General features: G+C 45.2%; 5 protein-coding genes and 1 pseudogene across 5 annotated transcripts; 4 read left to right on the top strand and 2 right to left on the bottom strand.

Moving 5' to 3' along the window:
* The first annotated feature begins 12646 nt into the window (after positions 1 to 12646).
* LOC133891884 (WAT1-related protein At5g64700-like) lies at positions 12647 to 15066 on the top strand. The gene is made up of 7 exons (XM_062332586.1): positions 12647 to 13053; positions 13152 to 13217; positions 13323 to 13439; positions 13546 to 13795; positions 13877 to 14035; positions 14117 to 14268; positions 14559 to 15066. The coding sequence occupies exons 1-7, from the start codon at positions 12878 to 12880 to the stop codon at positions 14752 to 14754; spliced, it is 1116 nt and encodes a 371-aa protein (XP_062188570.1). The 5' UTR covers positions 12647 to 12877; the 3' UTR covers positions 14755 to 15066.
* Positions 15067 to 16541: 1475 nt separating this feature from the next.
* Positions 16542 to 17578, top strand: LOC133893336 (uncharacterized). The gene has a single exon (XM_062334335.1). It carries the CDS (start codon positions 16602 to 16604, stop codon positions 17325 to 17327), a length of 726 nt encoding a protein of 241 aa, XP_062190319.1. The 5' UTR covers positions 16542 to 16601; the 3' UTR covers positions 17328 to 17578.
* Positions 17579 to 26354: 8776 nt separating this feature from the next.
* Positions 26355 to 29186, top strand: LOC133892108 (uncharacterized). The gene is made up of 2 exons (XM_062332846.1): positions 26355 to 26713; positions 28418 to 29186. The coding sequence occupies exons 1-2, from the start codon at positions 26355 to 26357 to the stop codon at positions 29070 to 29072; spliced, it is 1014 nt and encodes a 337-aa protein (XP_062188830.1). The 3' UTR covers positions 29073 to 29186.
* A 6031-nt stretch (positions 29187 to 35217) lies between these two features.
* On the top strand, positions 35218 to 35784 carry LOC133892109 (uncharacterized). Its single transcript, XM_062332847.1, has one exon. The coding sequence runs from the start codon at positions 35218 to 35220 to the stop codon at positions 35782 to 35784; it is 567 nt and encodes a 188-aa protein (XP_062188831.1).
* Positions 35785 to 36745: 961 nt separating this feature from the next.
* Positions 36746 to 43539, bottom strand: LOC133892774 (protein disulfide isomerase-like 5-4). The gene is made up of 16 exons (XM_062333723.1): positions 43381 to 43539; positions 43267 to 43348; positions 41920 to 42010; positions 41415 to 41509; positions 40545 to 40602; positions 40071 to 40255; positions 39675 to 39732; positions 39343 to 39383; positions 39172 to 39246; positions 38562 to 38618; positions 38347 to 38413; positions 37970 to 38116; positions 37639 to 37863; positions 37354 to 37515; positions 37191 to 37268; positions 36746 to 37105 (listed from the first exon to the last, which is right to left on the bottom strand). The coding sequence occupies exons 2-16, from the start codon at positions 43305 to 43307 to the stop codon at positions 37028 to 37030; spliced, it is 1458 nt and encodes a 485-aa protein (XP_062189707.1). The 5' UTR covers positions 43308 to 43348; positions 43381 to 43539; the 3' UTR covers positions 36746 to 37027.
* Positions 43540 to 62270: 18731 nt separating this feature from the next.
* LOC133891898 (uncharacterized) lies at positions 62271 to 65112 on the bottom strand (annotated as a pseudogene).
* Positions 65113 to 71642: the final 6530 nt, after the last annotated feature.

Genomic DNA, 71642 nt, shown 5'->3' on the forward strand with positions numbered 1-71642 from the left:
TTCGCCTCGCTTAATCTTTGTCGTTCGAGACCTGATTATTTGCTCACAAGTCACAACCCACGAATGAAAAGGAAAAACAAAACAACCAGATAGGCCGAATCAGAAAACAAAGCCCACTAAAGCATATAAATCGAGCAGACTAACTAATTTTTTTAATTTTTATATTTCTTAAGTCAAAAAAATATAAAATAAATATTTATTTTGAAAAATCACACATCTAGACTTCTGTCATATGCTGGAAGGGTGACAAGGACCTGGCACCTGAGGTTTAAAAATAAAAAATACTAGTTCTATTACTCATACTATTGAAATTGTCATGAAAAATTCTAAAAAAATTGTGATGTATACAATACTATGATTTATGTCTCCAAAATGTTTCAAACAAAATATATAAAATCTTTACAATGATAAAAAAAAGACAAATTTATTGTACAAAGTATGACAGACTCTGTATAATAAAATAGTCATAAAAAATTCTAAAACAATGTATAATGTAGAAGATGCAATACAGACTTTGTATACTAAAATTTATCTTTTTATTTTCATGTACAAGTATTTATTTTAGTTAAAAAATTTAGAGAGCTAGATTATTGCATCTTCTATACTATACATTGTTTTCAGAATTGTTTATAACTATTTCAATAGTATTTTGAATTTTGAGAGCATTGAAATGATGTATTTTTATTTTTCAACTGATGGGTTTTTTTTTTAACCTGACGCCCTTCGAACAAGTGACAGGAGTCTTAGATGTGCTATTTTTCAAAATGGTGAATATTTTTATATTTTACATTTAAGAAATATAAAAATAAAAAATGTTCCACTAACTAGGCTGTAACTTAAAGCAAAGCCAATGAAACAAAAAGAAAAAGCCCACGGCGGGAGAAGAGCAGCAACACGCTCACGGATAGTGAAGTGTATATGGGCAGCTGAAAATTTGACTGAAAACACAAAAATGAATAGCCGTCTGTAATTTAGCAGTTTCTTTCATTTATTCTAAAACTTGATAGTATCGCTGCTCTATTATTATAAAATAGTTTTGGGTTTATTGGAATTTGCGCCAAGAGAGGTTGGCCTTTTCTCGAAGTATTTTATTTTTATATGTTTTCATTAAAAATTTAAGTAAATATATTCTTTATCGTAAAAATTAAAAAATAGACGCATGCAGCTCTCTCAGAGAGCGATTAGGCTTTCTTACCGCCCATTGAGAGAGCGGGTGGCCTAACCGCCCTCTCAGAGAGTGGGTAGGGCCTTCCTGCCCGTACGCTACACCTTAAGGGGCGGTAAGGGCCCTTGCCGCCCTCTCAGGAGGCGGCAAGGAGGCTGCCCGCCTACCCCCACCTCCTCCTTTCTTTATAAAAGGTTGAAAATTGAGAAAAAATCCTCATTTTAATCTAAAAAAAAGAGAAAGCTCTGAAGAGGGAGGAGAGGAAGAGAGCGCGGCGAAGCCCTGGTGCATTTGATCCGCGGATTTAAAGAGCATTTTTCGGTAATTTCTTATATACTTTTATTGTTGTTAATAAGTATAGTATCACTGTATGACATAGGGTTTAGAAAATATTGTATTTAGTAGAATATTGTCAACATTAATTACGACATGGTAGGATAGCAATTAAATACAGAATATTATTTGAGGTATGGTAGTTTTGAATATGTAGATTGTACAGAGTAATAATTGTAGGGTAGCATTCTGTGACATAGGAATTAGCACTGTATGACCTAGGGTTTAACGGTGTGACCTAGGGTTTAGGGTTTAGAAAATGCTAGTATACTGTCAATATTAATTCCGATATGGTAGGATAGCTATTAAATGTAGATTGTATAGAGTAATAATTATAGGTTAGTTTGGTTAGGGGTATTATTGAAGAACCTATTGTTAGGCATGAATCGGTGTCGGTAATTTTTTTAGTTTCGATACGTAGAAATATAGTTCGTCGGTCTTAACATTGGTTATATTTGCAGATGTTTTCAGGGATGGCAGATAAATTAATTTTTCAGATATATTATGGTGAGGATGAAATTATGTATGGTCATAACTGTGTAGATCTGTTTGGATTTCGTCATGTCATGAAGGGTCTTAGTAAAGCTAATGAGATGACCATTGCGAGTGTGTGCAAGTGGCTGATGCGGTTTTTCCAACTGGATCCGTAGCAACATAATCTTAATCTGAAAGCTGTCCTCAGCCGTGCTAGTCAGGGATATTTTGGCGAGCTTGTTCCGATCGAAGCTACATCAACTTAGAGGCAGTATATAGATATAACTTGTGAACGTGACATTCCTCTGATTTTGTTAGCTGAGGCATACCAGAAAGATCAAACAGAGGTAAACTCTGTGAAAGCAGTAGCGGGATCAAGTGAGGCAGTGGAAAATGAATCAGATCCGGTAAATATTGGGACCATGGCAGATGTTGGGGATATTCCTGAGATGCAACCGATGGGTATAGCCGATGAGGGGGAGCATATCCCTAGCATAATTGAAGAGATGGAGTTGGAGGACCAAGAGCTGGAGAAAGCCGTTGCCGATGGGAATTCATCTGACGAGGAGGGTAATGCTCCAGTGCCTGCGGAGTGGAGGGATTATGAATTTTCAAAGCTAATGGTTAGTGAGGCTGATCGGACACTGTGGCAGTTTCATGAATTTTCAAAGCTGGTGGTTAGTGCTATGTACCCTACAAAGGAGGCTGTTGTTGATGCAGTTAAATTCTAATCGCTGTCTCTTCGGAGGTAGTTCAAGGTTGTTAAATCCAGTAAAAGGGAGTATGATGTGAAGTGTTTGGTGACTCAATGTCCTTGGTGGGTGCACGCATTCAGAGAGAAATGGGTAGACTACTGGCAGTGCTCAATAGTCAGGGAACATAATTGTCACATTGAGGAAATAGAGTTTGTCCACCGGAACCTGTCATCTGCTTTTATTGCTAATGTTATGTATGGGAAGATTGTGGACAACCTAAGGTATGAGCCACGATCAATAATCCGTGCTATTGAGCAAATGTTCCAATATAAATAAACTATGCGAAGGCATGGAGGGTGAAACAGAAGGCTATTGAGATGAGGTTTGGAACATATGAAGATTCATATCACAATCTACCTCGTCAATTAGCCACAATATGTGGAAGGAACTTAGGCAGTTACTATGATATCAAGTATTACCCCTCCACTGATGCGGAGTACAGCGGGAAACGAGTATTGCAGCGTGCTTTCTTTGCATTCGCTTCAACTATCAAAGCATTTCGGTACTGTCGACCCATCATTTGCCTGGATGGAACATTCCTGACTGGGAAGTACAAAGGACAGATATTGTCTGCAATTAGGATCGACGGTAACAACCAAGTCCTACCACTGGGGTTTGCCTTCGTGGAGAGTGAGAACGGGGACAGCTGGTATTGGTTTCTTGAGCGGGTGAAACATGCTATTATTCCTGACTGGCTAGATGTGATTCATGATAGACATGCAGGGTTGTTGAAGGCTTTGCTGGATATGCAACATGAGAGTGTTCGATGGGGTGTTGCAGCACAGTGGCCCGACCTGAAGAGCAGGTGGTGCATGCATCATATGGGTGCGAACTTCTACAGACAGTTCAAAAACAAAGAGTTGATGAAGCTTTTCAAAAAATTATGCAGTCAAAACCAGCAACGGAAGTTCAATACCCTATTGGACCTCTCCCAGACAGCAGAGGTTGCACCCATTGGACCTCTCCCAACAGATACTCCTTAGATAGTAAGGATGTCAGGGTCAGCTATTAGGATACTCCTTAGATAGTAAGGAGGTCAGGGTCAGCTATTAGGAGCTTTTCACAGTGGATACGTAATGAGCCAAATAAAAAATAGGCTTTGCTGTACGATAGTGGTGGGACAAGGTATGGAGTAATGACAACAAATCTTGCAGAGGTTTATAACTGGGTCATACGAGGAATGAGGTCCCAACCACTCATTGGAATTGTAGAAGACATTTTGTATGGGACTTGTAAATACTTTATTGATCGGTATGCAGCTGCTAAAAATGTAATGGAGGATAATCGTATGCTTTATGGACAGATGCTATGTGAGTATATGGAGAAGGCCACAAAGAAGGCACACATGCATCGCGCTAATCAAGAGAGGACTGCCAGAGCACAGGTTCAGTGTCCTGTGCTAGGATAAGGGTCGTAGGGGTGGAAGACGTGAGCGGCATGTGCAAGAGTGCGTGCTTAGGAGTGGGACATGCATTTGTACTTGTCAGAAGCCACAATTACTTCACAAACCTTGTACACACATCATAGCTGTGTGTGCGGAGCACAATATGCTTCCTAGTCAATATGTTTCAAAGTATTTTATGAAGGAACAGATACTGAACACCTGGAATCATGAGCTGTATGGTTACGGCATTTTTGACAATTTTACAAGTAATGCAGGCCCTTCACGAATATATGTGCCTGATTTGGAAAAGATGAAGAACGCACCGGGCCGTCGACAAACTCGCCGGATTCACAACGATATGGATGAATCCGAGGTGGGTCCTAGGGTCAAGCGATGCAGCCAGTGCAATGAAACAAGTCACACGTACAAGTATTGTCCTAAAAATGCAACTGTTGTGTAGGTGAGTATTGCGACGCATTCTAGTGTGATTGTATTTAGCGTACCTTGCTGTTTTATTTGTACTTTGTTGTATGGCATTTTAACCTTTCATTTGTAAGTACATGTCGCAATATATTCATATTGCATATAGTTGTAAAGTGAATTTCCATTCAATATATATTGTTCTTGTCTACATGTTGCAATATATTAATGTACATGTCGTTTAAATGCATATATGGCGGACCCTGCGACCCCCGAGCTTCTCGACCCTGCAATGGACAAGAAGCACCATAGCTTCTTGTCCGCCGTACACCAGACGAAGTTAGGAGTGTTCCGACCACGTGGCCCTGGAGAACTACTTACGGTCGACGATCGGTGGAAGCACAGGTAAGTCGATACTTTCATACGCATGTGCCGATTCATTTATGTATTGCATCCTCCAGTTTATTTATATTCGCAATGGTGCAGGTTGGCAGCAGCGGGACTCCTACCGCTTTGTCGTTTGGTTGAGGCCCGATCGACGGAGAAACCCGAGGCAGCGGCGCGTCGTTTCTATTTTGACTGCTCGCTGATAGCAACACTGGTTGATTGATGGAGGCCAGAGACACATACTTTCCACCTCCCCTGCGGTGAGATGACCCCGACCTTGCAGGATGTAGCCTACCTCTTAGTCTTACCTTACGCGGGAGCTGCGGTTGGAGTCATTGACATGGATGCTGACTGGATCAACGTCATGCATCAGCGCTTTGGCTTGGTTGAGCGGACAGACGATGCAACCCCCTACATGCCTGAGTTCTTATCTGATCCACGAGAGCCAACGAATAAGTGGATCCTACAGTTCCAAGTACCGTGCAATGCAACCTCTCATTTACTATTCGAGTATCTAGTTGTGTTCCTTATTATCACTTGTCATACTTGCAGCTGGCGTACATGCACCCGTAGGTCAACGTGTACTCGGTGTCCAGGCATTTGGAGGCCTATCTGCTTTGGCTGTTCGGCTGGGTTATGTTCACCGGCGGCCAAGGCCATCTGGTTGCGGGGACCCTTGTGCCGTACGCTATGTTGATAGCGGATACTATTGGCGAGGAGGTACCGCAGTTCAGTTGGGCATCTATTGTCCTTGTTGTGACGTATCGGGCGTTGTGCGACGCGTACACGAAGAAGGAGCCACTTACCACTTTTGCTGGGTGTCCACTTCTTCTGCAGCTGTGGTCCTACGAGCGGTTCACCATAGGCCGGCCAGTGGAGGACCGCTCCCCGTACCCTGAGGAATGGTACGACGAGCCCGAGGAGGACGCGCCTACCATGGCCTCGCTTTGGTGTCGATGCTGGGTATGTACTTTTTTTAATACTTCAATTGGCACATGTTATTGTTATGGATGGAGATCATGTTGTCACATGTATTTCTAATGAATTCTAACGATGTTGTCACACAGCCACACTAGGCACATGAGCAGCCTCGCAGCGCTTATGAGCATTTTCCGTCGTAGTTCGACCAGCTTCGTCCGGACGACATGGTATGGTAGCCATACATCTTATTGGCCGTCCAAGGCCGTGCGGGTTTGGGTCTGTCTCCATTATGTACCCGAGACGAGGAGTACTGGCTTACGAAGACACCGCTTATCTTCGACATCTACATCAAGGAGTATTCACCGCATCGCGTCATATAGCAGTTTGGCCGCCACTAGGCTTTCACTCTCGTCCACATTCGCACTATTCCAGTGTACGTCCATAGGTAAATATAAAGAATTAAATGATTTATAACATTCGTCTTATTGTCAATTCTATTTAACATGGTTCACTTTCAGGTATACACGTAAGGGCCAGCCAGCTGGCAACCTCTGGGTAGATCGCTTGGCCCCGTACATCTTAGCATGGGCCCAAGCCCTTCAAGATGTCGTGGAGGAGGCGCGTCACTTCGACGCGCGGAGCTTTGAGGACTACCTATGATGGTACATGCCACATACACGTACGTACACGTAAACGGGTCACCTACACCCCAGAGTGTGTCCAGCCCACGTCGCGTCGACTACGGAGGCATACCAGGTCCATTGGGACGAGGACGCTGTATTGGCGGTATGTGTAATTTACATCTCATTTCAGTACTTCATACTCGCGTAACAACGACTATAAATTGAAATTGTTATTTCTTGTTTGTTTCCACAGACCGATATCATTTATGATATCCATAGGGACGCAGCTGGTACCATGGACCACCTCAGGCAAGGGGTGCACCTCAGTGCGTCGGATGTAGCGGGGTTCGTCAAGCGGGTTTTCGACAGGACCGCGCGGGCCTTGAAGCTTACCTCTTGCCGGTCCACCACGGACATCGCAGGAGCGCCTCCCAGGTCTAGTGGGGTCCACGCCGAGTCGTCTAGGAGGTCTGATGTGCACCGTCGTTCATCGGTGTCGGCACCCATACGACCCCTTTTACCACGCCATGCAGGCCCGGACCCAATAGGTACGGATTTTTATTCGCACGGCGTTTAAATATATTTGTTCCTTACTGGTGCATTGATTTTAAACAAATATTAGGTGCACCTACACACGCCTCAACGCAACCGCGTAGACCGAGCACTGTGCCTCCACCCTCAGGTACTGGGCGACACTACATTCCCGTATTCAATATATTCAACAGTATATCTAATATTTTCCACAGGTTAGTTCGGTGATGAGGTCGGCCCGTCTTTAGCTGCCCCACGACCGATCCCACCACCGCCGTTCGACCCCTACTACGGCACACCCGCCTAGCCATCTTTTACTGCACCAACATACCACACAGGTACAATAGTGCATTTTATACAACTACTTTCATTTCCACATTTTCCATATGTTGTAATACATTTATTTGTTCATAGACCCCTCCAGCCAGTACACATGGACGCCCGTGAATCCTTCGCAGTCTTCGTACCCTAGTTAGGAGGATGAGCCTGGGTCGGACCTCTCGTATGACCTCATGCGGGACTTCTTCGGGGGCACACCAGACTACAACATCCTCCAGCAGTCCAAGGTACCCAGTGCTCCACTTCAACTTTAACCATGAAATGACAACATATTTCTCAGTGCGTAGGCTTTAGACAAGAAGTGACAACACGGGACAGCTTTTACCAAAAATTTAATGACAACACATGTACCTTGACACATGGAATCTCTGTCCAGCATCAATGCCACAACTTTCCCATTCTTCAAGATGGAATCCAATGCTCCTGCCACCCTCTAAGCCCTTCCACCCACTCCTTTCTTCAAGAGGGAATCCAATGCTCCTGCCTCCCCCCACCATAAATAACCCAACCTCCATACATTGATGCACCACTCATTTCTCAGTTCTCTCAACTGCAATGTCTTTCTCAACTCCACCAAACTCACCCAAGAAACATTGGGGATTTTCATCCCTTCCTCAAGGGATCGAACCACCGATGTGCTTCTGTGGTGACTGTTGCAGGCTTCACGAGTCGCAGGACATCTCATACATCTATGGACTACGCTTCTTCATATGTGCTAACTACCAATACGATAAGTCTCAACATGGACCATATGAGTATCCACCGGTATAGCAACAAATATCAGCCACATCTTTACCGATTTCACACCCTGTTTTACTAACCTCTCATCTTGTTCTATTTGTTCAGTTCCCTCCATCGATTTGTGATTTTATTCAATGGCTCGACATTGAACAAAATGAGGACCAGAAGCGGTAGGTCGACATGACCATGAGGTGGAGGAGGGAAGCTTACGCACGTCGGGAGTACGAGCAACAGCAAGAGCAACTACGCCTGAAGCAGTAGAAAGAAGAGCGCGTGAGGAAGGAAACGCAGGACCATACCGCGGCTCAGGCTCGGGAGACTGAGAGGGCAAGGAAGCGGGAGATGGCCCGTCGCGCTAAGGCGGCAGGTCCCGATGCCCTGCGAAAGGGAAAATATCCTAGGTGCACTCAGTAGAGAGTATCTAATGTAACCCGACATGTTTCTACTCCCTAAGGCATGTTATGATTAGGAGCGACGCACTAATAAGTATGTCTTTGTACGAACCATACATGCCACATTTTTTTCTCGTCATGTCGTCGTGGTTATAGTCTCATGTAATATTTTCCACCATATGTTTAATCTTATGTTTGTCGCTGTTTGCAACCTCATTCTCGTGTAATATGCTGCGAGTGCTTCACATATACAATTTATTCACAAATATTGATTTTTTATCCTCCGAATAATACGTAAACTACTCCAAATTCTTGATTTCCCAATATAGCGATTTTAGTACTCTTCAACCATTTTAATTCCAAATTTTGTAAAATACCTATTTCAAATATTGAGCAACATTATACAGTACATTTTGCAACTTTTAAAAAATAAAATATCATAACCGCCCCCTAGGAGGACGGCAATGCTACTAACCGCCCTCCCACTGGGCGGCAAGGCTTCCTAACAGCCCTCTCAGGAGCTGCAGGCGCCTATTTTTACAATTATTGCAACGAGAAATCTATTTATTTAATTTTTTAATAAAAAAATATAAAAAAAACTTGACCTTTCTCTATCTAGGCCTGGCTTTTCTAAACCAGCCTTCTCTGGGCTTGGGCCGACATGACTTTCTCTTGGTTAAATTTTGTTCATTGCTCTGATTTTTTTTTTCCCTAAGAGTGATCAATGTGAAGTATAAAGTTACGTGCTATGCGCTGAGTTATAGCTGATAGGTAAAATATTAAGAAAATATGTATTTTTACACTTCTTTACAACATAATTTATCATTGCACTTTAATTTGAACTTGAAAGAAGTTATAAATGATTGAAACCATTGACCTCATACTTTTAATTGTCTTTTTTTATATATATGTTTGGCTAGTTGGAAAGTAAGGCCTTATGCATATAATTTTTTATATATATCTTTTTTCATTTAAGCAATCAATCAGTTTTTTATGTAGAATAAGCATATAGTGTTTCAATTTTTTCTGAGATTGAAGTAGTTGGGATCAGGAGACAATGTCTTACAAATAAATTATATTTGTCGTTTTGATTTCTCATAATTATATTTGTGGTTTTGATATGTATAATACACTCATGTGGGTAGCCTTGTGTGGATTGACGTGAATCAAATTTGCGAGAAATTTGCTAAGAATTGGTTGTTAGTTTTGTTCATGTGCAGGTGTGTCCTGAGGGTAGACATAGTCGGTCACAGGATCGTGACTAGTTTCAGAGAGAAACTAAGGTCAAGAGAGTTAAAAGGTCACGCAGAATGTTCGAACTAGGGATATGTGAAGAGGATCATATTACGAGACGTGCATGGAATATATAATAACTATGGTGTGATAAAAATAGATTGCATTATGAGATGTACACGTGAGGTGTACAGTATATGGTGTGGCGAGGCGTCATTGGCGGCGTATGGAATGAAAGTTTTTTTTATTCCGTGGAGCATGAGTGTATGTATGCAATGGACTAAAAAGAAAAGAAAACAAAAGAAACTGTACTATGCCCTGTATTGTGCAGGTGGGGCGCTGGTGCTAGCATGGCAACCCAACTCAGGTGGCCCTGGTGGGGTGAGGGTGCGCGCAGGAGACGCGCGGCCTGGCGCGATGCCGGCCTAGCGGCGTGCAGCCCAGGCACGGCACACGCAACAGACTCCGTGGCCGAGTGGGCCGTGGCCCAGCTTGGGAGGCGGCACGCGCGACTCGGCCCAGACGAAGAGCAGGGTGTCAGCCCAGTCACGGTCAGGCTGAGTTGAAGGCCCAGAGCCTGTCAGATGGGTTGGCGGACGTGTGTTGGTCGACGTGGTCATGTAGGATCTGTAGCGACTGGAAATAAAAAGGATCTGTTGTCGGGCGTGGAACAGGGCCCGAGACCCGATAGATTTGATAGGATTATATTAGAAAAAATTTTGGGTTTCGAGAGGGAAAATTTTAGTGATAATTTAAGAGGCATCTTGTAAATTCATACATACAACCCGTGCTTTTCGTATTTTATCGTTTCATGTTAATTTTTCGGTGGATCTTTTGGTTGTCACAATTTATCTTGGTTTGATCCATACAAAATCATCATAGAGCATCAAGGTAAAGTTCTGAACAGTTTGGTTGGTGAGTTTTTTTAATTCTTGCATAATTGCAATATTAGGATTTAATATATATTTTTGTCACCATTTGTTATAGTCTATTTGCAAAATTCATAGATCCGATTGACTTTATTATCATTGGAATAGGTTTGTATGGTTGTCTAATTTCTTAAGTAAAAATTTGAGGCCAATCGGATAGCGGATCTTTCTGTACATTATTTTTAGTGACGTGATAGCAATCTGTCCCGAACTGATTTCGAGATTAAATTGAATACTATTTTGTTAGGATGAATTAAAATTAAATTTAACTTCCGCAATCATTCAATCCCCTATAATTGTATATTTTGCGCATAATCGATCATATACTTGTATACTAATATTGTCGAAAAAATACAGTTGCACATGCAGAGAATACCCGCACATGCAAATTATAGATGCATGCTCCTTGGCTAAAACCTTTACTTGGCCCTATCAATATATTTTATAGATTAGGGGCCTTTCGTGTTTGGACCATTCTGATGTGATGAGCGGGACTTCAACCTTCATCTTCCATACATATGTCGTTCATCTGCTAGGACTTTATCATTAGAGCTTTGTAAGAGGTTGTTTGGCTGATTTGTGAGTGCCTCTACACGTGGAATTTTTGATGGTCTATTTTTTCTTGTGGGATTGTGTTTCAAGTCATGATTGTTGCACGAAGCCATATACATTTACCTATATTATCTTGCATTTAACTACTTGAGCCAAAAAGAAGCTTTTGTTACCCCATGTTCATCTTTTCCGAAGTGGCAAAGACCAAAGATCTCCTTCTTTATGTTTTCCTTTTGTACGGTCAGCGCATGCTCTAACTTGGTTTGGTTGAGAAAGACTTGAGTTGACTGCACTCTACTGCATGCATGTCCAATTGGCTGTAGCAGTGTAACCCTACGCAATAATTCACTCTAGATTCCGCAGAGATATCATCTAGAACGATTAAAAATTGTCCAAGTGTCTGATTACGTCTCTTACTGCATACGTACACCGATTACGTCACCCTAGATTCTACACCATTCCCCCTTTTTTTTGGCTTCTTTTTCTGTACTCCTAGCCGCCAGAATCGAAATATATTCCGCGTTTAACCTACGGTCACTAATCCGTTTCAGTTTCCTCACGAAGATTTTTGTGTGTGTATTTGTGTGTGAATTACGTGTGTTGAACAAAAGGACGTTCAGCTTTGGCCATGGTAAAGGTGCTGAGGTGGTCGACGTGCATCTTTGTATAAAGAGAAAGGGAAGTTCACAAAGCTGGCATTGCATCTGTGAACAGGATCCTTCTGCATCATGGTCCGAAAGCTACCGATCGATCAACAATGGAGATGCCCATGACGACCCTGCACACATAGCGTTATCACTTATCATCAACAAATAAATGGTTGCAATGAGCACTTCCATCATTAAGACTGTAAAGATAGTAGTCGACGACCTGTATACTGCAGTACAATGAATTTTAACATGTTTAGGTCAGAAGAAGCTGGTAAAAACAAAGTCTCGAACTCGAACAGAACCTCTTCAGACACAAATCAGTTCTTCGCGACGGCGCACGTGATGATTTATCGAAAAATAAATCGAGACCAAGAGATCAGAGAAGCTTCTCCCATGAATAGCTTTTCCATAAAGTTCAACTTGCACAGACACTAATTATCCAACAATTCGCCGTGCTGCTTATTCTAGTGGCAGTTTGCTTCGTCTGTGGCCACCGCACTACTCTTCTTTCTGCTAGCAAACCACTGAACCAATTAAGATTCAGCCTGTTCTTCCTTAAGAGCATGTACAATGGTGTGTTTAAAGAAGATGCTTATGGAAAAATTGTTTTTTCTCAACTGCACTGGCATATGTGTTTAGACGGAGGATAAGATGTTTACTTAAGCACCGGTGTTTGCATTAAAAGTTATGTAGGTGCCTAACATTCTTTTTCTTTAGCACCTAATATTGTTCATGCCTTTATTCTTGTCGTCCCAAAGCCTATATATCTTGTAATGGCGACCTGAACCTTTCACAAAAAAGAAAGGACAAAAAACTGATCTCTTTTTCTAAACTTTGCTCATAAACTACTCGATCACTACCTGGAATCGTTGTTATCCAGCATGCATGAACATGCAGAGAACTTTCAGTTTCATCTTTCATGTCGATCATTTTAGGTGAGTCTTGGCAGTTCACACAAACTAGGTAGCTACCCGTCGCGTATATATAGATAGGAGCTCTGGGCCAGACACAACAGTGCTGATACACCATCAATAATCATCTCGCCACCATGAGCAACGGCAAGGTGTACGCCACGGTGGTGCTCATCAGGCTGATCTATGCCGGCATGCACATACTCACCAAGGCGGCCTTCAACGAGGGCACCAGCACCACGGTCTTCGTCTTCTACAGGCACGCCGTCGCCGCCATCTTCTTGTTGCCCTTCGCGTTCTTCCTTGAGATCAGGTAGCCATTATATGGTTGTTTCACTCTCCATTGATGTGTGCCTTCTGCAAGCCATCATGAAAGATGGAGCTGTTCATCTGGAGTCCTATATTTTGCAGGAAGCGATCGGCACCACCCCTGACGTTCAAACTCTCTGCCAAGATCTTTGTCCACGCCTTCTATGGGTATGCTAGTGCTTTGACTGAAGAATGTGTTGCTCTTCTGAAGCATAACTGCAATATTTCTGATCGTATCGCTGAAATACTAAGCGGTTTGTGTTCTTTGGTCAGTATGGCTGGAACGATAAACTTGTACAGCATGGGTCTGAATTATGCTTCGGCAACCTCTTCATCGGCTATCTTCAACATCGTACCGGTGGTCGCATTCATCTTGGCTGTCATGTTCAGGTCAGAGACATGAACCAAAAACGACAGATTATTTTCTTCTGTAATATTTCGCTTCAGTGACAAGTATGTCACTACTCTGAACGTTCTTCCATTGCCCGGTCGACAGGATGGAGACCCTGAACCTGAGGAGCGTCCATGGCATGGCCAAGGCCTCGGGGATACTCCTCTGCGTCGGAGGCGTCATCGTGCTGGCGCTGTACCAGGGCCCCGACCTCAAGTCCTTGAACCACCACCAGCTCCTCAGCCACCACACGAGCGCCGCCGCGGCGCACGCGCATTCCAAGAAGGACTGGGCACTGGGGATATTTCTGATGACAACATCGGTCGTGATCTGGTCTCTCTGGACGGTGCAGCAGGTAATCAGAATCTGACCTCCAGTTTATGTTCAAGCGCCTGAATTTTGTGGTACGGTAATGATGTTGCGTTGCTCCAATCAGGGGCCTTTGTTGCTGGAGTACCCTTCCAAGCTCCTGAACACGACGCTGCAGTGCGTCTTCGCGAGCGTGCAGTCGTTTGTCATCGCCCTAGTCATGGAGAGGGACTTCTCGCGGTGGAAGCTCGCCGGCGGCGTCAGCCTCGCCTCTGTGCTCTTCACGGCAAGCACTCGCCCGGTTGACAAACACTGATCAGATGAGGTTTCTCGGCATGTCAGTGCTTACGATGCGTGCTTGTTCCAGGGCATCGTCGTGGCCGCGATCTCGTACTACCTGCAGATCTGGGTGATCGAGATGAAAGGGCCCGTGTTCCTGTCCATGTCGATGCCGCTGAGCCTCATCTTCACCATGGCCATCGCCTCGCTCTTGCTGGGAGAGGACGTCAGCCTCGGAAGGTACCACCACTACGTCACATCGCATCCATCACATCACCACCCACATCGATCACAAGAATCAAAAGAAATCCGTCCTCTCGTGCCTCTCCTTTTGACTTGTGCACGGCGCGGCGCCCCTCGCAAGTGGCACCGTGCCGAGGTTGCAAGCAAGCAACGGGTGTAGGGGCGGGCAACGAGCTGAAGCGGCCCCCGAACAGATCGAGTTCTGTCCGGTCACTTCGCTGTCTTCTTCTTCTTCTTTTTTGCGAGCCTAACCCAGCCTGCTGTCTCCTGCGCGTCTGTGGACGCAGCATTATCGGCAGCGCGCTGCTCGTCGCCGGCCTCTACAACGTGCTGTGGGGTAAGAGCATGGAGGTGGAGCAGGGGGCGGACGAGACGCGGAGCAGCGCCGACGACGGGCACGTGGAGAATGCGGCGGCGGTACGGCCGGAGGCAGGGGAGGAGGAGAAGCGCGGCGGGACGTGCGACGCGGCGGACAAAGCCTGACGCGTACGTGCGTGCGAACGATGCGATCTGGTGATTCTTGCCGTCGATCTTTGGAGACCGGTGGGTGTTCGTACGATGACTGCAGAAATGATGCGGGCAAGATCAGACACTGGTGTCCGATCATCTGAAAAACGATTCTTCGGCTGTTCATCACCACATGTATGTAGTATTAAGTATTGTTTGTGTATTGAGAATTTGAGGTGGACATCACATGAAGTTGTAAGTGATGACCGAATGAATCTAGTGGTTTTTTTTTTTTAAAGTTCATATTACAACCATCAATCTGATTTTCAACCGTCAACTCTGAGACCATTCACTTTTCAACCCTCAATTATTTAAACAGTTCACTTGGCTCGAATTTAGAGTGGTTTCGGTTGACATGTTGGCATGGTCTAAGGATGAAATATTTTTTTAAAATTTAAAAAGTTAGTAAATGACTTAAAAAATTCAAGGAAAAACACACCCACACTATAGAATATTTATAACCTAAGTATATTTTGTATGATTTAAATAAAGTATAATCGGCCTACAAAAAATAGTCTATAAACTAGATAAAACCCTTTTCCATGTGCTGATTAAAGTTTTCCTCCGGGCCAAATTGATTTAGGCTCTAGATACTCCAATGGCCAACTGATTTTTTTTTCCAAAATCGTTGAAGTCATTTACTAATTTTCGAAATTGAGGCATGGCTTTTAAAATTTGAAATGTTGTAATGACTTCAAACAATTCTGGAAAAACAACAGTTGTTGCACATAGGAGTATTTAGAACTTTTCATAGTGTGAGTAAGAACTGTCCATGAATTTCGATTCATCTACTAATTTTTAAATTCAAAAAACATTTCAGCCTTGGGCCCAGTATGTGTTGGTAATAGTATTCAGAATTGGGCTAGAAATTAAAGATCTGGCCCAGCAAGGTGTCCAGGGCCGAGATGAAGTCGAGCACGAACAGCCCAACCAAATCAGCATCTCGAGTCGTTAGTGATCTCGACCAATTACGTGTCGACACTTGATTACCTACACGATACAAATTCGTGTCGTTTTCATGCATGGCAGGTCATGAGTGCCGGCCGTCAGCTGTATGTTTTGTGGAGACCATTTTTTGTTGGACATGCCAGAGTGAGAGCTGAGAATTCTTCCAAGCACAGCCGAGCAAGTCACGCCATGGGGGGACTTTCTTGTATGCTTTATCTCATGGCACCAAATCGTGGGGCCAAGCATCAAGCTTTACACAACATAATCTACTAGTACACAAAGCTAGATCATATTGATTGTCCGCCACTAGTAGTAGACACAATAACGTCGTGTGTTATTACGATATACCCAGAGGGTGCACAATAAACCGGTAGACATCCCGCGGTAATCTACGAAATTCCAGCATTCCAGACAGGGCGTGAAATACATAAATGCCTAAGATGTCATTTAGGGGTTATGTGAACTGCCTATCGGAACTCTGCAGGTGTTTAGCATATTATTTTAGTGAAATATGAAGTGGGTATAAACCATGAGTAAAATGTACCTACTGCGATTACTCTAAAAAAAACCCTACCTACAGAGATTACATCAACAACCAAAAGGGACCAACAGCCAAATCCTCTACTTCACTTCAGTTTTAGGCACATTCCAAGGCAAATTAACCACTCGGTACCGTGGATAACGGTTCATGCATAATTTAGCCTGAGCAGATCGATAAAGCATCTTCACCAGAGATCAGTTCTCAAATGCACACAAGTTTTTCCAAACCACCAGCGAATCAAAAACCCATAAACAAGCAAGGTCCAACCAGGGGCCGGACACGAGGGTACAAACAAAATGCCGAGCAAATATAACTCAGAGCAAGGTGAACATACATGTACTGCGTGCCCAGCACCAAGAATTCATTCACTAAGAAACGCATCAGGAGAATTCGCCAAGAATATATGGCGGACGAGAAGGAGAAGGCGAGGAGGAAGAAGCGGCACTGCATGGCGTGCTGCGTGGCGCTGGGCGTGCTCGTCATCCTGGGCGCCCTGGCGCTGGCGTTCTACCTCCGGTACCGTCCCCTCGCGCCGCGCGTGGTGGCGACGCCCGTGGACGTGAGCATCGACGAGTTCAGTCTGGTGCCCCCGACCCTGAAGGTCTCCGTGGGCGTGCACGTGGTGGTGAGCAACCCCAGCCACGCGCCGTACCGGTACGGCGCGGCGCTGAGCGCGGTGACGTACCACGGGGAGCCCGTGGGGGAGACGCTGGTGCCGCCCGGGGAGGTGGGCGGGCGGTCCACGGCGCGGATCGAGCCGGCGACGGTGGTGGACGGGGTGAAGGTGGCCGAGAACCCGCACTTCGCGTCGGACGCGGTCGCGGGGGCGCTGCCGTTCGTGGCCGTGGTGAGGGTGGTGGGCAAGGCGCTGGTGCTGCGGGTGTTCGAGGTGCCCGTGACGGTGGAGGTGGTGTGCTATGTCCGCATGTACGTGTTCCACGGGGAGAGCAGCTCGCGGTGCGTGTCGTCAGTCCGCACGGGCTCCGGCTCGGGCTCGGGCTCGGGCTCGGAGGGAGCCGGCGCGGGGTTCCCTCAAGGCCCCAAGCATGAGCACGATTAGGTGCAACTATGTGCGCCACTTGGCTATTGGATTTGTTTCTGGTTTTGTGTTGTGTTGTTCTTTCACAATTCACTGTTAAACGGAGTAGTACATTTTAATATTTGTAATTTTTTTTATATGTATACGATCTGTTTCTGGTTTTGTGCTGTGTTGTTCTTTCACAGTCCGCACGTGAGCACGATTGTCGATGCCTCACGGGAATTTTTTATACGTATATTTTAACATATGTAAAATTATGCAGTCGTTTAAAAAAATAGTAGTGAAAGGCTACCATTGTTCGTTCATAAGGCGAAAGCAAGGCCTCGCCGGATCAACGGCATTGTGGTCTCAGTCGGATTGTCGATGCCTCATGATATATATATCTATATATATATATATATATATATATATATATATGCAAAATTATACGGTCATTTTAAAAAATAGCAGCAATAGGCTATTATCGTATGTTCATCGAGCGAGAGCTTGTGAGTCCCGACGATCAAACCATATTAAATAATTTTTTTAAGGTCTCGCTCGTTCAACGGGCAAGATCTTTCTCGTTGCAACGCCAAACAAGCCAACCCAAAAGGTGTCGTCTGAACAGTGAGCAAGACCTTTTGGATATATAAATCGGTCGTGTCGACTTTGCCGACGTTAGCCACCCATTTGCTTCCAACTCAACTGAGAGAGAGGGAGGAGACGACGAGAGAGGGGAGGGGAGGAGAGATTTTCTTTGTATAAGGCTGCTCGACGATGAGTCTATTTTCTATTTTGCAGGATCTTCCGGACGAGCATGGAACATGACTTGTAAGTATTTCAAATCCAAAAATCAGGCTTTCTATTTTGCAGAATTTCACGGACAAACATGATTTCCCACCAAATTGTAAGCCTTTCTGTTTCAAGAACTTAACCGCCTGGTCGGTAGTTTCTTTTGCCGACTAGACAGTCAGGGGCTAGAACTATTAGGATATGTGATTTGTTTTCTTGCAACCAGGTTTGTTTAGCCCACTTGCTCATGTTGATAGGATGTGATCCAAAGTTAACCGCTCACATGGTATCAGGGGGAATGCACCCGAGGGTTAACGACCACGATGCCATAAGTCCTAGCTCGGGTCAAGCGTTGGTCGCCACCAAAAGGCTTATCATGCTAAAGGTCATCCTTGGTGCCGGGAACCTAACTAGCGAGCGGGTCGACATGATCCTCCCTAGGCACAATGAGCACTTCGAGGCTATTCGCTGTCCAATCACAGGAAAAATCCATATAAAGACAAGCACTTTTTTGTTACAAGGCGACCACTTGGGTAAGGTTCGGGGCTGGTTCTAGACGACCTTGAGACAATACTCCTAGGATCCAAAGATACCCCAGAATGGGTTGAACTGGACGGTCCAAAAGCAGGAACGAGCGGCATACAAAAATGAGTCGGCACAGGCGTCGAGCTCCTCCGTGGTCATTCGAGTACATTCAAAGTTGGCAACGACCACCGGCATGAGGTCCAGGTTGGGGAAGTGGTCGTGGGCGTAGGAAAAGGTAAGGCAAGCGCCAGAGACTCTAACCTCAAAAAGGTGGTTGCCAACGATCTCGCAAATCCTCTACTCGAGGCCATCTACCTCCTCGGAGGCTGCCAGAAACCACTCAATGTAACCTATCACGGTGTTCTCGGGTGTCAGGCGAACCTGAACACCGACGGACCAAAGCAATGAGTCGAAGGGGGTAAAGGCCTGGCTAAGGTGGTCGTAGAATGTAACTCGTCGCTCTCCTTGGTCATCTGCTCTAGGTCCTTCCGCGCCACGAGCAGATCCTCTTGACAACAGCTAAGGTGGTTGTAGAATTCCTCTCGCTGCAGGATGCTTTCCCTGGTCACCCGCTCTCGATTCCTCTACTGTCGGTGTATTCAGAACCAGGGGTCCCTAAGTCCCGAGACCCGGCCGGCCATCCGCCACATGTCACCACCCTGCAAGGTAGGAAGACGCTAAGTCCCGGGAGAAGGTGTTTGGGGCCGCCGCCTCTGGTTCCCGAGCACCCTAGTTCCCCGATGATCTGCAGATGCTCGGGAGAGAGTGCTCGGGGCTGCACGCGCCAGCCCCCGAGGACTCGGTTCCCCGAAGGTCCCACCGAAGTGCTCGGGAGAGAGTGCTCGGGGCTGCACGTGGCAGCCCCCGAGGACTCGGTTCCCCGAAGGTCCCACCGAAGTGCTCGGGAGAGAGTGCTCGGGGCTGCACGTGGCAGCCCCCGAGGACTCGGTTCCCCGAAGGTCCCAACGAAGTGCTCGGGAGAGAGTGCTCGGGGCTGCACGTGGCGGCCCCCGAGGACTCGGTGCCCCGAAGGTCCCACCGAAGTGCTCGGGAGAGAGTGCTCGGGGCTGCACGTGGCGGCCCCCGAGGACTCGGTGCCCCGAAGGTTCGCGCAAGATCATTCGACGACCCGAAGGGTCCCGTCGTCAGGGTGTCATCCAGTCAAAGGCCCAATGCCGCATTTAATAGGCACGCACGGCCTGACATCCTGACATCCTGACATTCTCAGCTGCCCACGCCCCAGTGTCAGACCCTGCCATATACTGGCAGGGGGGGGGAGGCGTGGGTCCATTAAATGCACGGGTCCCGTCCCGTTTCATCCGGGTGCCTCGGGATAACGTTGCCAGGATCAAAGCGCTCCGTCAGCCACCCCGCCCTGTCAGAAGGACAAGACGGGGTGGGCGCACCGGGCACCTCTGAGGCTGCCCGGTGGGCCCCTTTTATGGCGCCCAGAGGCTTCCGCAGCGGCTGGTGGTCGAATGCGCGCCGTATTTCTCCACCGCCCCTGTCACTTCGCCAAGATGAAATGATTACGCCTTTTTCTCCGTGGCACCTTGGCATTCGCGTCCCCTCTTTCCCATTCAGGATATGTTGAGGTCGACGCGTCTATAAAAGGAAAGGATGGAGAACACTAAAAAAGGAGAGAGCAACAGCCCCCGACCACAAGACGACCAAGAGACCAGACAACCAACAATCTCCGGCGAACCAGGCCAAAGATAGATCGACAGACACTCGAACCAGCTCAAATTAAGCTAGAACATAAGAGCCTCAAGCTCTTTGTAAACAGTTCTCCCCTTAGAACCAGATACCTCCTTGAAGAATCCCCTTCAAGGATAAATATAGCGCTCATACAGGAGTAGGGTGTTACGCCTCCGTGCGGCCCGAACCTGTCTAAAACCCGGCGTACCCACTTTTCCTTGCATTAGGGTGATCGTCTCCCACTAGCCATCGCATTTATTTCCGTTCCCGCTTATTTCCCACACAAGCTTTTCCAGGATCATCCCCCCGGCCGAATCTCTAAAAAGGGGTCTCTCGGGATCCCTGCGACAGGAGTTCACTCTCCGACAGCTGGCGCGCTAGGTAGGGGGGAATATCCCTGGATTGTTTGTTTCACTTTTTTTTTCACAGGAAAAGATGGCCGGTGGGCACCGTCTCCAGCGTTCCGGCTCCACTTCCAGTAACGGAGCGCTGCCCCACGACCGAGAAAGCCCCGTCGCTGCTGCGTGCCCACGGCAGCCGCCATCCACGCGCGCGGTTTTTCCCGCCCAAGGGGATCAAGGCGCTGGGCCCATCAGCGCCGCCGCCGCTGCCGACGTACTTTCCGACCCCCAGCAGGTGGTCGGGACCCCGGCCGCCAGGTCCGCCTCTGGACCGCGTCGGGTGCCGCGCCACCGGGGAGACTCCTTTCTTCCTCGTCTACGGCGCCGAAGCAGTCCTCCCCTCCGAGCTCACTCTGGGCTCCCCTCGAGTGCATGCATACTCTGAGGGTGAGCAGGAGCATCAAAGGCGCGACGACGTGGACTACCTGGAAGAGCGCCGGCGGCGTGCTGCTGTCCGGGCGGCTCGGTACCAGCAGAGTCTGCGGCGTTATCATCTGCGCCATGTCCGGGCCCGGTCTCTCGAGGTGGGGGACCTAGTTCTCCGACGCATCCAGTCGCGCGAAGGAATGAATAAGTTGTCCCCTGTGTGGGAAGGTCCCTTCACCGTGATCGCGGTCCCCCGGGCAGGTTCTTTCAGGTTGGCGACGGAGGAAGGACAGCCACTCCCGAATCCGTGGAACATCGAGCATCTTCGACGCTTCTACCCGTAGATGGTCGTGCTCGCGGTTCAGGTTAGCAAGGCCGGGGGCTTCTCCCCGCCCGAGCAGTCTGAAGGCTTCGCCCCGTGGGGTAAGTCGCTGTCGCCCAACCTTGTAAATATTGCACATTAAGTTTTTCAATAAGCAATCGCTATGTCAAAATACTTTTTCTGGATTCCGTATGTTTAATCTGTCTGGTGAGGAGCTCGGTTGTGCGAGAAAAAGTTCGCTCTCTCTCTTTCCCCGCTGACAAAAGAATCCCGATCGGTATGCATGCGAGCAGTCGCCGCTGACTTACGTCCGCCATGGTAGGCTGTGGTGTTCGGTGTCGTGACAGGCTCCCGGGCACTACCGAGTTTCGGGGTGCTCCGGGTAATCCCATCGCTCGAGCTTCTCGAGTAGTCCGGAGCTCGGGCCCCCGGGGCGGGCTGTCGGTGCCCGGTCTGGTCTGTCATACCCGGGCGCCACCAAACCATAGGACCTCTGGGTTATGCCTCTGCCCGCTCTTGTCAGCCGATTTGGGTGTTCGAGAGGTCTCGGGTCGAAAGCAAGAGTAGTCTATAACAAGTACCGCACTGGCAGAGCGCACCAGGCAAAGAAATCCTATTTTTTCTCTTAATTCACAGGCTGGCGATCACGAGCAGCTCGGCCGCGAGGGCTTCAATGCCTCGGTCTCTGGTCGGCCCCAAGGGTCCTCGGGTGGTCCTACCACTTAGGCATGAGTGGTCGAGATCACCCGACCCCAGGAGCCTCGTATGCCTCTGGGCACTCGGGCGCTCCGTTGAAAAAATCGGGTTCCCGGGCACCCGAGCTCGGAAGCACATCCCTCCTGGATCGGTGGGCCGGAAGGCCGACAGCTGTCCGGTGAGTGGTTATATTCAGACAAATCTACTTTCAGCAATTTTTTTTTTCCTGAGTCATTCTCGGGGGCTCTCGCGCCTTAATCTGTCCGGTGAGGTGGTCTCCTCGCACGCAAAAAACCCTGCCGCGTGTCTACTTTTTCCCAGAACGACAGAGCGGTTTGCAGAAAAGAGTAGCGTGCTTGCGATAATGTCTGACCGAAGCCCTTCGTGGTGGTCGTGGTGTTCGGTCCGCTTTTAAGGACCCCGAGCACTACCGAGTCCTCGGGTACCCTGGGTAATCCTATCGCTCGAGCCACTCGGGTAGTCCGGAGCTCAGGTCTCGGGGGCAGGCTGTCAGTGCTCGGTCCGGCCCGTTTCAAGCCCGGGCACCACCGGACCGCGAGGACTCTTGGTCACATTCTCGCCCGCACACGTCTCCCTTCTACTAACTGAGTGGTCGCAAAGTAAAAAAGTGTTCATTAGGCACGGCGTGTTCCGAGCAGGATCGATCTATCTCCCGGGCAAGGGAGTCTGTGTCTTCGTTTCTTAACCTAGGCAGTGCGGACTCGCGAGAGCTTGAGGGCTGGCTGCGCCAACGTCAGCGATCGGAACAACTTCATTTCTCGGGGATGGGAAGGTCGGGAACGGCCCGACTGAGTACTCCCCGGGACTTCCAGGCAGAGCACCAGAAGAAACATCAAACACACAGAGAAATTGGAGTTGCGAGCCCAAGGAAAAGCTGCCATTATATTCACAAGACATATACGGTCCGATCCATTCCCCCTTTTTATAGCTCAAAATTCAAAAACTGCCGCCCAAGACGGTTCGCTCGGCGAAGCGTCGCCTCGATCGACGCAACTGCCAGGCGAATCCCCCGCCGATCGCGCGATGTCAGCGGCTGCCAGGCGTATTTTCCTCGATCTGCGCGGCAACCGCGCGTGCCGCCCATATGGTCATCATACCCTTCGGAAGTTGTGAGGACACGCGTCTACTCATTTTTTCCGCAAAGGCCATCTCTCAAGAGTTTGCCACATGGCGTCCGCACCAGCCTCGGCCTCGGTCGCGACGAAGGGCCCATTCGTAGTCTCCATCCCGTCGGCTACCAACGGGCCCGGGGGCTACTGTCGGTGTATTCAGAACCAGGGGTCCCTAAGTCCCGAGACCCGGCCGGCCATCCGCCACATGTCACCACCCTGCAAGGTAGGAAGACGCTAAGTCCCGGGAGAAGGTGTTTGGGGCCGCCGCCTCTGGTTCCCGAGCACCCTAGTTCCCCGATGATCCGCAGATGCTCGGGAGAGAGTGCTCGGGGCTGCACGCGCCAGCCCCCGAGGACTCGGTTCCCCGAAGGTCCCACCGAAGTGCTCGGGAGAGAGTGCTCGGGGCTGCACGTGGCAGCCCCCGAGGACTCGGTTCCCCGAAGGTCCCACCGAAGTGCTCGGGAGAGAGTGCTCGGGGCTGCACGTGGCAGCCCCCGAGGACTCGGTTCCCCGAAGGTCCCACCGAAGTGCTCGGGAGAGAGTGCTCGGGGCTGCACGTGGCAGCCTCCGAGGACTCGGTTCCCCGAAGGTCCCACCGAAGTGCTCGGGAGAGAGTGCTCGGGGCTGCACGTGGCGGCCCCCGAGGACTCGGTGCCCCGAAGGTCCCACCGAAGTGCTCGGGAGAGAGTGCTCGGGGCTGCACGTGGCGGCCCCCGAGGACTCGGTGCCCCGAAGGTTCGCGCAAGATCATTCGACGACCCGAAGGGTCCCGTCGTCAGGGTGTCATCCAGTCAAAGGCCCAATGCCGTATTTAATAGGCACGCACGGCCTGACATCCTGACATCCTGACATTCTCAGCTGCCCACGCCCCAGTGTCAGACCCTGCCATATACTGGCAGGGGGGGGGGAGGCGTGGGTCCATTAAATGCACGGGTCCCGTCCCGTTTTATCCGGGTGCCTCGGGATAACGTTGCCAGGATCAAAGCGCTCCGTCAGCCACCCCGCCCTGTCAGAAGGACAAGACGGGGTGGCCGCACCGGGCACCTCTGAGGCTGCTCGGTGGGCCCCTTTTATGGCGCCCAGAGGCTTCCGCAGCGGCTGGTGGTCGAATGCGCGCCACATTTCTCCACCGCCCCTGTCACTTCGCCAAGATGAAATGATTACGCCTTTTTCTCCGTGGCACCTTGGCATTCGCGTCCCCTCTTTCCCATTCAGGATATGTTGAGGTCGACGCGTCTATAAAAGGAAAGGATGGAGAACACTAAAAAAGGAGAGAGCAACAGCCCCCGGCCACAAGACGACCAAGAGACCAGACAACCAACAATCTCCGGCGAACCAGGTCAAAGATAGATCGACAGACACTCGAACCAGCTCAAGTTAAGCTAGAACATAAGAGCCTCAAGCTCTTTGTAAACAGTTCTCCCCTTAGAACCAGATACCTCCTTGAAGAATCCCCTTCAAGGATAAATATAGCGCTCATACAGGAGTAGGGTGTTACGCCTCCGTGCGGCCCGAACCTGTCTAAAACCCGGCGTACCCACTTTTCCTTGCATTAGGGTGATCGTCTCCCACTAGCCATCGCATTTATTTCCGTTCCCGCTTATTTCCCACACAAGCTTTTCCAGGATCATCCCCCCGGCCGAATCTCTAAAAAGGGGTCTCTCGGGATCCCTGCGACAGGAGTTCACTCTCCGACATCTACATTGTGAGTAGCTCCTCCCAGTAGGCTGGTCAAGAAACAGGTCGTAAGCCACACAGGAATCACCTGATCGAGTCTTACATGGGTAGCTTAGGACCAGCACGTGGCTCAGGTGGTCAGAACAACACACCTTGAAGATTGCTTGACGTACTCGCTTGTTCGACCGTTAGAGATCTAGATGGAGCAGGGCGGGGGCGGGTTCTGCCTCCACCCACCCCCACCTGCATGTCCTACACCGGTGCCCCACCCCGCCCCACCCCGAGACCGGGTGGAACTTTTTCTTGCCCCGCCCCGCCCGGTGGAGCGAAGATTAATACCCGCCCCGCCCCGCCGGGCCATGAACACACAGTCATGAGCTAACAACTCATCAAAAGAAGATATATTGAAACAAAGTGCTAAAGGAAAATGATTGACTAATAGCTGTGCATTCTAGATCGTTTGCAAATACCAAATTGCCAAAAGCTCAGATAACATTTAACACAGCATACAAGTCATCGAAATGCTGCATACCTCGGGGCAGGGCGGGGCAGACCTTGACCCGCCCCTCCCGCCTCAACCGGTGCCCCGCCCCGTCTTGCCCCAGCCTAACCGGTGCCCCGTCTTGTCTTGCCCCAACAGGGGCGGGGCGGATGGAGACCCGATGGATCAGATGGGGACTTAGACCTCTATTGACCGTAAACCCCATCTCGTATTTGGCTGCCGCTTCCAAAATGCGCGAGTCAGTGGGATCGTTGGTAGGAATGATCGAAGGTTCGGCGAGAACTTGGGTGTTGGTCGGCTCAAGTGGGGGCTCGATACGAGTGGATGGTTCAGACACTTCAGGAACTCTATGACCACAACGAAACAAACTCATTAGAGAAAAAAAAAAGGCGGGGGGCTTCATTCAAATATATTACAGAACCTAAATTATAGTCAGATTTTTACTCCTCGGTGGTCTCCACCTGGAAGATAGACGTCACATAATCCACCACCCCTTGACACTCCCGCTGACGTCTCTCCTCGGCTTCGGGTCTGGCAACCATGGCTCCCTCCTGAACAAGGTCCAGGTTGAAGTTAGGGTAATGGCTGCGGTAGCACTGAAGAATGTATTCCGTAGTCGCCCTCACTGCCTGCGCCATGTCCTCTGCACCCCTCAACGCCAAGGTAGCTAGGAGCTTAGAAAAATGTTCTGCAAGGACCTTGGTGGCATAGGCCTAGGCCCGGACTGTGCAGTTGTCCTTCGGCTTGGTGGCTCCTAGCCCGAGGTTCCCTAGGGGATCCTCCAGCGCCTTGAAGGCATCCTGGAGAATGCTGTGGGTAGTGAGTTCATCCTCCTTAAGCTGAGAGTGCTCGACGGTAAGCACAACCTTCTCTCTTTGGAGCTCTCCACACCTTTGCTGCAGCAAGCGCCCGACCTCCCTTTCCTAGGCCAGTTGTTTCTCCAGCTCGGTGCACCTGATGGCCGTCGCTCCAGCTCGGTGGCTCCTGCGAAGCAGAGTACATCATTGCATTGACCGTAGCGTGTCAGGGCATTTGGCTTGCCGTTTGCTGAGTGACATCGGCGGTGATGATCCCAAAGCACCTGTACTGAAGGTGGACAACAAGGGGGCCATCTCCTTGTGCCAGAACCCTATGTTCCATAATAGGAGCAAACATATTGATACTCAGTATCATAACATTCGGGAGTGCATCGAGGGAGGCAAGATCAGCATCGAATTTGCCAGCAGCGAGGAGCAGCTAGCAGACGTTCTCACGAAGCTGCTCGGGTACGTCAAGTTCTTAGAGCTCTGCCCAAAGATTGCTGTCGTTGAGATCGAGTAAGTGCATCAGAATTAGGGGGAATTTATTGCCTATATTTAGCTATAATCCTATGCATGGTTTTCCCTTCGTTCGTTTTCTTATTTGCTTGGTCAAGTGAATGAAACATGTTTGGGCCATACACAAGTAGAGCTTGTGGGCGTGCCTTGTCCACGCCGAGGCGCGTCCGCGTCGCGCGGCAGAAACTGGATGTGCGGGATGACACAGGTCACGAGAGTCCGTGGCACGCATTTAGGGGGCCATGATCCGGTCCTTGCTTCTGTTAATAGCAAGAGAAAAGGAAGAAAAGGCTGTTCTGTTTTACGCAGCGCAAAATCCCCTGTGTTCGCGTGAGTTCGTGTGTGAACCAGCTCGGCATTGCTGACATCAACAATTACCGGATAGCTATCTAATTTCTTATTAGGAGGCTTTATGTTAACAACCCTCTCAATATGGATTCATCCAAGTGAAAGTATAGCCCGTCAATGATTTGGCAAAGCAGGGATTGTGCTATATTTGCCAATATCCTATACCATGCCGGTGGCCGCCTTCATCTTGGTTGTCATGTTCAGGTCAGAGAACTTAAGAAGCAAAAACCACAGATTATTTTCTTCTCTAATATTTGGCTTCAGTAACAAGTATGCCACTGCTCTGAATGTTCTTCCATTGCCCGATCTACAGGATGGAGACCCTGAACCTGAGGATCGTCCACGGCATGGGCCTCGGGGATACTCCTCTGCGTCGGAGGCGTCATCGTGCTGGCGCTGCCTTGAACATGCAGGCTCGGAGGGAGTAAGCTCGGGCCCGGAGTCCACGCCCACTCCCTCCGACTCCGGGTCCGGCTCGGGCTCGGGCTCGGGCTCGGAGGGAGCGGGTGTGGGTGCGAGGCTCGGGCTTGCGTGTGAGCATGATTAGATGCACGTACGTGTGCCGGCTGATGATTGGATTTGCGGTGTTTATTTGGGTTTTTTACTGTACAATGGGGTGGCACACCGTACACGTATGTGTGAAATTTTGAACTGATTACGTTATGCTTACTCGTGTTGAACTTGAACCTGGTTCGGTGTAGTTGATTTGGTTCGATGGCTCATGGCTCCGTCAGCCATGAAGGCAAGTGCCGGGAATGGGCCGGACAGAGCAGCCACACTGCAGGGGCTAAGCCAGGCCGGAAACACACTCGCATCGGCCCCGGGCGGCCGAGATATGTTGGATCGGCAGCGCTGTCGTTCATTTGGAATTTCGATGCCACGCGTTCTCTTGTGCCCTTCGCTATATATTCGGTCTTCTAGATTGAAAGCTACGGAACCTGAACTCTCAATTTAGAAAGGGCAGAGACGATGTAATCGTCCAAACGCTAACGTTACATCCACAGCTTAGTAAACCGCAGAAACAACGCTGGACGTCTCGATCCGCATGCGAATTTGTTGGTTTCCCTGTGGACTGTTTCCACCGTACCCCCGCGCGGCTATGCCGACCATCCAAATCGCCAATGTTGTAACGAAATCAGACGACCTCAGCGCTCGACTTCTCCTTCAAACAAGGAGCGACAGGGAGCGAGTAAACAGATATTCATAACACTAATCTCCATGCCATTCTTTTACTAACCTCCTGAGCTGAGAGACGACTTGATCTCCAAACAAGAATCCAAAGAACAACCAGTGAGCAACGCAATCACGTACGTACCGGGCTCGAAACAAACAAAATCATCTGAAATTCTGATGGAGCTTCCCCTCTTACATATGGCCGCTCTCTGCTCCTCCACCTCTAGTGCCATTGACCTGCGAAGCCAAGAACACGTCGGTTGGCGTGACCGAGATGAGGAGGAAGCCCGTCTTGATCTGCTGCGGCGTGCTAGTCGCCGTCGTCGTCGTCCTCGCCGCCGTCTTCGTGGCGCTCTACTTCACCGTGTTCCGGCCGCGGGCGCCGCATGTGGTGGCGACGGTGGTGGGCACGGAGACCTTGGCGTTCAACGTCGTCCCCCCCGTGCTCAACCTCACCATGCACGTGGAGGTCACCGTGGACAACCCGAACTACGCGTCGTTCCGGTATGGCGACGTGGTGACGGTGGTGCGGTACCACGGCGCCGCCGTGGGGCAGTCGGTGGTGCTCGTAGGGGAGATCGGCGCGCGCGCGACGCAGACGATCACGGCCACGGTGGAGGTGGACACGCTGAAGGTGATCTTCACGCCCTACTTCCCCTTGGAAGGCATCGTCGGGGTGCTACCGTTCGAGACGGCAACGGCCGTGGCCGGCAAGGCTGTGGTGCTGGGCACGTTCAAGGTCAGCGCGAGATCGGAGGTGGTGTGCGAGGTCACCGTGTACCCGCTCAGGAACAACGCCACCACGCAATGCACCTCCACGGTCCATATAGGCCGGTAGTTAGCCAGTGGTTCTGCTCGTCCGTCTGAGCAGATATTGTGTTGTGTGGACATCAGAATGTGCTGCGAACGTTTTTTTAGGGATAGCAAATAATACAGTCCATGTGCGTGGTTCTTTCCTTTGTTACTTTTGTTTTTTTAATTGGTAGATAGATAGATTTGTATAATGACTGGATCACCGTTTATAGATGTCGTTTCGAAAATATTAATTGAGAAGTAGTGGAGAGTGGTTTTTGGTTTATTTAACGGAAAGTCTATAATTCAATCGAGTGTTTCGAGGCCCCTCCACACTCTATTTCGTGGCCACCAGATTTGTCCGAACTTTTCTTGTCCGACTCCGGTGAGGTTAGGGTTCGGTATTGACGGTTAGGGTTTGAGGTTGTGGGCTAACTGAGGTCCCACGGACTTAGGGGAGCCCGTGTTGTGTTAGATCTGACTAAATTACACCCGGTTTAATCGATAATTAAGTCAATTAGAATAAAAGTAATTCCGGCAGTTCTGATATATACTCAACAAAGCTCAAGATCACAGTATATACCGTTTACAACATAGTTTCATCATAAGATATAAACAGAGTGTGAAAGTTTTAATTTTAATTACAGACCTTGTTCTAAGTTCTAGTTTCTACTGAGATCAGATGTTTCATAACGCAGTGGAAAGATATTAATAAAAAAAGACCAGCGGCACCATTGCCCATAAGGCACCACCAGGACTAACTCATACATTCGATCTCTACTTCTGGCCATCTCCAGCACCCGCGGGATAAAAGCAAATATAAACCAATTCATCATTACCTGCATTAACTTAAGGGCAACACTCTGAGTACGAAGGTACTTGCAAGACTTACACAATATGAGTATATATATTTTCGACTCCAAGGATAATACTTTGAGTTGAATAGTAATGAATAGCCATAAAGTGAAGTTGACTTAGCAAAAAGTACTTTAACCAATATAATGACATGAACCGCTAGTATAAACTGACAATAAATATAATCTTCAATAAAGTAAACTTACTCAACTTAATTAGTACCCGCACATACTTATCCTAGAAGCCCACATACTTTCTATTTCCCATACTGAACGAAACTCTACGATATTGCCCAATGGACATAAGCATGCTCATAACCGAGATCGCGGCCATTCGAATTGTTCTTACACCCTGCAGGGGAGTACATCTTTATCCACATGACTCGGGTTCATCCTCTTAGCCCCCGAGACAACATTTCTCATACCCGGAACTACCCACTTGCATTTGCCACTATGGCACCGGGGTTACCACGAGCGTGTCTTGGACACCTCCAGTTCCTCACCACCTTGCATCTCCTCGTACTTTTTCTACGTGTCATAGGGACACAAGGCAAGCATTAGCACAACATACGATAATCAGCTTATCTTACTATTAGATCGACATGTGGAAGTATGGAAAGTGCTTAAACCAAATAACATCACAGACGGTGCTTAAACGATTCAAGAGGTCTATCACGCCCAGGTCTTCTCTCCCGAACTGCACCTAGCACCCGCTCACAACTCATCTCAATTTTTTCAACTCATCAACCAAACATATCATTTATTTGTAACTGTAGTTGAAATTCCTGCAGCTAGCGAACGACGGTGACATCCATCGCTCTACTTTTATCGATGACCTATGCAAGGCTAAGCAATTATCGTATCGCTTTTAAGTTGGAACATATTATAAAAATACCCAGGTTACAAGGATCAGGATTAACAACTTCATCAAGGTAGGTATGATGCAACAAATAGGTTTTACCCGATTTTTGACATCGACTCCTTATCATATGCATCCACGACATATAGAAAAATCTAACAGGTTAACCAACTATTCACCAAAATATAGGAGAGATATGATAGATACTTGTTTAATGCTTCCTACACAGCACTCACAAAACTCCATGGGTTTGTTTTTAGGTTTGATCACGCGACACTCCGAAGCGTCGGCTTCTAAATAAAAGAACGATGCATCGCAATGAGTATGGATGATATGCGATAAGAGATGCTCCACAATGTATGATCAAAGTGGAGATGCAATGCATCATAGCACGAGTGTTAAAAGGCTCAAGATTTTCTTAATTTGGATTACTGTTTAACATTTGATGATTTCTTAGATTAAGCTTAAAACAAAGCTTAAACCTAATTAAGAGCTTAATTATACTTAACATGGCAATGATTATATTTAATTAACATGGCATATTTTCATAAGATTAAAAAAATTGGCCTCACCAATTTTGGACCTACCAATAATTACTTATGAATTATTTAAGGTTAAACATATCTTAGTATTTAAATTAATTTTCAGTTCACCTTTCATGTTTGATAATATTTTTAAGATGTAGATCATGATTATAAAAGGCTAACAAAATTGGTTTCACAATTTTTAGAGCAATAATCAATTTTCTATGTGTTTTACAAGTGTTCAGCCGATTTAATAGTACAACAATAAATCAATTTCGTTTTTTCTGATTTAATCCGAATATTAAAAGGCAAAAAAAAACCCTTTTGCACCAGGGGAGACTCCCGCCACTGAGATGATAGGGGGCCGGGTGTTTGACTTGGGTCAAAATCGACATGAGGCCTGGCTACACAGTGCCTCGATGGCGGCGGCCGACTTTGCCTACCTCACCGGCGACGAACGGCGTGGCGGCGCAGACCGAGAAAAAACAGCAAAAGCATCAGCGTGGCACGTCGGACCCGACTAAGACACACGTGGTCCACGGCGACGGCCAGAAAGTGGCGAGCGGTGGAGCACAACGGTGACAGCACGGCAGCACCTCGATTCAACACGCCGGCGGCGCAATCGACTCAGACGAGTACATCTAGAGCATCTACGTGACCATGCGGATCCAACAGCGTGCCAATTGGCTGACGAGCCCGGTGGTGGCTCGGCCGATGACGAGCACCCATGGGCGGCGACACACAGTCGCGCGAGGAGGAGCGTGCCGGCCACGGGCTAAGCCCAAAATGGCGCACGCTAAAGCTAATGGGGAGCTTGGGGAAGCTCACCACGGGTTTGGTTGGGCCAGAGAGACAATGGTTTGGCGGGTCTATGGTGAGCGATGGAGGAACATGTCGGCCTTGGGGAAGACAGCGTCTGCGTGCTTGATTCAACCAGAAAGGAGAGGAAACTGGTGGGGAGAAGCTGGGGGCACCTTCGGTGGCCTCCCTCCTAGATTCCCAGGGCTTGGGCCCGGTGGACTTGAGCTCGACCTCGACGTATTTGGGTCGGCGGTGACGTGTGTGTGCGCTCTACTCTCGGATGCTTTGGGCGCGCGAGGGAGAAGTGAGGGAGAGAGAGGGATGAGAGGCCACAGAGAGATATGGGTGTCAACCGAAACCCTTGGAAGCAGCTCGGTGGCCATGACTCGACGACGTGGCATGTTGGCCGACCTCCAAAGTCTACAACGTGGCGGCAGAGAGATAGAGAGAATGACGGTCTATGAACAGTAACCCACAGAAGCAAAATATTCCCTCCACTTCTCTAATCCAAAAACCAGTCTTCCTTTGGTCCAAAAATTATGGAACAAACTTTGTTGGATTCTATAATTCTTGTGCAACCCATTTTAACTTGTTTGACCCAAAAATCCTAAGTCAAATTTGAAATAAAATTCTCCAAAGTTGCACCTTTTGTAACTTGCACCAATTTTTAAGCCTCCAATTTAATTCCGAAAAATTTGGAGAAAATCACTAATATTCTTCACATGTTATGGACTAATTTCTAAAATTGTGTCCCAACCCTATGTTTCATAGCAATTTTGTGAGCTCCTTCATAGAGCACCAATTATTATTAAAATTAACCTTTTTGTTAAATCTTTAATTGCATTAATTTTAGGCTCAACACCTTGATTAAGATGCTCATGAGTGTTTAATGATATGCTTAAGTATTTTACACTGTCACATGGTGGCAGGCTAACCCGACAATGGTTGTGGTTTGTGGGCGGCGTGGCAAGGCAGTGGGCGGAGGACTGCCGGTAGAGGTCGGGGTGGGGGCACGGATGCTGACAGCCAAAGCAACAAATGAGGTGGTAGTGGGATGCGACAGTGGCATGGTCTTCCAGCAAGACCTTACCCCACAACAGTAGGATGGCAACACATGCGGGTGATGGCGGGAGCAATGGGATGGGGGGAATAAGAAGTAGCAAAGCTAACAGAAGGTTGAAGAAACGTGTGAACCGTTTGGATCGTCCGATCCGTACGATCCTACGGCCACAAATTCGAGTATTGGGCATCCGAGAAACATTAAGCTAGGTGCCCTGTAGACAGATCTTTTTTAAAGACATTGATAGAGCTAGATAATAGAGCCCACGTTCCTATGTATATCCTACAAATGAGACTCGAATTTCAGAACTTCCATTCGGAGTTCAAAATATCTTAATAGAGTTTTCTTTCTTTCACCTACTAATCTTTAAGAGTTTTCTTGGTGCATCTAGGGTACTAATAACTAGGAAGTGAAAAGAACGAGAGGCGGTTTCATGTTAAAAGATTGTCTACTGTGGCGGTGACGAAAGCTCAAACACGCTAGCAGTTGCGACCTCGCTGGTGTCAATGACGTCCTGAAAAATCTATTATAGGGTTTCACGCTAGACACCTATGTGGTCCACGTGCAGACCATCGAACCACAATCCACTTACACAGACGATGGGTGATGGATATGAGGCATCTATTAGACAAATTTTATATGACCCAAATTTCTCTATTCCACGAGTCTTTTTTTTAGCAATTGGTACATATATTATTGTAGAACTAAAAGGATAAAGAGATCAAGGATCAAATCTCGATAAATGCACAAATAAACCAACTAGCAAATTGTTAACCGAAAGCGAACTTTTGTCTTTAACTAGGAAACGCCAGGGTGTGCTACCGTGAAAAAACTACTATTTTCGTGCTAAATGAAAACGATCAAGTCCAATTGAAATTAACTACATGTCTTGGTTTTTGGCTCTGTGCATAAACTTGGTCAATGAACAAAACGACATTTCTTTGTTGTTGGATCTTATTTGCTAACTTCGCACATGACGAGCAGCAATGCCAAAATATTTTATTTGTGTTGATATTAACAAAGGAATTGCTAGTTAGACAAATTCTGTAATCTTGGAATCTTTTCTGAATAGAAAAGGAATTATTTTCTTATTATTTAGTACGAAATAAAGTAACAATTTATTTGTCTGGTTATACCTTTTTGGATTTTCCCAAGTGTTTCCCTGTATATTGGCAAATAAGCGAACTCTTGTGTCCTACTCCTACCTCACTTCGACACACTAAATTTGGGGAATAATCTCCATGAATAGATTACCATGTGAAAACAAATAATATTGTTGTTTTGGGCATATTTCTGGAGATGCGAGTTAAGTTTGAGAGACCATATACTATACAGATTCCGGAATTTACTGATTTAACAGAATGTGTGATGCCGCTTAGAAATCACCAAAATCACTGTGCTACGAACACAAGAGAAGGGCACAAGGCGCCAGTTTTGGACTATTTTCTCTCTTATCATCCAAAAATCATATTCTGATGCGCGGCATATCTTCAGAGAGGGGAGAGAGAATGGGTGTCCTGAAACCAAACCACATTTTTCGAGTGTAAACCAGCATACTGCAAATCCTTTATCCCCAGTTCAAATCTACGCACACGGAGTGCGGCAGCAAAACCACAGGGTGTGGCCGCGTTCATCGAGTTCGATTCTCAGGTGTCGCACACCCCCGATTTGGTCTTTAATATAGGCTACGGATAATGGGACCCGGTTTAAAAAAAATAAGAAATAAACTTCTACATTGGCTGCAATCATGTCGAACTAGCTCAAACATATTTTTTGCAGTAATAAATCTACATGTCGCACAGATGCAATATTTTTTACAATATTATGCAATAGTCACAGGAAAAAAAAAGGAGGCGATACATGCTTTTGAGTTGCACAGTGCCATGTTTTTTTTGTCTCGAATGCGTAACAGAGCTGCCATATATTCATGTTGAAACAACAATAATAAACAGGAAAGTAACAAGTAACTGAAATCCAAAGTAACCCCTCTCCTCTTTCATATCGCAAATCCACAATGAACACCCAACACAAAGAATAACACATTGAGAAACGCCAATATCTTTCCTACCTCCCGCGCTTCCTGACAAGAAAGAATGGCAAAGATCAAGAAGGCGGCCTTAATATGCTGCTGCGTGCTGCTCGCCTTCATCGTCGTCCTCGCCTTCACCCTTGTCACGCTCTACTTCACCGTGCTCCGTGGCCGCCCGCCGCGGGTGGCCGCGACGGCGGTGGACACGCGGCTCGACAAATTCAGCGTCCTCCCGCCGGAGCTCAACCTCTCCCTGGCCGTCGAGGTCACGCTGCACAACCCGAACCACGCGCGGTTCCGGTACGGCGAGGTGGTCACGACGGTGACGTACCACGACACGACGGTAGGGCAGTCGACGGCTCCGGCGGGGCAGATCCCGGCGCGGTCGACGGGCACGGTCGGGGCGCCCGTGCAGGTGGACGCGAAGAAGGTCATCCTGCACAAGCTCTACGCGCTGGACGTGCTCACCGGGGCGCTGCCGTTCCAGGCGGCGATGGCGGTGGCCGGGAAGGCAGCCGTGCTCCGGCCGTTCAGGGTGAGCGCGGCGTCCCAGGTGGCGTGCAACGTCGTCGTGTACCCGTTCAAGAGGGAGAGCAGCTTGCATTGCACGTCCACGGTTCATGCAACCTGACTGATTCTAGCACGACGGTTTCCTTTTCCTTTTTCTTTTCTTTTCGGATTCTCCGAGTGATTGCGAACGGGCGCGCACTGGAAAAAGGGCAGAGTGGCAAGTTCATTCTTCAGGGACAGGCAACTAGATGTCACGTGAATCTGATTGCTTGTGGTTCTTGAGATTGTTCAGGTTGGAAAGGATTGGAAAATGTAATGTATGAACTGTTTTGTAAAAATGGAGGAAACTACGTTCAGGCTTCTCCCTTTCATATTGTCTTGCAGCAGGCCTTCAACATGTTTCTTCCGATCGAAGCGAGATTGGTGCGCTGTTCAGTTGTCAAGTCTCAGTCTGTCCACAGGTGTGTAGTAGTGTCGTGGATTCTTTAGCTGCTCACGTTGATGTTACGGTGGACTCTGGTTCGAACTTTTGCATGGATCATGCAGACTTTGTATCCGTGTTGGTATGCTCAGTCTTAGGCTTAACATGATGCTCGTATTTTCTAAGATATATTTTCAAGAGGAATAGTGCATATGTATATAGGTGTAATTAGTGGTCAAAGCACGTGCGTATGTTATGGAAGATTATACTTTAAATTTTATTTAAACATGTGCTAAAACGTACCCATATAAATGTATGTGTGGTTCGCGTGCGTAACTTATACTCCCAAAAAAATATGCCTCGAACTACTAGTTAATGAAAGCTTGCTTTCCCATTTAAAAAAAAGTCGGATCAGCAAAACGAGTATAATTTGTTTTCATTTAACTGTTTATGGATATCTACAAGCAGATTCCTTTTACAGTCATTGTGGAAAGAGGTCTTAAGTACCATGATCCACGAGTTTCAGATCTGGAGATCAAGAAAACATTTATTTGTCTTTCGATTCATGCAAGTGCAGAACTTGAAAAACCGTTAGCTCTTCCAGTTTCTAGAGATGAATTGGGACAAGGCCGAAAAACAATACAGTTTAATGGGAAGGGAGGACATAAAAACTATGATGAATAAGTAGCACATCATATAATCTTGCTCAATTAGCAAAGGGTACATTCACAAGGATCACTGTTTTATTGTAGGTGATTTAACAAAACAGTGAGGTCCCTAGTTATATCATCACCCCGAGTTCCTACTCTGTCAACCCCACACCCTCCCTCTTTCATATATCGATTATCAAGAATCACTACCCAGGTACTAGTATAACAAAACAATGACTAACTAGAGCAGCCCAGAAAACTCGGGGCCACACCGGAAGGTCTACCTTCAACAGTCAAATGTTCTTCCCTAGCTCAACCTTCTTCACCAGCCTTAGTGTGTTGTGAAAGATGGAATCCAGTATTCCAGCAACCTAGAGTTTACAGGGTAGTTTTCATTAGACATTATTATTTGATGGACTCGGAAATACGAACATATAAACAAGGATGAGTTCTCACCGTGAAGACTCCACCGATAATAGCACACACATTTGTGATGAAATGAGAGAAGGATCTGGAAACTTCAGTTACCAAGACCTGATGATAAATGAGATTCGTTTAAGATGGATCATTTACTTGTTAATAAAACTTAAAAAATATCAAATAATATGAGGATGCCAACCTGCATGGGAGAAGGCTCGAAATGGAATTTTACAACAGGAACATAGAAGCTGTGCACCAAGCTGCTGTGCGCTGTGTATTCGTATTCTTCAAGCAGTTTCAATTCCTTTGAGGACCTCAATGTTACAAGCTCAGTCTTCACAACTTGTAGGTAATGCTCAATCTAAGAATGACATAAGTGAAGCAAAAGGTATGTAATTTCAAAAGAAACAAGTATCAATGCTGAAAATAACTGAGGCTTAGTAAACATCTTAATAAAAAAGATAAGAGAAAGTTAGGGACTTACAGTAACATTGGCGTCAACATCATCATGCTTAACAATGTAAGACTGACCAGCTAATCTATCATGGTGTCCACCAAGATACGGAGTTAGTCTTTTGAATTCATAAAGCATCCTTGATGAAAGTTTTTTGCCAAATGAGAACTGTGTCACGTAGTGGGAAACATTTATCTGGGATGGATCAAACGAGTGTGACCCAGATCGAGCCGAGATAACAACACTCCCTGGAACCTGGTAAACAGAACTAGTTAATGAAAGATAGCAGAACACCTTTCTCCACACTACAACCATTAGCACAAAAACTAGCTCTATGTAATTTATAATGTAGCTCATTTACCCTTTTGACCCGCACAAAACCTTCTATTCTGCATCCACTGGTCAATGGAGCAGGGCGCTTTGCAGGATCAACAGTCTTATTGGATTTGTCTTCCAAAGCAAGCACATGAACCTCTTTTGGAATGTTTGCAACATAAGTTTCCATTGCCTGAGGTTCAAAACATTATATCAGGAATTCTTTAAGAGCTATTTAAGCCAATGGAACAATAGATAATACAGATTAACAAGCAAAGAATGTTTAGCCTTTCGCTTTCCTTATAAAATAGGAGGCTATTTGCTTTCCTCCTGCATGCTCATGTTTAAGATGTAGTATCATAGTAAAGATAAACCATGTCAAATCAGGAAAAAGAATTCGATAGTAGGTGATCCATAACATACCGCAACTAAACTCTCAGTATCACGTTCCCCATAGTACGATTCATGATCATGGTGACCCTGATTCTCCCTGTGCAAATGTAAATTTGGTTTTTTATGGAACTTTGGCAAATATTAACACAAGTGTAGCACAAATAAATGTTTGCAGCCTGAGTGTACACTGGAGCTACTCAAGCCCAGAAGGTATCTAAATAGAATTTATGATGAACCGTGCTTACTTGACATCGGACCCTTTACGGAAAACACGAATGGATGGGTAACCTTGTATGTGGTGCCTGCATTTGATAAATTAAGATGAAAAGTACGTTCCATCTGTATATTAATTCAATGAACAGCAACAAAATCACAAAGAGGTATAAAAGGAACATACAAATTCCATGATGTGAAACAAGTGATGGAAATAATTTCAGGCTTTTTATTGTGGTTAACAAATGTGTTCTAACTAATTAAGCTGTAAGTCTGTAACCAAGTCAAGAGATGACGCATGAGCTGTCTATGGACTCTTTCCTTGAGCAATTCCATATCGGTCTTAATAGATCTTTTCCATTGATGCTTAGTTCCAGAAGGAATAGTTCTCAATGCAAATAATTCCATAAGGAATAAGTACCACAAGATCCGGATGGAAGGGCACAACATTGTAATTTTATGAAAGACGATGGCATCATGATATCATTTTTTACTCACATCATAATGCCACACTCCTTTGGGGACTTTGTAACTAGTTAACAAAATTGCTCATGATATACCAACAATGAATTGTGATTCCATATTGCATCATACATATCTGAATCATGTTGGTTCCAAGTTTAAGCACTAATAGGTACAAACCTCCTACACAGGTCAGCTTCCTCAGTGCAGTCAACCTTGCCAAGAAGGATTCTACCATCCATTTCAGGGTCATATCTGCACATGACAAAAGGCAAGGAGGATATCAATTTGCAGTGTAAGACATTTTAACACCAAGCCTTATTAGGGGCATATAAAGAAAACAATACTTACCTCTCCCTCATTATTTTCGCAGTCTTCTCCCATGAAGGTTTCTGAAGAAAATTGACTGATAAGAAACATTTCAAGATATCACATTTACTTCAACACAACACAACAGAACATTACTTCAACTAGAATAAAAAAGTCAAGTTAAGCATGTGAGACAAAATTAACCAAACTAAGACAATGGCCTTCACAGCATTATGGTGCATCTGAAGTTCTGTACTGTACAGTATGCCCAGATGACTTGCACATTATCATACAATAATCATTGCCTCGGAAATATAGTAGCACACGTAATGAAAATAACTAATGCAAGGGAACACAAGGAGATAAATTCTGACCAATCGATTGCTCCAGTAACACCAGGGGGCATAAAAGTTGACGACCAAAACGGGGTACCTGAAAAAGAATGAAGGAGTGACAAGTGTCAACTGAAGCAATATTAGGTACCCCATCCAAGAAAGACAATAGAGATGAATGCATAAAACTTTAGATGAGAAATATCTAAACAGGCAAGAGTAAAGATGCTTGCCATAAAGAATCTAGCCTAAATAACTGGAGCTATAGAGATACAACGCATATAACTTGCTCCATGAATGTGAAGCAGAAAGATGGTGATAAACTGAATATCATGAACAATTAGTTGATTATTGATATGATTTTAATATGCAAAATGTCTAAGATGTTTGAAGTTTGATCAAGCAGGACTGTAGGTTGATAGATAACTGAATACTTACTGGTGCGAATAGCTATCAAAATTGCGAGACGACAAGGAAACTGAATCTTCAATATGGTCCTCTTCAACATCATCTCCATGCTTATTCACAATGGGAATAGGCCCCGAGTGGAATTCAGATCCAGTTGGTACTAAATTCCGATCAATCGAAAACTTGCGAACAGTTTTCGTTATGTTCAATCTGTTCTGCATATGGTTTTAACAGAAAATTAAATTTAACCAAGAAAAAAGGTTATGCGATGTGCAAATATATACATAGCTTACATTTCAAAGCTAGTGAAAAATAAATGTTAACGTGCATGTTAATGTACATGAGTACTTCAACACCATTTTCCATTTTTTTTCTTTGTAGAACATGGGATTTCTTTCATGTTCCCGTTCTCTTTAGTATTTTAAAGAAAACCAATGATGTATATTGTCATATTCTAGAAGCTGGATAAAAGAGAAGGCACAGGAGGCAAAGATATAAACTTACTGTTCCCAGCACATCACTGACATCAACTGATGCAAATTCACAAGAAAGTGCAGGAAAGCTGTAAAAACAAAAGCAGTCAGTTAACATTTGAAGAAACAACAATCAAGTTTCACAGCCTAGATTTGCCGAAGTCATCTTCCCAAACAACACCAAAGCCTTTCGTCCCAAGCAAGTTGGGGTAGGCTAGAGATAAAACCCAAGAAAAGGCACACAAATCAAAGAGAGGAAGGAAGGAAGGAAGAAAATGGTATTAATAAAATAAAAAATAGTAATATAGTACTGGTAGAAATAATAGTACTAAATGAAGCTCAATTTCGTAAAACCATTCCAAAGCCCAAATGACCAGCAAGACCTGATTAAACCATACAAAGTAACAAATGAACAAACAGTGCACTGCATAGTACTTGCAATTTTCTTGAGCGCTAGTTTCTCCAACAGATCTCAGATGATATGAAATCTATGTAGGGGATAAATACCAGAATATAATGTTATTTTGTAAACACATTATAAATGGTTGGATTTAGAACACTAACAGATATTAAAAGACTATTGGACGAGTCACTAAATTAACATTATATGATTCTTTTGGCACAATTAACAAAAGAGTTTTGTGTGCTACTCACAGCCATGCACTTACTTTTCGTATACTGGCATATACATTGTATGAAATTAAAAATTATAATCACATTATCAAATGATTAATATCAACAGAACAGATATAAATTAGGGAAATCAAGAGTTATATAAATTGTGTACTTATTGCAAAGGTAAACAGGTAAAAGTGTTATGTATGCAACCATAGAGGCACATATTTAGATTGATATTTAAACTTTGTAGTCAACAATATTTGAGACATGCTACAGAGCTTACCTTATGTTAAAATCTATCCGTAAGAACTCCCCATCTGAACTCCTGTCAACGATCACAGATGTTGTAGTATTGACCGCTAAGTAACTGCTCAACTCCTGCAATAACAATTCAACCACTTCTTAGTTGAAAACTTGAAGTTAACATATAAATAAAATAAAGCTTTACAGAACTTGAACAAGAAATCAGTTCAACATTTTTTAATGTTCGAAACTGCTGGTAAGGACAGCGCATAGCAATATTTAAAGAATGGCAACCCACAATGCATTGGATACAGAGTAACTTGAATATTTGGATCCAGAATGTAACTGAGCTACAAAGAAAAGTGCCTATTCATTTTTCACAATTCCTTTCCTTACATTTAGTTTAAGACCACCAATTGGAACATGAAATGATTCTATCATTTTGATTTGCAGTACTACAAAAATAACTAAAAGCAAGTAATATATTAAAAAAACTGGCAGGGACTACTGTAATTGATAACAGAAGAAGCCGACAAAAAACAGACCATTCCAAACAAAAACACCATAGCCAGTGCTGCTACAATGGATAATCCAGCGCCAGATAGTGATGCCTCGGTCAAATCCCTAGGGATTTTCCTGCAACATGAAAAATCATCAAACGCTGCCACTATAAGAGATAAAAGAAACTATAAAAAGAGGCCCTATAAAAAACCATAACATATAAATGAAACTCAGGATAGCAATGTAAAAGTTAGTCATTCTGAATCAAATTAATCTCCACACTATTATTTGAGGAGCTTCCAAATCAAGGAACAATAGCTAGCTCAAACCAAAATTATGACTACCGAAAATAATCACATTACTCCCATATATCTGTATCCCAAAGACCATATGGACATGAGTAACCCAAAGTTTCTGATTCAATAGCATGATTGACACATAGAGTAAAAAACAGTATGAGACACTCAGCTCTAAAATCCCGTGGATCAGACTCTTATACATTAGTTCATCGTAACTTCGATACGCTACGTCTGAACACAAACACCTTTTGCTTTGACAAAAACAGATTGGTATAAAGAACTCGTAATATAACAGGCGTTGCACTGCAAATATAAATCTAACTAGCTAAATACTCACGCTTCATCTACAACAACAAAAACAAAGCCTTTTAGTCCCAAGCAAGTTGGTGTGGGCTAGAATTAAAACTCACACTTCATCTAAAAACACAACAATCCTCTCATCATCTGTAACTTCCGAATGTTACTTTCGTCATGACTTGCTCAGTAAAGTCTAAAGTGCACACCTTGGCACGTGGAAGCCATCCTAGCCAAAGTAATTCTGAAGGAAGCATAGACTTTTAATGTCTAATCCAAAACTGTCTAACTAGCTTCTATTTTCGTTTCTAAATGGCATACCCGCATCAGAGCACAAAACGTTATCCATATCGAAGCACCAGTACAAAACGAAATCTAACAATGGGCAATGAGCGCACTACCACTCACAATGCCAGTACGAAAAGGTCACACACACCCAAAAAAAAAAAGACTATTTTGATTACAGCATTCACCAATCCATACCGAGCTAGAAACTGACAAAGGAATTCATCGCTGTTGCCGAGCATCCGCGCCAAAGTGCAACAGCTCATTCGCCGCGATGAACACACCGCCACCCACCACAACGCAACCGAAATAAACCGCTCTCCGCACTCATCTAATCCCGCCGAGAATCGCACCGGCCCAGCCCAACCCTGATCAGACGACACCCGCTTGAGGCCCGAGAATCTTCGCCTGTCCCCAGCACAGGCGAACAAACCCACGCCGTAACACCCAACGGGCAGGCGCCGAGGTATGGAGGGGCGCCCGGATCGACGGGGGAGAGATCGGGGAGGGTACCTGTAGAAGTCGACGGACTTGAGCTTGCTGGAGGAGATCATGGCGGCCGATGACGCTCAGATCTGCGCGGTCGCCGGGGTGTAGGGAGAGAGAGAGAGAGAGAGAGAGAGAGAGAGAGAGAGAGAGAGGGATCTGGGGCGGAGCGAGGATGAAGGAGGTGAGATTTTTGCGGGGGGTTCTTCGTCGTCGTCTCGGGGATCTCAACCTCGCGCGGTATGGCACCACGTCTTGCCTCTCCAATCTCCGGTGCCTGCTATCGACTGAGTATTTAGAGGCTGTTTGTTTTTTTTTTCTCTCACGGTCAAACTAAAATTTGATCATAGGTTAAATAAGAGTAGTGTTAAATTGTAGTCGTTAAAATAACGTTTAGTTTAAAATTAAATTAAAATTTCGTCGGCTAAAAATTTTAGCGGATAATTTAGTCGTCCAAAATTTATCCAGAAACGCTATAGAAAAATTTTGGTCGGCTAAATGTTTTCAATGTATGATCAAATTTTGCTCTCAAATTAAACAGACCTCATATATTGAGGTACCTTTCTTAGTGTACGAGTCCGAGCTGTTAGTAGTTAGTAGTTCAAAATTTGGGTGTTGGGAATCTGAAAAAAAAAACGCTAAACATGTCTAGTTCATAAGTTTTTATGAAGAGAAGAGCGCGTTAAAGTAATTCTAGTGTTGTCTTTATTTAAAGATAATGTATTCAATTTTCGGTGAATAATGAATAAGTCTTAGTGGCATATGTCACATGTGGTATGCACTATGGTACTTTGCATTATGAAACTTTGAAGGATAGTTATTATCAGCTATGTTTCTCGAGAAGGGAGTCCTGCTATTTAGCGCGCGAGGAAGCAAACGCGAGTACCACTCGATAGTCTCCGTCTTTATGTTTTTGGAGAAAAAAAATTCTGTGCTTTTCCTTTTTTAGAAAAGTTTGCATGAGAAAATTTTAACTTAAAAAAGTTTTAAGAAAAGTTTGCGCAAGAAAAAAATTATTCAAAAGTTTTACAAAAATGTTAACGAAAAAGTTTTGCTCAAAAACTTTCGAAAAAAATTTGCATAGACCCATGCTACAGTGATCTGTGACTTGAGCGTCAGCAGTCACGCGTGAAACAGGATGGGGTTGGTATGTTTAGGCTAACTCCAACATAGCTTCAAATTTGCGGAGTTACTGTAGGAGCCGTAACAATGTAGTAACATGGTAACAATACTGTTCATGGAGGCTGAAAAGTAGGAACGGAAAACACCAACGGGTTACTGTAGCAGTACTGTATCAACACTGCAGCAGTATTGTAGACAGAGGGTTCGGAGGAAGGAAAATAGTAGTAGAAGGTAAGAAATAGGTAGCTATTGGAGATGAAAAAATAAGAGATACTGTAATAGTGATAAAGGATACTGTAATAATGTTTTTAGGATAAAAAATTAAAATAAATGCTGAAGATGACCTTACTCTGAATGGTTAGCAATTCAACTCTAGCAAGTAGCAATCTTTTTTATACGGGGAAGTTGCAAATTGTCCAAGCCACAGGTCACCGAGGCGTAAAGAAAGAATAAAGGAATACCTTTACTGGCCCAGGCTCCGGTTGAGATGGGCCAATCGGGATACAATGCTAGTGTTTCCTCCCCTTTGGGCCAGGCAAACACGTATTGGACGGCCCTTTTCATTTCGGGCCTTTTTCGAAGTCTGTGCTTGTCAGTTTTTTTCTGCACTTTTTTTTCAGATTGAAAAACTATAAGAGCAAGCACAGTGTATTTGAGTTCGATACTTCAAATGTCACGTCAGAACCGACGCTCCATTTCAGATTTTAGCTGCAATGTGTATGCATCTCCTATAGGCCGACATTGCAAATAAATAAACCGAGAAAATACCCATCTTCCTTCTGCTCTCCCAACTTCGGTTCCCACCGGTTAATATGCGTATTATTCCAATAAAATCATATTTTGCTCGGAGGTATAATTCATAGTTTTTTACTAATGAAAAAAAAAACCACTGCTAGTAACAGGCTATAACACATAATAGATAAGAGTGACATGGACTCATAGTCGAGATGGTTGAATAAAATGACTCAAAACAATGACGATTTGCAGCCGCGCAAACCGAAGAAGTCGTTTGGTTGATGAAGTTAAGCTTTTACAAGGGCGATTTCATCGATGTCAAGAAAAGCAGCTCCTCAGACGTAGTTGAAGTCGAGGATGTAGTGGCAGTGCATGAGCAGTCGCGCAGTTACGCTGTCCAGAAACCTTATTTTCGTACCTCGTGCAGGCTTTACGACGGCAATAGTTCAAAGATACTACTCACCCTCAACCTCGGCACATGCCAAGAAAAGGGCCGACGAGGTTCAGCAACTCAACACAAAAGCACAGCAGTTTCGATGAGAGAACAACGAATAGGATTGATTTATTCACAACTTTGTTGCCTCCAAAAAGCTTTGCAAGCTTGGACACCTCTAAAACTTGCACATGGTCATGAAGTGGTAATCAGACCGGCTATCCCAAGGCAGATGTCGAGCGTGATGTCATTGGCGATGAAGATCTCCCGCAGTGCCTGGGTCTTAAGATGTTCCACGAGCACACTTTTGCGCACGCCCATGGAGCCTGTGGCGCACCCGCGCCACGTGGCGAGATCATGCTCCCGATGGTGTCAGCACCAAGACACTCCCTAAGGAATGGCTCTAATAATGATTTCCGGCGTGTCAGTGTGCACCACGTGCCTCCGGGCGCACGCCGAGAACGCCCTCCACGTGCCCGGTAGCACGGCGTGCCGCTGACTTGATGTTCGACACTAGCACGCATGCGCACACGGACTCCGACACCAGGACACGCAGCGCCACCGCTAGGAGGCACAGGTGTAGCAGCAGCAGCATACGGGGCACGCCGGCTACTACCTCTGTCGCCACGTCCATTGCACTCACCCTGAGCGCACTCAATGTGCTCTCGTATGCAAAAAAACTAGAGCTCTGTGACTACACGTGAGCTTATATAGGCAACGGTAAGCACCACTAGTAATGACTAGAATTATCCTCAATAAGCAGTTATAAACACCACTAGTAACCGTTTAGTAAATAGCCATAAACATCACTAAAATCTGCTAAAATAAATAATAATTAACTTTATTAATTATCACTTATGGCTGATACAAATAGAAAGCGAAATAGTTTTGAAATTTTCAAAATTAAGTCTCTTGATAAGTCAAATTCTAACAGAACCAGTCATGCATGCGAATTTTCTAATCACCAGGCATCGGGGGAAGAAGATGCAAGGAATCTTTTTTTTTCTCGCAACATATGCCACAGTGGGGAGCATGGATGCCAAAAAGGGAAACTGGGTTTCAAGCATCGGTGCAAACCCACACTGTGGATGGCCTAACTACAAGTGTACAGCCCATCTACACCGAAATTGTGCTCTTATGAATTTTTTCGAGATAATTATTCTATAGAAAAAAATGTTACTGACCACTGATCAAGCAGATATTGTGTCTCCCTAAAAGAACAGATAGTGTGTCTCCAGCGGCGGACGCACTTGATGCTCTCAAGCCTCTTAATTTTTAGGCATGAAAGAGAAAGAGAAAAAGAAAAAGAAAAAGAAAAAGAAAAAGAAAGAGAAATAGTCCCTACTTTCATAGCTCTAGATGCACTAATGTTTGTCTCAATAAAATAAAGATGAAGTGCATACTCAGGTGGTATACATATTCTCTTAAGGTAACAGGGTTTATTTTGTGATGTTACTCTGCCTAAGCAGACTAAAGGGATTCGCAGAAAAATTAAGTTTCTACCTCACCTCGCAAAAAAATAACAACAAAATCTACCTCATCGTAGTTCAGCGTATAACGCAACAGGTTTAATTCAAACGGCGCCTCCCTGCTTTTAGGCATAAATTAAACTATTTCCAGTATTCCACACAGTATGGTATCCTCTGTTTAAAAAAACATTATATTGTTTTCGCATTCTCTTGCACCAGTACTAGACTACTAGCAGGTTTCCCGGACCAGTTATCCTGGAGAGTATGAGATACTGCTGATCATGCAGATTAGAGAGCTAGCTTCTGAAAAAAGCTTCTTAAGAAGCTAATAAACTGACCATCTGGGCCTTGGCTTATAAGCTGCAATTTTTCTTCTTCAATCCAGATCCTAATGTAATCTCTTAGATTAGAGAGCTAGCTTCTGAAAAAAGCTTCTTAAGAAACTAATAAACTGACCATATGGGCCTTGGCTTATAAGCTGCAATTTTTCTTCTTCAATCCAGATCCTAATGCAATCTCTTATTCATGTCCTGACAGATTAAATCAGAGTGCGGGGCACATAAATTAAAACAATTAATAACAAATCATCAGTTCTTGAATTATTGGATGATACATGACAAAGAACTAGATTGCAGCAATAGATACTGTCCGGCACAATTGTAAGCATAATTGACAATTTTGACTTTATTATTTAAACTTTAACCGTTCGTCTTTTCTACGAATATTTATGCAAATAGCTTGACCTATATAACATGCTTAAAATATATTGATAACATATCTATTGATACTTTTTTCATTTTACTTAACTAAGTATTTAAACAAATATTGCTAGTCGAAATTTTAATAGTAAAAAATCAAAGTTGTCAATTATTCTGAAGCAGATGTTAGTAGTTCAAAGATTTCATGTTTCTCCCATGCCGTCCTATATTCTCATTGTGTCATAACAACATGGCGTCCAATATTTCCAAAGAAACTTCTTTTCATGTGTAAGATTTTATTTTAGTCAGGACGTGCACTTTGCATTGCAAGTGACAAGACTTTCTGTTGCAGTACTGCCAAGTATCATGTGCATTTTTTCATCAATCATCCGATTCGAGTACCTAACGACGGCAAAAAAAAATGGAAAGAAACAAGACCAGGAATTTGTTGATATGCTCGAGTGCCTGCATATTGGGATTAAATTATCCACTCAACTTGCAACTTTACACACATGCTTAGAATCAAGATACAACACCAGCCCAAAAAATTTATTTTGGCCGAGTGAACATGAGAAAGTATCAGGTGAGGGGTTACCTTTCAGTGAGAACTGTGAATTCTATTTCCGAGCCATCTAAAGAGTACGCGCAAACAATCTTGTTTGCGAGATTGATCCAACCGACAAGTTCCTCGCGCTAACAGAGTAACTGTATATATAGCTTTATATGATCGTGATCTCACAATTCTCACCTGCTGGTAGGTTCTCCAGTGAACACAATCCAGAATTGTTCAAGGAAAAGAGATTGTTGAGCAATCCAACAGGCCAACTGCACTAATTTCCTGTATATGGACAAGAGAAAAGGAACCAAAAGGAAAAAAGAAACAAGCTATGGCCAACTGCACTAATTTCCTGTATGGACAAGAGAAAAGGAACAAAAAGGAAAAAAGAAACAAGCTAAGGAAAGTATGTGAGTTAAATGTAGATGTTCTTGTCATGTGACCGACAAGCCTCCGGGGAGCCAATATAGTTTTTTTTCTCTATGTGAAAATCTGAAAATTAAAACTATACCAAGAAAATATCTTTAGTTGTTGATAGTACAATCTATACATTTCCTGCATTTGAGACTTTATGTGTCTGGTCCTGAACTAAAATATTTCAGGACATTGACTTTATAACCCATCATTTTTTCGATTATTTTTTTCGAATAATTCCAACTTATAGCGAAGGCTGAAGAATATGTTGTGTTTTTTTTGGGTGTGTGCGTGGGTGGGGGGTATCATGTTGCGTTTCTAAGATTGACAGGATTATCAAGTGCATTTTCCCATCAATCATTCTGAGTACGTACCAACGTCGACAAAACGGAAGGAAACAAAATGATAATTTTGTTGGTATGTTCAAGTGCCTACATATTGGCATCAAGTTGTGCTCTCCACTTGCAAGCGTTGACATGGCTAAAATCAAGGAAGAATATTTGGCTCAGATCTTTCAGTGATAGCTTTTCAACAATACCATGCACTTGAGAGTCATCTTCATAAGTATATTTTAAATGATTCTCCTGATGTTTGAACATATATCTGGGTTCGTCCTTCTATTCATCCTCCAAAGCTTATAAGGCATTCTTGGACATTCGGTTGTTGATCCAATTTTCCGATGATTATGGTCATCCTCCTGCCAAATGAAACATAAGGTTCTTTTTTTGGCTCCTTCTCAAAGATAGACTAAACACAAGGGGACTACTCAGGGGAAAAATATGAAACTGGAATCATATACTTGTGATTTATGCATCCTACAGAGAGAAGAAACTCTGGGTCATTTGTTTCTTCGATGTAATTTTGCTCGAGCTTGTTGGGCATCTGTTGGTCTCCTGGTGCCAAGAACTTTGAGACCTTCCGAAGTTTTCAGGAGCTTCAAAACGCAGCTAAATGTTCCGTTTTATATGGAGGTGATAATTCTAATGGCTTGGAGCATTTGGACAATAAGGAACAATTGGATCTTTAATGATATAGATCCGACAATCTCAGCCTGCAAATCAAAGTTCATTCAAGAGTTTGCCATGCTAGTTCATCGTGCAAAGAAGATGTATTTCTCGCGTTTCTCGGAATGGCTAGACTCCTTGTGATCTTTTCCTTTTCTTTTGTTTTCTTTTCTGTCTCTTGTTTTTGCTCTCTTTGTCTGTATATACCTTTGTTCTTCTTAATATATTATAACCAGGAGGGGCTACTCCTGTTCTTTCAAAAAAAATCAAGGAAGAACACTAACCCTCTAATAAAGTTTAGCTGGCTGAACACTCAGACGCTAAATATGCAAGGTTGGCTAAGTAAATTCTAGTCTCAGCTATCTAATCAGTGTGGGCAAAACAATCTTGGTTGCGCGTGATATGGCGCGGCAATGGTTGAGTGGAGAGGCGAGAGAGGAATAGATGCCCCTTGATCGGCAGGGAGGTTTTCCCCAACCACGACCAAAGAGCAACGCCGCCATCAAACGGAGGAGTTTATTTCTTCGATGATCCATCCTAACACATGACGGCTGCCTTTATAGATTAGGCACCAACTAACCAAGCAACAAATCCTAGATAAAACGAAAATAACCTATCTCAAGAAACTAATTATTCTAACTAATCTCCTCCATGCGTGATCATGTGACGCCTCCTCGTCATTAGCCACTTTTGGTTGTTGCTTTTGCCGCTGGCGCTGCGGGCTCACGCTTCTTCCTGCATCGGTATGCGCGGCCCACAAAGGAGTCCACAACATTTCCCTCCTCCCCAACAAACAGCTCGTCCTCCAACTGTACGGTCGGATAAGTCGCAACAAAGTCCTCAAGCTGTTCCCAAGTCGCATCAGCCGGCGCGCGTCCAACCCACTAAACCACGAGCTCCCATTGGCTATGATTAAGTCGAGCACTCACAACCTTCTTCATATGTTGTGGATGCGTTCTTTAGAAGGTCACAACTCAATCGTGAACAATGGTAGACAATGTCACAGTGGCGGTAGGGGGCATCCCGTCAAACTTTTTCAGAAGGGCGACATGGAAGACGTTGTGGATGTGGACGTAGTCAGGTAACTTTAGGCGGTACACCACAACACCCACGTGTTCTGTGACTTGGAAGGGGCCATAGAAACCAGGAGCAAGCTTGGACGACGAAGCGTTGGTCATGGTTGTGGCAGAACGGTGATGATGGCGCAGCCATGCCCAGTCACCGACCACAAATTCCAAGTCGCGATGCATCTTGTCATGATGCTGCTTCATGATGTCTTGAGCTAACAGTAGCCATCCACAAATCTCAACAAGGAACTCATCGTGTGGTGTCGGGCTTATACGCGATCAGCAATGGTGGGTCGCGGCCGTAGACGATGCGGAATGGGGTCGAGAAGAGGGGCGTCTGGAATGAAGAATTATAGCAGTATTCTGCCCAAGTAACCAATGGAGCCATGAGCAAGGTCTGTCACCTGGCAAGCAACACAGATACATAGTGATCATGCAGTTCACTACTTTGGACTGCCCATCAGTCTGTGTATGGAACGCCGAGCTCAGGAGCAACTTGACTCTAGAGAGGTGGAAGAGTTCAGCCCAAAAATGGCTACTGAACACCAGATCCCTATCGCTTACTATGGAGAATAGGAATCCGTGGAGTCACACGATGTTGTCGAAGAAGGCCCTGGCAACGGAACTGGAAGAGTACATATGACCCAAGGCGATGAAGTGCTCGAATTTGGAGAATTGATCAACCACCATCAACCCTTCCACAAAATCCATGGAAATGTCGCTCCATATCTCCAAAGGAACTAGTAGAGGTTGGAGGAGGCCAGCCGGGTGAAGGTGTTTAGTCTTGTTCTTCTGACATGTTGTGCACCCACAAACAAACTGGCTTACAAGTCGATGAGCATGGGCATTGTAGAAGGAGGCGCAAAGATGGTGTAACGTTGTCTTCTAGGCGCCTTCATGGCCCGCGTCATGAGCATCGGCCATCAATTGAGGCCAGAGGGGTGAACCATTCGGAACGAAGGCATGGCCTTGGAATAGCAGCAGGCCGTCGACCTCCGCTGACTCGACCAGAGCTGTGCCGGAGGCCAACTGGGCGTGCAGCTCTTGGGCGTGAGGATGATCCGTAAGCGCCACCCTCAAGTCGTCAAACATGACAAAAGAGGGACTAGAGAGAGCGTGCATGGTGAGGGCTGCCTCATCTCAGTGCAACGACGCACTTGTGCTGCGTTCTACTTACCAAGCCGATACTCCACCTTGAGATCATAGACAAAGAGCTTGGACACCCATGTATGTTGGGGAATCGTGGAGAGTCGCTGATCGAGGATGAACTTCAAGCTGTAGTGATCGGTGTGCACCGTGAATGCACATCCCCATAGATGGGGCCACCAGTTCCTCATGGCTTTAACTAACCCAATGAGTTTGCGTTTGTACATCGGCAGTTTGGCATGGTTAGGCGCCATAGCCCGACTAAAGAGCATGATGGGTCCGTCACCTTGGTGTAGCACCACCCCAAAACTCGCGCCTGACGCGTCACAGTAGACGAAGAAGCGCCAGTTGAAGTTGAGAAGGTGAAGTAGGGGCATCGATATGAGGGCATGCTTGAGGCCGTTGAAAGTGCGGCCAGCGTCGGTCGACCATGTGATTGCTTCTCTCCTGAAAAGCGTCATGAGCGATGTTGCTACTACATCGTCGCCCACAATGAATTTACAATAGTAGCTCATGAGATTGAGGAAGCCGTGCAACATGCGCATCGTGTGAGGGCGCGACCAAGCGTCGATGGCGTCTGTCGGAGGATGAACTCCTGTCGCAGGGATCCCGAGAGACCCCTTTTTAGAGATTCGGCCGGGGGGATGATCCTGGATAAGCTTGTTGGGAAATGAGCGGGAACGGAAACAAATGCAATGGCTGGTGGGAGATGATCGCCCTGATGCGAGAAAAATGGGTGCACTGGGGTTTAGATAGGTTCGGGCCGCACGGAGGCGTAACACCCTACTCCTGTGTGAGTGTTATATCTGCCCTTGAAGGGAATTCTTCAAGGATGTATCTGATTACAAGAGAGAGACACTTACTGAGAGCTTGAGGCTCTCGTGTTCTAGCTTGGCTTGAGCGGGTTTGAGCGTCTGCGTCCTCTTCTTCACACACCACCCCCTTTACGTGTTCTTCATTCTTTCCTTTTATAGGCGCGCCGACCTCGACATATCCTGAATGGGAAAGAGGGGATGCGAATGCCAAGGTGCCACGGAGAAAGGCGTCATCATTTCGTCTTGGCGAAGTGACAGGGGCGGTGGAGAAATGCGGCGCGCATCCGACCACCCGCCACTGTGGAAGCCTCCGGGCGCCATAAAGGGGGCCCACCGGGCAGCCTCAGAGGTGCCCGGTGCGCCCACCCTGTCTTGTCTTTCTACTAGGGCAGGGTGGCCGGCGGAGCGCTTCGATTCTGGCAACGTTATCCCGAGGCACCCGGGTGAAACGGGACGGGACCCGTGCATTTAATGGACCCACGCCCCCCTGCCAGTGCATGGCAGGGTCTGACACTGGGGCGTGGGCAGCTGAGAATGTCAGGATGTCAGGATGTCAGGCCGCGCGTGCCTATTAAATGCGGCATTGGGCCTTTGACTGGATGACACCCTGACGACGGGACCCTTCGGGTCGTCGAATGATCTTGCGCGAACCTTCGGGGAACCGAGTCCTCGGGGGCTGCCACGTGCAGCCCCGAGCACTCTCTCCCGAGTACTTCGGTGGGACCTTCGGGGCACCGAGTCCTCGGGGGCTGCCACGTGCAGCCCCGAGCACTCTCTCCCGAGTACTTCGGTGGGACCTTCGGGGCACCGAGTCCTCGAGGGCTGCCACGTGCAGCCCCGAGCACTCTCTCCCGAGCACTTGGTGGGACCTTTGGGGAACCGAGTCCTCGGGGGCTGCCACGTGTAGCCCCGAGCACTCTCTCCCGAGTACTTCGGTGGGACCTTCGGGGCACCGAGTCCTCGGGGGCTGCCACGTGCAGCCCCGAGCACTCTCTCCCGAGTACTTCGGTGGGACCTTCGGGGCACCGAGTCCTCGGGGGCTGCCACGTGCAGCCCCGAGCACTCTCTCCCGAGCACTTCGGTGGGACCTTAGGGGCACCGAGTCCTCGGGGGCTGCCACGTGCAGCCCCAAGCACTCTCTCCCGAGCACTTCCTTCCCGGTATTTGGGCTTTGCGGATCATCGGGGAACTAGGGTGCTCGGGAACCAGAGGCGGCGGCCCCGAGCACCTTCTCCCGGGACTTAGCTTCTTCTTACCTTGCAGGGTGGTGACATGTGGCGGATGGCCGGCCTGGTCTCGGGACTTAGGGACCCCTGGTTCTGAATACACCGACAGCGTCCACCTTGCTTGGGTCCATGGCGACACCCTCGACGGAGATGACATTGCCGAGGTACACCATAGAGGTCTCACCGAAGAAGCATTTGGATTGCTTGAGAGCAAGCCTATGCACTCGGGTCTTCTAGAACACCACCTTCACGTGATGCAAATGCTCTACCCATGATGAACTATAGACAAGGATATCATAAAAAACAAGTACATAGAGATAGATGAAGGGTTTGAGAATGTTGTTCATCAAGGCCTGAAAAGTTGCTAGCGTGTTGGTCAAGCCAAATGGCATAACCAAGAATTCAAAGTGTCCCTGATGAGTGTGGAACACAGTCTTTTCAATGTCATCATGGTGCATGCAGACTTGATGATAGCCGTTGAGCAAGTCAAGCTTGGCGAAGAAGCGTGCACCCCTGAGCTCATCGATGACAAGAATGAGAAACTTGTCTTTAATCATCTTCTCATTCAGGGCATGGTAATCAATGCAAAAGCACCATGTACCATTGTGCTTCTTGACGAGGAGCACTGGGGAGGAGAACGCTGAATTAGTTTCCCGGATGATCCCTTGTGGAAGCATGTCATTGCACTGCCATTCGATCTCATCCTTCAACAGCTGGGGGTAGCGATACGACCAAATGACAATCGGCACCGTGACGGGGAGCAAGTGAATGCGATGATCGTGAAGGCGAGGTGGGGGAAGACCATGTGGCTCGGCGAAGATGTCGCTGTAGGTCACGAGTAGAGCCTCTATGAGGTCTCACACAGTAGTGAGGGTGCTGGCAAGGGGCGGCGATCCACCAATGCCACACCACTTGAGAACATGGCCATTGTGCCAGAACACCATGGAAAGCGCATCGGAGTCCCAAACAATGGGCCTTAACGAGTGAAGCTAGTGGACGCCGAGGACCATGTCGAAGCCATCCAGAGGGAGCATGTAGCAATCCATGGTGAAGCACTCATTGTCGATTGGGACGATCGTTGCGGTATAGACGCTAGCGATGGCCACGCGGTCGCCATTGGCAACCTTCACCAAGAGGTCGGGTCGCAGCGCGATGTGGAGACCTAGCTGGCAAGCGACGTCATCGTGGATGAACGTATGCGTGGACCACAAGTTGACGAGGGTCGTGAGAGCAGTACCGATGATCTGTACCACCAGTTTCATGGTTGCCGTTGTGTGGATACTGATGAGCGCATGGAGGGAGATGCCCAAATCAGTAATGTCATCATTAAGTCATCCTCCGTGTCCAACTCGATTAAGAGCACACCCTTGCTGGTACACTTGTGGTCTTTGGTGAATTTCTCTAGACAATAGTAGCATTCACTGTTCAAGAGCTTGATGACCATCTCTTCTATAGATAGACAACGAAATCTCGAGCGGGGTGCGGTTATGGCAACTTCGGCGAGGTTATTGGGCTTGGTAGGCGTCGTAGATGGAAAGAGGGTGGTCTTCATCGCGTTGTTGCCCTGGCGCAGCGTCGAGTGGAAACGTGGCGCTAGTGATTGTAGGCGCAGGCCAAACTCATGGCTGTCTGGAGGTTAGTCAGCACCTATAGTTCGATGTCCGTCTGTAGCGATTTCCCGAGGCCAGGTGTGAATAAATTGACTTGCTACTAGGGAGTCACGTCATCTCTGCAGCAGAGTAACGTGAGAAATTCACGTTGATACTCCTCCATCGAGCCCGTGCGTCTGAGATCCTTCAGTTTACCGAGGGAATTGGTACGGATGGGAGGCCCGAACTGCAAGTTTATGAACTCGACGAAGTGTGGCCATGAGATGATGCTGAAGTCACACTCCAACTGGTAATACCATTGTTCGATCGAGCCATCAAGGTGAAACAAGGCCAGCCAAACCTTTTCTTCCTCGATGATCCGCTGGCCACGGAAAAAAAATGCTCATGCTTGTTGAGCCACGAAAGCGGTTCAGACTCGCTATTGTACTGTGGGAAGTTGAGTTTGTGATACCGCGGAACAACGCAACGTTCATCATCTCTGGGATCGGGATGACCACAACTTCGGCCATGATGGCCGTCGAGGCCGCCACCACTACCATTACGGGCCAATGATTGCGCTGAGGGCCTGTCGTCATCGTCGCTAGATTGGAACTTCTCGTGCACGCGATGCACACGTCGTGCGTGTCCAGGCGGGCGTTCATGGTGGCAAGTTGTGTGAGAATGCAGTCCAGCTTGGTGGAGTTGGTCTCATGATCGTCATTAGGGTCGGCTATGAGTGGTGATGCCCCAGATGAGTCTGATACCAAATGATATGACACGGCGATGGTTGAGTGGAGAGGCGAGAGAGGAATAAATGCCCCTTGATCGGCAGGGAGGTTTGCCCCAACCACGACCAAAGAGCAACACCGCCGATAAACGGAGGAGTTTATTTCTTCAATGATTCATCCTAACACACGACAGTTGCCTTTATAGATTAGGCGCCAGCTAACCAAGCAACAAATCCCAAATAAAAGGAACTAGCTTATCTTAAGAAACTAATTATTCTAACTAATCTCATCTGTGTGTGATCCTGCGCTGCCTCCTGGTCATTAGCCACTTTCGGTTGTTGCTTCTACCGCTAGCGCCGTGGTCTCACACTTCTTCCTGCATCGGTATGTGCGGCCCACAAAGGAGTCCACAACAACGTGATCGATCCAACCGACGTGTGGCTCGTGTCATCGCTAACATTATATACATCTAACAATATATGTCAACCTACGTGTGAATTGAGCATAGCTCAATTAATTAGGGTCATTATCGTGGAACTTGGTCACCCGAGGGTCAAGTCTTCGACTCGGCATGGGTGCTCACATTTATAAAATGGCTACATATATCCTTGACGTATTAACGTCCTGTTGATGTAGAGGCCTGGAAGTTGCACATCATTCATTAAAAAAAGAATATGCAACTTTATATATCATGATTTCACAATTCTCACCGGTTGGTTGGTTCTTCACTTCTTCAGTGAACACGAATCCTGCACTGTTAGATCAAGCAATCCAACAGGCCAACTGTACTAAATTTCTGTATGGATAAGAAAAGAGGAACCAAAAGGAAAAGGAAACAAGCTAAGGAAGCATGTGAGCTGCACATATGTGTTCCTTGTCATGTGACCAACAAGACTTTAGGAAACCAGTTTATTATTTTTGCTATATGTGCATAAATCTGAAAATTAACACCGTGTCTAGTAATCTCGCATCCGGGACCGGGTTATTGATCCCTAATCAAAATATCATAGAAACATTGACTTCATCATCCATCGAACTTTTGGATAAATTATTTCCTGAAAAAAAAGTCCAACTTGTCGCAATTTTTAGTCGAGACGGCTGAAGAATATATGTGTACACGGGTGCAAGAACATATATAGAGCTTTTCCCTGTTTAATGAAGGCCGAGAGGCCAACAACACGTACGACGTGGATTATTTGATATGATATTTCAAATGCTCTACCAACCTTAATGCCGTGCACATGGATGTGATTCGCTTTGCAGTTTGAATTCGTTGCTTTTCTATGGTTCACTTCTCGCGGGGCCTGCAAGAGGTTGTTCTATCTTATTCCACTTGTCGCGAATTAAGTTGTTGATGTATACAATGTACTTACTCTGATTGAAATTTCAGATCAGTTAACTAGTCTTCAAGAATTTTAAAAAGAACGGCACCAGCTTGTTTGGATTATGGATTAGTTAAAAGATGTTTTTCCTTATTGTGTGCAACCTTTCGGTTAGAAGCTTCAGTAACTTGGACCCGAACACTGCCCATCATGCATACAAGTATGAAGAAAAAATGAAAGATCGGAAGGACAGATAGACCAGGTGCATGACTCTAACCCGGGCCGGTTTAGTGATAACGCAATCCTCTGAACGTAGACCGCGAGAGTCTTGGCTCATGCATACGAGTATGGAGTGCTATTTTTGTTTAACTGCAATTTCAGATGGAAAAACGCATGTGATGCATACAGAGGTCAGTAGGCGACGTAGGTGTTCCTTTCTTCGCTCCAGACACCGATTAATTGGCGCGTTAGTCATGTGCTTCGACAGTAATGAAACGAGTGGATTGTTCAGAAACGTGATGAAGCATGCACATAAAACGAAAAGGTACACATAGGTAGCTCTCAGGACTTCATGTTTGAACTTTCTCCTAATTCATATCGATAGAAAATACAAAGATGATGCAGTAGAAACTACTAATGTGTAAGACAAGCTCAAGCTGTTTAATTAGGGAGGCCACCCTAGCTAGCCTTTTATTTGGTTTGTTAATATGTCGCTCAGCTTTCAATCGTTTGCAACAGTGAATCCTTAACTACATATATTCTGAAAGCTACCACTACTACAAGAAAGGTCATCCGTGCACTTCTCTTACTGTCGGTTCAGAAATAAGTAGTAGCGATAAAGTATCATTGCCATTTCCTACAAAAACATGTAGTAATAGTTCATCTGGCAAAAATCAACAACAGTTCAATTAAAAAACCAGCAGTAATACTTTATTACCACTGTCGGTTCTCGCTATGAACCGGAAGTGATAATGGAGACATAACGAACCGACAGTGACGATGAAATACGGAGCCGGTTAGAGACAAACTTTATATGAAAATTATAGCATTCGACGAGATCTAACATTTTGTAGTTGATATTTTTTTATTTGAAGCAATATAGATATCCAAATAATCGTTTAAAGATTGTCGAAGGAAAACCACGCACTGAATCATAAAGTAAATTGTTGGATCCGGTATAACACTAGTAGGAATGATTGAAAAAACAAAACACAGGGCCACAAAGTTAAAAACTGTAACTTTAAATATTTTCATCGCGAGTTTGGTCACTCGGATTGATGAAACGTCTGTGAAGCACTAACTTTCAGATGTAGCACGATATCTCTAAAAAATTTCAGCCAAATTAGAGAAGATAAATTTCAGCATAATTTGCTATAATTGATGAATTGACTCCACAGAAGCCGTGAGGGCTCATCACTAGTTAGAAGAGCCATTGGGTTAATTCGTCGAGTGCAAAAAAAAAAATCTGGTCCCAAAAACATTAGATTTGTGACCGAATATCACTGTCAGTTTATAACACCAATCAGTAGTGATAACTCTATTACTGTTGGTTCCAAAATCGACAATGATACTACCGAGTATCACTGCCACTTAATCATCGTCGGTTCTGAAATCAGCAATAATGTCGTTTTTGAACAGACAGTGATGACCTTTTTTTAGTGTGTACTTGCTAACCACCCTTCTATTCATATGCATGTCATTGCATGCACGCCCTTATCTTTATCCTCACTTTATGTATCTTCATGGTCGAAAGAAGAATACCACTAACTGCTAAGATTATGGAACTCTTTGAAATTTTCAAAATTGCATTTGCATGCACTACTACATAACAGACTATCATTGTCGATTCCAAAATTGCCAATTTTGAACTGGCAGTGAAATAACGGCAATGATAATCATAGATTATTACAGTTAGCTTATGAATCAACAGTGATAATCCATCCACATGAGCAAAAATACTCTACCATGAACTCTTCAGTATGGCGACTTACCTAAGTTTGATCTAAAACTTAGACATAGACCCCATACCAAAATATTCGCGATAGAGTATTTTACATATCAAACTTAGACAAATAGAAATGGATGTTGCAAAGCTTTAATTTGTACCAGGAGTTCTTCGGCTTGGGAATGTCGAAGACCTCTTGGTGCAGCTATATTGTGCCATCTGTTTTACATCTTGCGCTATACGAGTGATAATAGTACATCTAAATGAATGACAAAAACACAATCATCTTAAAGAAAATGTGTTTTCTGCCACTCATTTAGATCTACATATTGCCATAATGTTAAACACTCAACTTGTCACTCGTTTAGTTGGGGAGACAGAGAGATGGGGCGATTGGCTCGGGAGATGGGGCGATGGGCTCGGGAGACAGGAGATGCCAAGGTCAGTGAGACGGCGATGAGCATGAAGGATGTGGAAGCCGGGCACAAGGAGTAGAGGCAGACGTAGTGGCGACGATGACCATCGCACCACTTTGACTGTCACTACCCCTCGGGACTCGGTAGACGATGGTCGCTAGGTGGCTCGGGCGATCGCGAGGTGGTTCATGGTAACAAGGGTGGTCGTGAGGTGGCTCAGGCTCAAGAGCAGGGGCGGAGACAAGGGGTAGAGGCCTGGCTCCTAACCAGTAACCAGTAAGACAGCCCCAATTAATTTACATGCTAATTAATTGCTTAATCAAGTACTTAATTAAGTATGTCCTCATGTGTTGTACTTCTAAGCCCAATAAGAAAATTAGCAAACAAGGCTTTTGTCCACCATTAGCAATTTACATGCTCATTTTGCACCCCCATGATCGAATTCCTTTATTTTTCATGTCGCTGCCGCTCGCTGATCATCTATGCATATGCTCTACTCGCTACTTGCCGCTGCTTCAGTATTAAGGCCGCAAAGCCGCAAACTCAAGAAAGGTACGCCTCGTGCTCCCTCTTAACCATCCTAATATTCAATTGTTGTATGAAATTTTGCCTTAGGATTAGATTAATTGGGTACGGGTAGGATTAATTATAGTAGAATTGATAACGCCATGCAAATCTAATTCCCTATGCTTTTCAAATTTAGTATGCTTTGATAGCCTTTATATGTTGACTTGTTTAGCTATGATGAAGAGGTTAAGAACGATCGATAGTTTTTATAAGCTAGTTGTTTCAAGTTTCGATTGTGCTAAAAATCCTAATGCGACCATTGATCAAACTATTGAATTGATTGATACGCAAATTCTTGATCAGAATAATTATGCACCACCACAAGATCAATAAACAAGAATTATAACTACAACATTTGAGGGGACCTAAGTAAACGCCTTCAAATTTGAGATACTTGTTAGATAATTAGTAGATAAAACAATTGGCTTTCTTTTGTATCATAAAACATATATTGTTATACTTGTTATCTCTGCTACCGTTGAGCCTGTATATGTACATATATATATATATCACCATTTTATACTTGTTATCAGATGATTGTTGTTAATATTTGCAACTTGCCCACCCCCTATGGTTCAATCCTGGCTCCGCGCCTACTCGAGAGACGGTGAGGAGCACGGAGGACGTGGAAGCTAGGCACAAGGGGTAAAGGTGGCCGTAGTGACGATGTTGACCACCGTACCACTTTGACCGCCACTACCCCTCGGGAGTGGCTTCTAGAGATTGAGAGCGAAGTGAGATGGGGCGTGACTGAGGGAGACAGGCTCGGGATTTATAGAAGAATTATCACTATCGGTTTGGAATACGAACCGACAATGATAATAATCAACATTATTAGTTTATATTCGCTCAATTATTGCTCAATCGGTGAGCATATGAACCAACAGTGACAATCCTTATCACAGCTGATTTGGAATACGAGCCGATAGATATAAGGATTATCACTACCAGTTTGTATTGGCTCAATTATTATTCTCAGTGAGCTTTTGAACTGGTAGTGATATTAATTATCATTGTAGGTTCATAATAACTCACGGTTAGATCTGTCGGTTCAGCTTATTAACCAGCGATGATACTTTATCATTGTCAATTATTTTTGAAATAGTAGTGAAAGAGGAGCACGGATGACCCTTTTTATAATAGTGATGGAAGGAGCAAGCAAGGACATGGTGTCTAGATCAAGAGAGATAGGCAATTTGGTAAGTTTTGGTATGGGAACCACTCATGCATGCATGGTAAGTAGTTATGATGCACACAAATGACCAAGTGAGTAGGGTACATAGACCATTCGATCATGCATTCATGCTGATAAGCTAGTGCAGCGGCCGGTATGAAAACATTTTCATTTCATATTGAACAAAAGTGACAGCGAGGTAGGGGATTCTCTTTCGAAGAAAAAAGAGAAAAATATATCTAGCAGAGGAGAGCAATGCCACATATACTACAAAGGATGGCCAAAATGCCAAATGGAGGAGGGCAATCACCTCTTCTTGCAAGTTATATGTTGGTCATTTGTGAAGAATACTAATAATGGTATATTTGATCAAACTACACGACCTCTTCGATTGGCGCATCTTACCTCAGAAAACTATGAAAATATTTGTTGAAGCATATTTGATTTGATCAAAATGTATCTATAATTACCTTAGTTACTGTTTTTTCAGATAATAGTAAGGTTATGACAAACAAAACTCCATGGATATGTGTAACCAGTTGCCAGGATACTGATGAGTAGAACAAAATGAAAATGAAACTAGAAGATCACATGAATATGTGCAGTAGCAATATTCACATATATTTCATAATAAGTAAGCATATACCCAATAACAGCACATTATATATGTTTTTGTCATTTTTGCCACGCATGCATAGAGTGTAAAGTGGGAACACTACACATGCTGTTCATACATTGAGGTTTCAATTTCGTTCATGGTAGTGTAGCAGCACGGACAACGAAAAGAAACAAATCCCCTTGTCATTCAGCTCAGCACATGGAGCTAACTGCGATCATCCCTCAACAAATCTCACTCCTTCCATGGCTGCATCTGTACAATCCATCCCCTCCCTTCTGTGATCATCACCAATTCCTACTTCCTTCATGCAAACATAGACAGAATTAAACCAAAAAGGGAACAAAGATATAAATTGCTGGGAATAAATTATTCATGTAGTTTCAGAGCTACGGACACCCGCGTCATCTCTGAGAGGCGACTCGGGGGGGGGGGGGGTGGCAACGCCGCCTTCGCGTCCTAGTCCCCCCTCCTATGCGGCTTGATGAGGCTGCCACCGCCGGCGGCGGCACCAAGAGGCGACCGTGCGGCCTCACCTCCCCCCTCTCCCCTCATCCGCGATGGCGCGTCAGCGTGGTGTTCGGCAATGGCGCCTGGTGGTAATGCAACACCAGATCCGTTGTGGCAGCACTAGACCTGTTGCGGCGGCACCGGTTCTGCCGTTGAGGCGGCGCCGGTTCTGCTGTTGAGGCGGCGCCCTGCAGCGGCGCGGTAGGCATTGTCAGTGTTGACCTCGGTGCGCCTCCCCTTCTGGTGGTGGCAGCCCGGGCAACGGCCTAGATCCAGTGTGAAGGCCGCCTTCTGTGACCTGGTCGAGGGGCATGGCCTGGTGTTGTGCTTGCGGCTAGGACTGGTGGACACCGTCATGGTCTCCTCTGTCATTGCGGAGCTTGAGGTACTCCTTCCGGTCGACCTCAGCCTCGCCTTGCGGCTGAGCCTGCTAGCGACCTCAATGTCGCCGTCGAGCCCTTCAACGCCTGCTAGTGAGTGCTGCGTTGGCTCTGCGCGCTTGAACTCCTCTGCGCTTGCTAGGTGTGACGGTTCGCACCCATCAGGGGTTGCATGACCATGTCCCTCGTCAAAGGGGTGGTCTGCCGCTCCGGTTCCTCCAGTGGTGAGCCTTGTCCATCACCGTCGGTTGTCATTCTTGTCGCTCCGCTGGCAGTCCGGTGGCTCAGCCTAATGTCCGTTGTCTCACGCGTGGGCGCGTTCTATTGCCACTATGCTGTTGGGCTCCTCCCCTTTGCTGATCTGTCTCTTCCCCTAGATCTGGCGCGTGGAGAGCTCAGCGGCTGGTGATGGCCCAGAAGGAGACACGCACTAGGCGACGACATCGGGTGGCTCGGTTGCTCGGTGGGAGGGATTTTGGGGCTCTGCGCAAAAGCCTAGGCCAGCTTCCTACCGGTGCCTACAACAGTGACCCCTTTGGCACTTTTTTCCTCCCTGGTGGCATCATCTTGGTGCCTTGCTACTCCCTAGGGACTTTTCGGGTGAAAACCCAAGTCCGGTCTTCTAGATGGGCGACGTTGGCGTTTTCGATGCCACGTCCTCCCTGGAGACGTCGCCTTGGAGCAGCCCAGCATGGAGGTCCACCACCACGTTAGGGTGGCCCATGGCTTGGGTGCTGCGTTGGTCTGTTCGGCGGCGGCTTTGACCACCAGAAGGTTTAGAAGTGCAGTTGTGATCCACTAGAGGAAGTCGGAGCTATTGTGTGGCTAGAGTGGTGAGCTTGACAACGATGACCTGCGACGGGTATTGTCTTCTTGAGCTAGGTTGAGTGGTGTGTGAGCCATTTTTCATTTAGTTGTCTCCATCGGCATGTTGTTCAGGTTTTTTTTTTTTGCCAATTTTCCCTCTAATTAATTATGCAGTTGTAAAATTTTTTGATCCAGTTTTCCTCATAAATTGAGTCAATTCGATCTCTTCTTCTTTGATAAAATCGACAGATCTCGTGTCGTCTGTTCGGAGAAAAAGTATAAATGTTGTTTTGCAAAAGATACTTAAAATAAATACTATACGTCTCAAACATTGTATATATATCTTTTCAAGAACAATTCAATTTACCTTGGTGAGGTCCCTGGTATTGCACCTCCTTTTAGGCTCAGCTCCAGCTGTGACACAGCACTGACCTTGAAGAAGCAAAACAAATAGGCAAATTAACGTCAGAATCAGTCTATGTTTAACAACAAAGGTTAAACTGATGCCTTGTCAGTTGTAACTAACCTTTGGGCTATTCACAGGAGAGCTTGCAGTATCTTCCAGGGAATCATCATGATCCAGGGCCTTGAAAACCTTCTTCTTGAGCTTCTTCAACTCTTTGTACTTGCCAGGCAACAGCGCCGCAGGGGCGCGAGAGGCGTCATCGGAGAGCATAGAATCTTCCTCTTCCTCCTCGTGGTTACTTCCATCGCCGCCAGCGTCTTCGCCTTCGGTAGCGCAATACAAAGCATCCTGTCTCTTCTTCTCCTCCTCGGACAGCATGAAATCCACAAAGTAATCGGTCCAAGAACTCTCTCCTGATGGAGCCTGCTCTTCGCTACAGCTTAGGACACTCCTAAATGATGAACTGCTAGCTAAATCCTCCATGGTTGGTGAGTTCACAGGTGAAGCAAGCAAAGCAAAAACGAAGGGTATTAGGTTCGCTAATATGTATGAATGAATGGCTTCTGCAAAGGGATAAACACAGCCTGGCTACACACACAGACAGACAGACAGACAGACAGAGAGGAAGAGGGAGGTGCATGACATCACGAGGACGGGAGAGAGACAGGTAGTTGGGGTGTTGAAATCAACCGTTAGATGCCGTGTTTCTGTTACAAGAAAACGAAGAATATTTTCCTTGGTTTGGGAACCACGACCTAATCAGTCACACCCGATACGTGATATAGGCATATATAGCCTATGCAAAATTCAAGCCGCATGCAGCTCCTCTAGCATTTGACATACGGAAATGCGTGCCTACAGATGTCCGGAGCAATCAGACGCTTTGACGGACTACAGATGACCGGCCCATGTACTTGAATCCGAAAATATTATTGTTTTGAGTTAATTCATGTGTTCTCGTATCTCTAATGTTTCAGAAGTTCAAATAATTTGTTGCTATAGTTATTTTCATATGTGGCATCTCGAAATCTGTTGTGCATAGATCCGGATTCGAAAAAATTATCCATTTGAGTTAATTCCTATATTTTCGTATTTATAATATTTCAGATGTTCAAATTTAATGTTTCAGATGTTATGAAAATTTGTTGACATAGTTATTTTCGTATGTTGCATCTCGAAATCTTTTGCGTACAGATCTGGACCTGAAAAAATTATTCATTTGAGTTAATTTCTATATTTTCGCATCTCTAATGTTTCAGATGTTCAAATTTAATGTTTCAGATGTTATGAAAATTTATTGACATAGTTATTTTTATGTTACATCTAATTCTAGACCACATAGGTTTTACATGAAACAATCCGTAATATTGTGGTGGGAATTTTTCTTCTGGATCGGATGCATGCGGTGTGCTATTTTTGATGCATGTCTTTTGATGTTGCAAATAGTTATTTTCGATGTTGCAGATATTATTTTTCGACGTTACAACAGACGGTTGGACCGTCCGATCCATCATCGGACGTCCGGGCGCTAGCTCTGCCCTTTGACATATTGTTCATTTTTACATCGTGACACAGACAATTTGATTCGTGTTTGTTGCATATCAATCATCAGATGAATTAAACCTATCTAAGAAGTAATTGGAAGATGCCCATGAGCTTCGTAGAATGACCAATTAGCCTCTGAATTAGGAAACCAGGTATTTAACCTCGTAAACTTATAAAATTAGGTTAACTTAGGGTTTGATTGTGATTGATGTGTTGTGCTCCGCTGCGCTACAGAATCTAGTTAGTTAGTGAAATCTTTGCTAATTCTAGTAGAAATTTGCTGTTACATTTTCTTTATATAAAGGATGCTTTCAACTAACAACTGTATCAAAATAAGAAATAAATAAATGTTTTTCAAAAGTCACAACAATGCCAAAGGGAGCATTAACCTTAAAGTAGTTAACAACTGATATATAATCTCATAACCTAGCAAAACAAGTTAATTTACATCTTAAAGTGGTTTAGCTAATTGTGATCCAAATCATAGTGTTTCTTGCCACATTTACAGCAATGCCATTGACTCTTGCTAAGGGATCCAAATAAGATGAGGGAAGATGAAGAGAAAAAACAAAGAAAATGGGGAAGTAGAGAGAAGAAGAAAAAGAAGAGGCCGAGAATGTGGATGTACGAGTTGTTTTGTTGCGGCGAAAACTTGATAATATGGCTATTAATATGGCAAAAGCCACCTTCATTGGACGATCCATGTCACCAAAACCACTTTACCCTGTAGATTTGTGCGATTTTTCAAGTTCGAGTAGTAAAATACCCGGTTTAATAGTTAAGAGTGTTAACTACACTTTCTGCCAAGTTGAAGGGATGTAAACTATACTTATTTTTTTTATTAAGTGTAGGCTACATTTTAACATACTCGTAGGTCCGTAGGATAAATGCTACTTCTTCCACGGTTAATTATATTCCCTCAAAAATATAATCAGTAATGTTTTATATTCCTACATAGAGGTATAAATGGCATTTTGCTGATAGATTGTGGTAATGCTTGCAAGCTTGCACTACTTGCTGCGCCTGCGCTGAAATGGAGGGCAAAAGGCATGAGCTTGGTGACCCCGGTCATGGGGCAGTTGTTGGTTGGTTGCTTGGTCTCGGCGGGTTGTTTATCGTTACTAGCTAGCACTGACGGATGCGGCGCTCGTCAGTGCGCCGCACGTCTGCGTGCCTAACCGGCGCGTCCGTCGGAATAAGGATTTTCAGACTAAAACATGTAATCATTGAGGCATCAAGCTTATATCTTACTCGTATTCTCACATCCGAGAGAATAAGTCACGAAAATTCCGTACGTACCTCACGATTAATAAGAATTGGTTCCATCATTCCGACTGCACAGTTAACAAGTGCAACGCTGCGACCACCTGTTCTAGGCCTTGCTGAAATCAACTTCTTCAAACTTCGATCATACTAATAATCTAGTATAAACAAGAGAACTTAGATTTCTACATGGAAATGATGTTATTATAAATGCTTCAATATTTTCGTATTAGTTTATACTCATATCTAATTCACCAATTGTGGGGATTCGAACAATCTTTATCGTCCACTCAAATTAATCAAACAGTCACCATGCAAAATGGACCATATTTCTCCTTCTAAAAATACATTTAACATCTCATTATTTACCTTCCATACTTCGATATCCAATATTTACATTGCACGTATTCTAAAAATACATTCAATCTTTTATTATTTGTATTTTATATTTTTTCAGATTGTTATATACTAGATTGATTATACATGTGTAACACGTGTACATTTAGTCAGTATATTTGTGATAGTTTAGTGTAAACAAGAGAACTTAGATTTCTATATGGAAATGATGTTATTATAAATGTCCCAATATTTTCGTATTAATATACTGTCAGTGTATTAAATAAAGATGTATCTTGACTAAACGGGCCCTACAGGAGGCCTAACAACTATAGCAACGTACTCCCTAAGATATGGTCGATCGTGCGACCACAACGACTAGTCTAAACGCCTGCCTAACCAGTCTCTCTATACCACCACTTACACTCGTGACCAGCCCCACTGGTCATCGGGACAGATTTGACATAACATGTCTAAAGTACAGTTGTTAATATCTACTCAAGTGTTTTCTCTTTCCTCAGGCACCAGCACCAGATGACGAAGTCATGGACGACACAATTGGGCACTGTCCCATCTCGTAGCATTAAATATGGTGGCACATGGCGAATGGGACGTTGTCAGTAGCCCAATCAGGCAAGTGAACGGGGTCGATGCCGAAGGACCCGGTCCCATCTCGTAGTATTAAATGCTGCGGGATAGAAGTTTGCAGGGCGGCATAATGACGCACGACAGATGGGACGTTGTTAGCAGCCCGACCAGGCAAGTGGACGAGTTCAGCACCAAAAGGTCATGTCACATCTCGTAGCATTAAATGCTGCAGGATAGAAGTTTGCAGGACTGGCATGGCGGCGCACGATGGATGGGATGTCATCAGCAGCCCGACCAGGCAAGTGGATGAAGTCAGCACAGAAAGATCTTCTCCCGTCCTGTGGCATTAGACGCACGGCAAATTGACGTATGGTGCCTTCAAAGCAAGTGGGCACACCTGGTCTTTCGTAATGATGGTCTGAATTAGATATTAAGATAAGCAGAGGCTTTTCTGTTTGGACCCATATATAAATACTCCTCCTCCCTACTATATAAATGGATGAGAGGACCTCGTTACTTAGGGGAGGGCAAAAAACTAAAATAAAAATATCATCTGTAATTCACCAAGATCCTTCATAACATATACAAGACGTATGACTATTATCCTCTGGGAGGTCCGAACCTTTATAACTCCTTATATCCATCAGTCCACCGAATACACACACCCCTTTGCTGAAACACCGTTTACGCACCCACTGTCTAGCATACCTAAAATCACTGTCAAGGACTCACCCTCGACATATACTTATAATAATTCTTGTTAGAATATAATTAGAGTTAGAGACGTCCATTGGAGACCGTGATAATATTCTGAACTAAAAATAAAAACGATAGTGGAGGTAGTAGCAGATACGCATGATGAATAAATCGATAGAAAGATTGCTTGCGCAGTACTCCGGCTGCAGATTATACTGATGTATATAGTGCCATGCGACAACGTGCAGACCACAACATACATGCTTATAGTACGCTTTCCTTCTTTATTGAACCTATGGACTTCTTCCACTTAGCAGCTTTTTGGCAATTGGCATGAGGGTGTTACAAAACGTGTTAACGTTTGCGGCTTGCCTGATAGAGTATTGATCCTCCTTTTCGTCTAAGCGCCACAAAAGTTCAGTCATTCGATCTCCGACGGATTAAGCAAGCTTTAATTAATCAGCTCAGCAAGTGATATGAGAAATTCTCCGCTACAACAAGTGGCATTAGAGCTACTTTGTTATACCATTTCTTAACGAAACAATTTGTTGCGGCAAAATGGATGCACTAAACTTGAAAGATTCCTTTTTTCTTGTCTAAGATTATAAACAACAATTCATAGTTCGGTTAAAAATAATAATTTATAGTTCCAGTAATCTATCTATCATCATCTTAATATAACAAAGTTGAAAGGAGCCACCTCCTTCGCTCTTAAAAGCCTAGAAATTATCACATTAATCAGTAAAAAAAGATAAAATTCTACGTCATTGATTCTCGTGTGTCAATATTATAACGATGTAGATTAGTTATATCCGTGGTAGAGTCCATAAGCAATACAAAAGTAAAATTTAAGATTGGGAAAAAATAAACAAGCCAACCAATCATGCTTCCTTGCCCCTTAAAAGTACAGCAACAGACTCCTAAAGCCAATGGAAAGAAATAAAAGAGTCCCTGCCGATTCTAATACAACAGACATTTGGAATCCTCATTTTTAAAGAAGGTTTTTATTAAACTCAGACAATTATATTAAAATAAACAATAGTTCTAAAAACCCTTTCAATCTCCATATAACAAAGATACAAACAACTAAAGAAAAAAAGTCACTCGACCTCTTCCTACACGCACAAGAAGAAAAATCAATCGACTCGGCCTCTTCTCTCCCGATCGAACAAACCAGCTGTCCTCTCTTCCACACAAAGTAGGGAAATAATCTCAAGCTTAAATTATTTAGAATAGCACTGGAGCTACACACACACACACACAAATATATATATATATATATATATATATATATATATATATATATATATATATATATATAGTACAGAGTAAAACATAGTTCATTTCTAAGTCTATGACTATCTCTAAGAGATCTATATGTATTTTATATCAGTTTATCTATAAATACTACTACAAAATAGGTGAACAGTGTTGGTTCTAAAACTTTATCAGTGTTAGTTTTGGACCCGACACTGATTACTCGGCACGATAGTCTGTGACTATCAATGCCAGGTATAGAACCGGCACTGAAAATAATTATCAGTGCCGGTTTCTGGATCGAACCGGCACTGATATATGTACTATTAGTGCCGGTTTGTTTTACCAACCGGCACTGATAGGTATTTCCCGTCATTTTCAGAATGTGGCGGTTGCCGTCAATTTCGTGGTATTTTCAAATTTTGACGGTTGCCGGCAATAGTATACGGTATATTTATGGACACGCACCTATAAATTTAATTTACGAGACGTCAAGTTTTATCGCAGCATATATACACAAGCACATATAAATTTCATTTCTAAAACATCAATCTCGTCACAGTATATAAACACCGCATACATGTGAGGTTTCATTAAAAAATGAAAAAGAGTTTAAGGTTTCTTGCTAATCGAAGGTTCTGAACTCTACTTTTTCTTGTTGGATGAAGCTGACGAGAGAGAGAGAGGAGCCAAATTCATGGAACTCACCGGTTGGACTGATGACTTGGTCATTGATGAACCCGATAAATTGTTTTTGAAGTGCGATGATTTCAATGTCCATGAATCGATCTCTGGACAATGCGAGGAGCTACAATTTCAACAATTAAAGAAATCAATCCTTATAAATACGTGTCAGATCTAAAAATTAGTCATCAAGATGTATGCCGCATACCTCAGCATCGATCACGTGGTATGACGTGTCTCCGTTGAATCCGTGCATGAATTCCATCACATAAAAACCACATAAATTATTGCTCGGCCCTGCTTCCTACAAGGAAAGTCATGTTGAATAATCCATTCTTTTGTGAATGGCCAGTGTCTGATACTCTTATTGATGTATCGTAGGTATACTCTGCATGTGTGTGATTATTACCGTAAGTAGATTTAGATTCAATCTAATCAAATATTACAAGATCAATAACGAAATGGTCGGGTTTTACCTTTGTAGAAAGTCAATGACGGGTTGGTAGGTTTCTTTTGGATTATTTTGTGAGTCTAAAATAACGATCTTGCTGATGTGGCTGGATGACAAGGAGAATCCGGTGATAATTGTACATAGGTCACCATAGGTTAATTGGTCCTAATTTTTAACTATGTATTGCTCAAAAACAGTAGAACATTCATGGAGGGAAATGCATATCCGAAGTGGTAGGGCAAAAGTATGTATTTCTTCAATTGTAGATCCAGAATACACTTCAATGCATAGTCCTCGGTTCCTTTTGGATCGAATTGCATCATTGTCGGGTTTACATGATTTGGGTCGATGAATCCCACATGGTCGATGCCCTCTATCCTGCATCTTTGTACCCCCATTCTACATAAGGAATAAGTTAAGACATTCAATCCAATGATA

Source organism: Phragmites australis, chromosome 15 (assembly GCF_958298935.1).
Source record: "Phragmites australis chromosome 15, lpPhrAust1.1, whole genome shotgun sequence".
In the NCBI taxonomy this organism is placed as follows: domain Eukaryota; kingdom Viridiplantae; phylum Streptophyta; class Magnoliopsida; order Poales; family Poaceae; genus Phragmites; species Phragmites australis.

Coding starts and splice junctions, on each gene's coding strand:
- LOC133891884 (XM_062332586.1), top strand. CDS start 12,878: ATGAGCAACGGCAAGGTGTACGCCACGGTGGTGCTCATCAGGCTGATC. Junction 13,440..13,545: donor ATCTTGGCTGTCATGTTCAG/GTCAGAGACATG, acceptor CCCGGTCGACAG/GATGGAGACCCTGAACCTGA. Junction 14,269..14,558: donor GAGGACGTCAGCCTCGGAAG/GTACCACCACTA, acceptor CTGTGGACGCAG/CATTATCGGCAGCGCGCTGC.
- LOC133893336 (XM_062334335.1), top strand. CDS start 16,602: ATGTACTGCGTGCCCAGCACCAAGAATTCATTCACTAAGAAACGCATC.
- LOC133892108 (XM_062332846.1), top strand. CDS start 26,355: ATGGCCGTCGCTCCAGCTCGGTGGCTCCTGCGAAGCAGAGTACATCAT. Junction 26,714..28,417: donor ATTGCTGTCGTTGAGATCGA/GTAAGTGCATCA, acceptor ATTCTGATGGAG/CTTCCCCTCTTACATATGGC.
- LOC133892109 (XM_062332847.1), top strand. CDS start 35,218: ATGGCAAAGATCAAGAAGGCGGCCTTAATATGCTGCTGCGTGCTGCTC.
- LOC133892774 (XM_062333723.1), bottom strand. CDS start 43,307: ATGATCTCCTCCAGCAAGCTCAAGTCCGTCGACTTCTACAG. Junction 39,733..40,070: donor TTTGATAGCTATTCGCACCA/GTAAGTATTCAG, acceptor ATTCTTTTTCAG/GTACCCCGTTTTGGTCGTCA. Junction 38,117..38,346: donor ATACTGAGAGTTTAGTTGCG/GTATGTTATGGA, acceptor TTTGAACCTCAG/GCAATGGAAACTTATGTTGC.